Below are 72,089 nucleotides of genomic sequence, written 5' to 3'. Positions count from 1 at the left end.
GCGGAGAGTATGGGCAGTTTGGCTTTCATTTCAGCAGAGGAAAGGCCATTAGCCTCGGATATTCAGTCCTTGGCTAACAGACTTGTGAGGCTGGATATTTCAGAGCCCAGCCGAGTTCTTGTATGTGTTGTAGCTCAGTCTTCACTATTTGAACAGATCATAGCTCATCAGTATGATGATCCACACTTGATGGTTCTTCGAGAAACGGTACTACGAGGAGGTGCCAAGAAAGTTACTATTGGAGCGAATGGTGTTCTGAGGCTCCAGGATCGTCTATGTGTTCCTAATGTCGATGGACTGAGGAAAAAGATCTTGGAGGAGGCACACAGTTCTCGGTATTCTATTCATCCAGGTGCTACTAAGATGTATCGTGACTTGAGGCAGCATTATTGGTGGCGACGAATAAAAAAGGACATAGTTGAGTATGTAGCTAGGTATCTAAATTGCCAGCAAGTTAAATATGAGCACCAGAGGCCAGGTGGCCTACTTCAGCAGATGACTATACCAGAGTGGAAATGGGAATGAATTACTATGGACTTTGTAGTTGGGTTGCCGCGGACCTTGAGGAAGTTTGATGCAGTTTGGGTGATTGTTGACAGGTTGACCAAGTCGGCACATTTTATTCCTGTTGTGAATACGTATACTTTAGAGAGGTTGGCCCAGATTTATATTCAGGAGATAGTTCGGTTGCACGGCGTTCTAATTTCCATCATATCAGATAGAGGCCCTCAGTTTGCTTCACATTTCTGGAGAGTAGTACAGAGTGAGTTGGGGACCCGTGTAGAGCTCAGCATAGCCTTCCATCCACAGACCGACGAGCAGTCAGAGCGAATAATTCAGATTATGAAGGATATGCTCAGGGCATGTGTGATTAACTTTGGAGGTCAGTGGGATCGTTTCCTGCCTTTGGCCGAGTTTGCTTATAATAACAGTTACCAATCCAGCATCGAGATGGCTCCATTTGAGGCTTTATATGGTCGTCGATGCCATTCACCTATCGGATGGTTTGAGCCCGGTGAGGCTAAGTTATATGGTACTGATTTGGTAAAGGATGCTTTGGAAAAGGTAAAGTTGATTCAGGAGCGACTTCGTACAGCACAGTCCAGACAGAAGAGTTACGCGGATCAGAAAGCGCGTGATTTATCATTTATGGTAGGTGAAAAAGTTCTCTTGAAGGTTTCGCCGATGAAGGGAATCATGAGATTTGGGAAGAAGGGGAAATTGAGCCCAAGGTTTATAGGCCCATTTGAGGTGTTGAGAAGAGTTGGGGAGGTTTCTTATGAGCTTGCATTGCCTCCCAGTCTATCGGGAGTTCATCCGGTTTTTCATGTATCTATGCTCCGGAAGTATCATGCTGACCTATCACATGTGTTGGACTTCAGCACAGTTCAGCTAGATAAGAGTTTGGATTATGAAGAAGAGCCATTTGCCATTGTTGATAAACAAGTTTGCCAGTTGAGGTCCAAGAAGATTTCTGCAGTAAAGGTACAGTGGAGGGGCCAACCAGTCAATGAAGCGACTTGGGAGGCCGAGGAGGACATGCGGAACAAATATCCACACTTATTTAGCACTCCAGGTATTATTCTAAACCCGTTCGAGGACGAACGTTTGTTTAAGAGGTGGAGAATGTAATGACCCAATAGGTCATTTTAACTTTTAGAACCTCGTTCTCTAAAATAAAACTCCCCGAACATGCTTTTATTAATTTATAACTTGCGGGGATAGTTGGTTCGGGATTTGGAAGCGTTTGGGTTGAAATCAGAACACTTGGTTCCTTAAGTTAGCTTTAAATGGATAAGTTTGACTTCGGTCAACATTTTGAGAAAATGACCTCGAAATCGGGATTTGACAGTTCCAATAGGTTCGTATGATGATTTTGGACTTGGGCGTATGTCCGAATCGGGTTTTGGATAACCTAGGAGCATTTTGGCACTTAATAGTGAAAATCAACTATTTGAAGGTTTAAAGTTCTTTAAATTTGGTTTGGAGTAGGTTTTTGAGAAATTGAAGTCCGTTTGGAATTCCGAGTTTGGGAATAGTTCCGTATAGTGATTTAAGACTTGCACGCAAAATTTCGTGTCATTCCGAGTAGTTTAAGTATATTTCGGTGCATTGGGAAGTAAATTGAAGAACTTGAAGTTCTTAAGTTTGATTCAATTTGGTTTGGGGTGTGATTCTTATATTTGATGTTGTTTTACACGTTCCGTGAGTTCGAGCAAGTCCGTTTTATGATTTCAAACCTGTTGGTATGTTCGGGCGGGGTCCCGGGGACCCCGAGTGTCAATCGGACGAGACTCAGACCAAGTTGGAAGTTGGGAGCTAAAACTGAAGCTCCTAGCTATGTCATAATCGCACCTTCGCTTGGCCCGTTGCAGGTGCAACTTTCACAGATGCGACAGAAGCTCGCAGGCGCGACACTTGCATATGCGAGATTTTGAGCGCAGAAGCGGAAATGGGAAGGGACAATCCACCGCAGATGCGGACGATTTGCGCACCTGCGAACGCGCACCTGCGAAGCTTTGTGCGCAAATGCGAGAATTGGCCGGGCAAGTGAAACTCGCACCTGCGAAGATTTTTCCGCAGGTGCGGAGCCGCAGGTGCGTTCCAATTTCCGCATGTGCGAAAGACTTGTTTGGCAGAAAGCTTAAAAGAACGGGATTTCACCATTTTTGCCAATTCTTCTTCCATGTTTGGACAATTTCAGAGCTTTTTGAGAGGGGATTTCAACTAGCAATTTGGAGGTAAGTTAATTCTTCACCCCTTGAGTTAAATACATAGATTATAAGTATATTATAACTAGTAAATCTTAGAAATCAAAGGTTTAGGTGAAAAATCTAGATTTTTATAAAAATGAGATTTTAACCACGAAAATAGTTATGGAATTGGATAGAAATTATATATTTGAGTTCTTGAGATTATGGGTAACATTTTCATCCGAATATTTCTGAAATCCGGGTACGTGGGTCCTGGATGAATTTTAGGAATTTTACCATTTTGGATAGGGTAATTTATTTAATAGATGAATTTTGAATTATTGAACATATATTAATTATTTTATATAACTTTTGGATAGTTTCGGATTTTTCGGCATTGAATCAAGAATTTTACGCGACACGATAATCGAAAAGTGGACTTTGAGACGAGGTAAGTCTCTTGTCTAATCTTGTGAGGGGAAAATTACCCTATAAGGATTAAATTGAATAATTATTGATAATTGCGGGGGCTACGTACGCACAAGGTGACGAGAGTCCGTGCGTAGCTACTATTAATGCTAAAGTCCGGGTAGTTTAGGACTCAAAACTTGAATTACTTGTGTAAATTGTATTCCTTATTTAATTAATATTATTTGATATATTTATATATATATTGTGAATTGTTAGATCAAAATATTACAGGATGGAAAATTTATATGTTTGATTTTCTATTTAAATTAGTTAACTGTTAAAAGAAATTATTCTTCCTTCTGAATTGATCTCATAATAAATAAACTCTCCTTCAGGAGGTACATAAGAAAATGTCCTTCTTTCTTGAGGAGCGGGCCGAACGCCTCGGCAGGATAGATGCATCTATGGATTGCGTCGTACGTCCCTCGGCAGTGTACACGACACTCTGGATCGGGTCGTACGTCCTCAGCAGAAATCGTGATTAATAATAATAATAATTACATGATACTTTAATAGCTTATTTCAGCTTGCGAAGCTAATTGATAAATTGGAAAATCCTTGGAATTCATTGAATTATTATTCTTGCTTGTTAAAGAATTAATTGTTATCCCTATAAATGATATTTAATTGATAAATTGGAAATTCTTTGAATTGAAGGAATTTAATTAATATATTGAGAATTGTTGCATTTGAAGAAATTTGATTATTTTCATTGATTAAATAAATTATTTTAAACTCTGTAAATCATACTAATTTAAATATCCTAGTTGTATTTCAATTATTATTATTGACCCATAGTGAGTGTCAAAGTCGGTCATCTCGTCTCTACCACTTCGAGATTAGGCTTGATACTTACTGGGTACACATTGTTTACGTACTCATACTATACTTGCTGCACTTTTTGTGCAGGATCTGAGACAGGTACTAGTGGAGGACCTATCATCACATATCCACGTCATCTCAAGGCATAGTGGTGAGCTGCCTTTCTGAGCCGTTCTGCAACTACCAGTGTCTCTTCTTATATTTACATTCTGTCTATTTCATTTCAGACAGTATTTGGGGTTTTGTATAATCTACTAGATGCTCATACACTTGTGACACCAGGTCTTGGCACACACATTGGTAGAGTTTGGGTTTTATTATATTTTCTTGGGTTTAAATTTTATCAATGTATGCTTAATTTATTAGTTGGCTTGCCTAGCTGTAGTGTTGGGCGTCATCACGACTTATAGGTGAAATTGGGTCGTGACAACAATAATACTATCACATAGCCTAAGAATGATTTCTAACATGATTTACAGTCAAATTTCATTCAACACATAGAGAGAATATAGCTAACAACAAGCTATTCAACTTTACAGTTTCACGGGACGGATCAAGTCACAATCTCCTCGGTGCATGCCCACACGCCCGTCACCTAGCATGTGCATCACCTCCAAAGTAATCACATGATAAAAATCCGGGGTTTCATACCCTCAGGACCAGATTTAAAACTGTTACTTACCTCAAACCGTGAAATTATTTACACTACAATGTCTTTTCCTCGAGAATCGACCTCCAAATGCCTCAAATCTTGCCACAAATAATTCGATTCAGTCAATAAAATTTATTGGAATCAATTCCATAAAAAATGCTAATTTTCCATAAAAATCCGAAAATTAACTCAAACAATGCCACGTCTCGGAACTCAGCAAAAGTTACAAAATATGAACGCATATTCAACCATGAGTCCAACCATACAAATTTTACTCAAATCCGACATCAACTCGACTCTCAAATCTCCAAATTAAACCAAGAGGGTTTTCACAATTTTCCAACTTAATTCATCGATTAAATGTTAAAAGCAACCATGGATTCGGGTAATTTAACCAATATTGAGTTAAGAACACTTACCCCGTTGTTTCCTTTAAAAATCTCCCAAAAATCGCCTCTTCCCGAGCTCGAATCCGTCCATTTTCAGAACTTAAACTCTCTGCCCAGTTATTTTCTCTACCCGATCGCGAAGAACAGTTTTCCACTGCCCAGATTTCACCCTACGTGATCGCGTACTTTCCCACGCGATCGCGATACATAACTTCATAGACCTACGCGATCGCGGACTGGTCCACGCAATTGCGAAGCACAAAACGCGTGACTTCTATTTCCACTCCACTTACTCAACGCGAACGCGGCCTTTTCACGCGTTTGCAAGTCACAAAATCCCAGAGCTACGCGATCGCATCCCCCTTCACGCGATCACGAAGCACAAAACTGAGCATCCCCCTAGTTAACCATACGCGATCGCGGATATCCCCACGCGATCGCATAGAACAAAACTCCACTGTCCAACTAAGCTTACGCAATCGCAGACACATTCATGTGATCGCATAGAAGGAAAACAGAATCAGATATCTATAACGACCCGGCCGGTCATTTCGAGAGTTATAGCCCCGTTTTCCCTATTTCTACATTTTTTAATGTTATTCAGCTATATTATATTATATCGGGTTAGTTGGTTCAGAACCGGAATGGTTTCAGAGTGAATTGAGACACTTAGTCTCTTAAGTAGAAACTCAAGTTGGAAAGGTCAACCGGATGTTGACCTATGTGTAAACGATCTCGGATTTAAATTCTGATGGTTCTGTTAGCTCCGTTAGGTAAATTTGGACTTAGGAGTGCATCCGGAATGTGATTTGGAGGTCCGTGATAGAATTAGGCTTGAATTGGCGAAATTGGAAATTTGGCGATTTCGGTCAGCAGTGGAAAATTTGATATTGGGGTCGTAATGGAATTCCGGAAGTTGGAATAGGTTCATAGTGTCATTTTTGATATGTGTGCAAAATTTGAGGTCATTCGGATGTGGTTTGGTTGGTTTCGGTATCGGTTGCCGAATTTGGAAATTTAGAAGTTCTTAGGCTTGAATCCGAGGGTAATTTGGTGTTTGGATGTTGTTTCGAGTGATTCAAAGGTTCGACTAAGTTTGTATGTTGATATATGACTTGTTGGTATTTTTGGTTGAGGTTCCGAGGGCCTCGAGGTGATTCCGGGTGGTTAACGGATTTGTCGAAGTTGGACTTTGTAGCTGGAGCTGCTGCTTCTGCTATTTCCGAACCTGCGGAAGAAAGGGTCGCAGGTGTGAGGCCGCTGGTGCGCGTGGAGAGTGCGCAGGTGCGGGCGACGCTGAGCCAAGGCTGGGAATGCAGGTGCGAAGAATTGGCCGCATCTGCGAGCCCGCAGGTGCGAGGCCTTGAGCGCAGATGCGGAGATGAGGAGTTTGGGCTGGTTTCGCAGATGCGCACCTGGGACCGCAGATGCGAGACCGCAAGTGCGAGAAAGGTGTTTGTAGGTGCGGAATCTGGGGGATTAAGTGAGTCGCGCAGGTGCGGATCCTTGGATCGCAGGTGCGGTCGCGCGGGTGCGAGTAAATGGCCGCAGGTGCGAAAAACCTAGGTAGAAACCATAAATAGAACCCTTCGCGAATTTGGTTCATTTCCACCATTTCTATTCGGTTTTTTCAGCTTTTGGGAGAGATTTAAAGAGGGAATCAAGGGGGTTTCGTTGAGGTAAGTCACTTGAGCCCTAATACTTATATATATGGTGATTTTCCGTTGTTTAATCATGGTAATTAGTGAAAATGAAGGGTTAGGACTTGGAATTTTTGGAGAGTAATTTAAGGATTTGAAGGACCAAACGATGTCGGATTTTGATGAATTTGGTATGGTTATACTCGTGAGTGAATGAGCTTTCTAGTTTTGCAAATTTTGTCAGATTTCAAGACATGGGCCCAGGGGCCGGGTTTGAGTCAATTTCGGATTTTGGTCTAATTTTGAAGCTTTTCTTTTGGAATTTATTCCATTAGCGTATATTGATGGTATTGTACTGATTGTGAATAGATTTGGAGAATTTGGAGGCCGAGTCTAGAGGCAAGAGCATTGCGGGGTAGAGATTTGACCGGTTTGAGGTAAGTAACAATTGTAAATCTAGTCCTGAGGGTATGAAACCCCGGATTTTGTATCATTCTACTATTTTTAGTGACGCACATGCTAGGTGATGGGTGTGTGGGCGTGCACTGTTGGGAATTTGTGGCTTGGTCCGTCTCGTAGCAACTGTAAAGTTGCATACTTTGTGGAAACCATATAATACTTATATGTTTTAGAAAGAATTTCTGTAAATTGGGTTGAATGTCATGTTTTGGCCTTGTGCCAATGCTGTTTGGACCCTTAGGGGATGTTTCTTACCATCCTCTCATTTTTTTCGATTCAAAATCTATACTCATTCATGTTTATACTTGTTTACCGCATAACTCGATTTTATAACTGAGTGAGGCCGAGGGCCTGATTTGTGTGGATGAGTGTGGATCAGGGCTGCCCGCCTGCAGCAAACTTTATTATTATGGCACGTGAGTTGTCCGTGCAGCACGCGAGTTATCCGTACAGATTATAGCGCTTGGGCTGAAGGAGCCTCTCCGGAGTCTGTACACACCCCCAGTGAGCGCAGGTACCTACTGAGTGCGAGTGCTGAGTGACTGGGAGGCATGAGTGATTGTGAGGTATGCCAGAGTGGCAAGAGTGATTGTGAGGTATGCCCGAGTGGCATGAGTGACTGTGAGATTTGCCCGAGGGGATGTTTATGAGTGATGTTTTGCCCGAGGGGCTGTTTATGATTTCATCATTTTTGCTCACCTTTGCATTGATCCTTTGTTTGAAAAATTGTTGGAAAAATATCTTTAAATTATTTTTATTGGAACCAAGTTTAAATGAGATGATTTGATTCAAACACTAATTTTTAAAGCATGTTGTACTTTACTGAGATTTCATGATATGAACGTTATATGCTTTATTGCTCGTCACTACTGCTCAGTCTTTATTTATTATTGTTACTTACTGAGTTGGCGTACTCACGTTACTCCCTGCACCTTGTGTGCAGATTCAGGTGTAGCCGGACACGGTAGCGGTTATTGAGTGTTCTGATTGCAGATTATTTTTTTCTTGGAGATAGCAAGGTAGCTGTTTGGCGATCACAGCCCCTGCTCTTCTCCCTCTTATCTTCCTCTAGTTGTATTTAGTTATTTTTCAGGCTGAGTTAGCCTTGATATTGTTAGACAGATTGTAGTAGATGCTCATGACTAGTGACACCCCGATGTCGGGCTTTTCTTTTCCGCACTTCTGTTTTCTTTGATTTGAACTCCTTAAATGAAGGTTTTATGTTAAATAGTATTGAAATTATCTTTGAAATAAAAATATCGGTTTATTTGAAAATGAGTCGGCTTGCCTAGTTCCACGATAGGCGCCATCAAGACAAATTAGGTTTTTGGGTCGTGACAATATCAGAAAATTCAAGGAGATATTCAAGTCCAAATTTTTGATTCGTTAACCATCTGAAACTCACCTGAGCCCCTCGGGACTTCAACCAAATATACCAACAAGTCCTAAAACATCATACAAACTTAGTCGAACCCTCAAATCACCTCAAACAACACTAAAACCACAAATCATACCCCAATTCAAGCCAAATGAACTTTGAAACTTTCAATTTCTACAAACAACGCCGAAACCTATCAAATCACGTCCCATTGATCTCAAATTTTGCACACAAGTCATAAATGACATAACGGACCTATTAAAATTTTCAGAATCGTATTTCTACCCCGATATCATAAAGTCAACCCCCTTGTCAAACTTCCCGAAAATTCAACTTTCGCCATTTCAAGTCTAATTCCACTACGGACCTCCAAATAATTTTTCGGACACGCTCCTAAGTCCAAAATTACCATACGGAGCTATTGGAATCATCATAATTCAAATCCGAGGTCGTTTACACATAAGTCCACATCTGGTCAACTTTTCTAACTTAAATTTTCAATTACCATACTAAGTGTCTCGTTTCATTCCGAATTTCTTTCGGACCCGAACCAACTAACCTGGTAAGTCATAAAATAACTGTAAGGCATAATTGAGCAGTAAATGGGAAAACGGAGTTATAATACTCAAAACGACTGGCCAGGTCGTTACATCTATCTTATGAGATTAACTAAGGAAATAAATGCATTGTGTTTGGAAATTATAAATTATACCTGCATATAAATCTGGTCTATAACTTTTCAAATTGTTAACCTGTTGAGAGTAACTAAGAAAATTAATACATTAATTTTTTAAATTACTGCGTAACATGTGTGTGTGTGTGTTGAAAGTAGTAATCCAAAGAGAAAGAGAGACAAAAAGGTAAAATTACCGAGTAGAAATCGATTTGAATAGAACCCAACGTTCATAGTCGAAGCCAAATTGTAGATGATATGTTGGAAAAACTCATAAATAAGTAAATGGAGGAATGGAAAAGCTGATATTCATAAATTTGTAATTACTGTTAGAAGGTGAAAGAGTTAACTATTCAATGCATATTTTAAAGACTCATATTAATTGTATAGATAGTGGAAGATGAAAGTTATTCTAAATTTAATAGAATACAATAAATGACATTAACTTTAGAAACATATTGTCACGACCTGAAATTCCTACTTTCGGATCGTGATAGCGCCTAACATTTTACTTGCTAGGCAAGCCAACGTTAGAATAATATTAATCAATTTTTAAATTATTAATAATCAAAGAAACAAATGCGGAAGCAAAGTTTGAAATATAGTGAATAATCCATAAAAATAACGGTGTCTAAATACCATCTTAGAATTGGTGTCACAAGTGCACGAGCTTCTAGAATAATACAAATAAAGGTCTGAATAAAATGAAGTTGTCTGGAAATAAACACACAACTATAGTAAAATAGACAGGGACTTCAGAACTGCGGACGCCATGCAGTTATACTTCAAGTCTCCTCCGAGTAGCTGAAATCCGAGCAAGTCTATGGCACGCCGCTGAGACTAACTCTGAAATCTGCACAAGAAGTGCAGAGTGTAGTATCAGTACAACCGACCCCATGTACTGGTAAGTGCTGAGCCTAACCTCGACGAAGTAGTGACGAGGCTAAGGCGGTTCACTTACATTAACATGTACGCAATATTAGTAACAACAACAATAATAGAAATAAATCAGGTAATCGTTTATAATAATTGAAGCCAACTCAGCAGTCATAACCAATTATCATTTTCATCAATTCTATTGCAGCGTGCAACCCACTCTCACAATATATTCACATTCAATTCTGTTGCAGTATGCAACCCGCTCTCACAATATATTCACATTCAATCAAGTCTGTTGCGGCGTGCAACCCGAATCCCCCATATATATATATATATATATATATATATATATATATATATATATATATATATATATATATGTATGTCGACTTTTAAATAAGTCTGTTGCGGCGTGCAACCCAATCCTCCAACATGGACTTTTAATAAGTCTGTTGTATATTTATTTCAATCAAGTATATATATTGACTTTTAAATAAGTCTGTTGCGGCGTGCAATCCGATCCTTCAATATTGACTTGTAAATAAGTCTATTGCGGCGTGCAATCCGATCCCCTAATATTGACTTTTAAATAAGTCTATTGCGGCGTATAATCCAATCCCCCAATATTGACTTTTAAATAAGTCTATTGCGGCGTACAATCCAATCCCCCAATATATATATATATATATATATATATATATATATACTTTTATTTCTGTTGCGACGTGCAACCCGTTCCCCCAATATAATTTTAAACACTCATAAATGTAATAAAACTTACTCCAATGAATACCACGTCCAATGAGTATTAAGCATCAAGGCACACAATAATTATAATTTATTTATGAACCAAACAATGACAAATAACAATTTATTATGAAAAACATAACGGAAATAGGTAGTTTAATATTTAATATGCTAAATGTCAAATAACAATTAAAACACATAATTCAAATAACATGTAACAATTAATGGAGGAATTCAAGAATTAATATTTGACAAAGAATAGGAGAGAAATAATTATTATAATAATTAATTTATGATTTAAAACAATTTATGATTTTTCAAGTAAGCAGGCAAACAATTGATTTGACGACGTATAGACACTCGTCACATCGCCTATACGTCGTTCTCATGCAATTCACATAACAAATAAATTAAGGATTCTATTCCCTCAAGTCAAGGTTAACCACGACACTTACCTCGCTTTGCAAATTTCAATCAATTACTCAACCACAGCTTTTCCTTTTAAATTTGTCTCCGTAAGCTTCAAATCTATTCACAAACAATTCAGTATACTCAATACGAATCATAGGAATTAATTCCATATGAATTTACTAATTTTTCGGATAAAATTTGAAATTCATTAAAATATTCAGCAGTGGGACCCACGTCTCAAATCTTGAAAAAACTTAAGAAATCCGAACACCCATTTCGAGACGAGTCCGGATATAAAATTGGTTTTGGAATCCGACCTCAATTCGTGGTCTAAATTCCCAAATTTCAAAATTCCTAAGTTCTACTTAAAAATCCTAATTTCACCATAAAAATTCTAGATTCTAGGTTGAAATCTTGTTATAAGATGTAAAAGATTGAAAGAGACTAGTTTAGAATCACTTACCTATGATTTGGGGAAGGAATGGTCTTTGGAAAATCGCCTCTTGTGTTTTAGGTTTTGAAAATTTGGGAAATGAATCAAAAATTCCGTCCAAAAGTTATTTCGATCAGCTGCAGATGTCGCATTTGCAACCTGGGCTTCGCAAATGCGAAGCCCGCAAATGCGAGAAAAGTATCGCAAATGCGAACTCCTCGCATCTCTACTGCCTTCGCAAATGCGAACCATTTGTTCGCAAATGCGAACCATTTGTTCGCAATTGCGAACATTGGACCATCGCAATTGCGATGAAAATCTCGCAAATGCGAGAATCCCAGTCCCAACCCATCTTCGCAAATGCGACTAAATGATCGCATTTGCGATCACTGCCCTTCACCGACTCCCTTCGCAAATGCGAAAACTACTGGCCTGGGGTTTATTCGCAATTGCGATAAAAACCTCGCAATTGCCATGCCTGTTTGGTTCGCATTTGCGAAGCCTGACCTCGCAATTGCGAGATCAGAGGCCTGCTACAGACACCAGTTACACCAGCAAATTTCTAAGTTCCAAAATCATTCTGTAGCCTACCCGAAACTCACCCGAGCCCACGTGGCTCCATATCAAACATGCACACAAGTCTAAAAATATCATACGAACTTGCTCGCGCGATCAAATCGCCAAAATAATACCTAGAACTACGAATTTAGCACCAAATCAAATGAAATTCTCAAGAACACTTTAAAATTCATATCTTCTCAATTAGACGTCCGAATCACGTCAAATAAACTATGTTTCTCACCAAATTTCACAAACAAGTCTTGAATATCATAATGAACTTGTACCGGGCTCCGAAACCAGAATACAGACCCGATACTAACAATGCCAATATTAATCAATTCTTAAAAAGAAATAATTTTCAGATTTTTAATTTTCATCAAAAAATCATAATTCAAGCTAGGGACCTCCGAATTTAATTTTGGGCATACGCCCAGGTCCCATAATTCGATACGGATCTACCGGAACCGTCAAAAATATGGATCCGAGCTCGTTTACCAAAAATGTTGACCGAAGTCAACTAAAATCAACTTTTAAGGCATAAATTCTTATTTTCATCAATTTTCAACATAAAAGCTTTCCGGAAACCTGCCCGGACTGTGCACGCAAATCGAGAAAGGTAAAAATGAGATTTTTAATGCTTAAGAGCGCAGATTCGAGTTCTAAAACATAAGATAACCATTTGGGTCATCACACATATTTGTCAATTTTTCAAATCAAAACAATATGTTCATATTTTACATTTAATACATGTACTATACAATTTATTACATATTGAAATGTAAACTTACATTTTAGTAAATTCGATGGACATTTTCATATTTCAACTTTAGATTCAGTAGTCCTATTTAGTTAATTAGATTTTAATTTAATGTATGGGGTAAAATGGTAATCCAACTTTGGAGGTAGGAGCTTCCCACTTTTAGTATAACTAGTTCTTGGGCACGTGCGTTACACGTGTATTCCATGCTAATTAGTTCAAATATTTTAAAGCGATATGGATATTCTTATTGAACGTACATGAACCTTTTGTCTGATTCAAATTTATGAGCCCTTTCATCTATGAATTTGATAGAAGAATATTAGTTGAATTGCATAAATATAATAGTATCAATAATTTTAACACACCAAGGAAGGATTTTTGATATTTTGATTAGTCGCACTTCATGGAAAATTTAACATTTCTATAGATCAGAGAATGATTCACAAAAATTACTTTTTTGATGAGAATTTAAATATTATCTCATAAGTTTTCAAGTAAACAATTTCGAAATGAAGGAAAAATAAAAAATGATAAAATTTATGAATAAAATATATAACAACAACACAAAAGTAGGAACCACAAATATTTTGTACGTGCTCAAATTTGCCATCATAGATACTTTATTGTGCACCTTTATAGAGTATAATGAAGAATGTCAAAAAACGCTATAAAGCAAAAATATTATAGTTGTTGAAGGTGAAAGAAATAAACAATCAAAGTTGAATAACTAAGAAAATTAAACTTACAAATTTGACATGCTACAAAGTCACCAAAATCAAAATCATAATCAAACAAGCAAATAATAATAGCATTACAATAAAAAATAAAAATAAAAAAGGATTGTATTATCTATTATGACATATTGTCTCATAAGAAGGATGTAGCTATAAAGAATACTGTCACGACCCGAAATTTCCCACCGACGGGACCGTGATAGCGCCTAACATTTCACTTGCTAGGCAAGCCAACGTTAGAAAATCGTTAAACCAATTCCTTATTCTCGTTCAGTAAATAACAATAATTAACTAAGATGAAATATAATAAGTGCGAAATATCATAAAACTGTATTAATTACTACCACCCGGATCTGGAGTCACCATTCACGAGCATTCTAGAATTTACTACAAGTAATAGTCTGAAAGAAATATAACTGTCTGAATTAAAGAAAACAGTAGGACATAAAACATAGACGGGGACTTCAAGGTCTATGAACACCAACAGATCTACCTTGAGTCTCCGGACAGCGGACCAGTAGCAAATCTCGATCAACCTGAGCCGGTATCAAAATATGCACAAAATAATGGGAGGGGAACATACAGTGGGGGAATACAACATAAAGAGTGAGAATAATGAAAAGACAGAATTAAACCGGAAATCCTTAAACAAATTGAGCAATTAAGACAGCAAGGAAAACAACACGGCATCACCCTTTGTGCTTTTACTCTCAACCTCACCAAGTAACAAATAAGACTGCACGACATCACCCTTCGTGCTTTTACTCTCTTCCTCACAATATAAATAATTCATGCACGACATCACCCTTCGTGCTTTACACTCTTCCTCACAATATAATTAAATTATGCAAGTCATCACCCTTCGTACTTTACACTCTTCCTCACAATTCATAGCATCAGTAACAACGGATAGAGAGAAGTTTCACAAGAAATCAATATTTCATCAATGATTAACTTCACAATTTAACATCTCGACCTCGAATCAATATTCACAATCTTATCAATCTTGGTGGAATCGGATACAAGTCTCCCAACATTTCAACAACAACAATAAACATGGATAACAAGATTTAAGACTACAATTTGCAAGAAATAGAATTTCACTCGCATGCTATGACTCGACCACAACGTATAGATGCTCGTCACCTCAACTATACGTCGTATTCAACAACAAAAAACGTAGCAAATACTCAAACAATACCTATTCCCTCAAGCCAAAGTTAGACACAACACTTACCTCGCTCTGAAGGCCACTTAATTCTCAATCACAGCTTTTTCCTCGAAATTCACGTCCAAACCACTCGTATCTATTCAATAATATCAAATATTGCTAAAGGAATTAATTACTTTTCATAAATTAAATTTCACAAATTTTCCTCTAAAAAGTCAAAAAATCGACCCCGGACCCGCTTGGTCAAACCCCGAGGTTCGGACCAAAATCCTTTAACCCATTCACCCCCGATCCCGAATATGTAATTAGTTTTGGAATTCGACCTCAAATCGAGGTCTAAATCTCCAAATTTTCGAAATCCCTAGTTTCTACCCTAACCCCTAATTCTACCATAAAAACTCTAGATTTTAGATTGAATTCTAGTAAAATGAAGTAAAAGATTGAAAGAAACGAATTAAGGAACACTTACCTATGATTTGGGGAAGAAAATGTCTTTGAAAAATTGTCCTAGGCCTCCTATCCTTTTGAAAACGAGAAGAAAAATGGCTGGAGTCCGAATTAAATAAACTCTCTGCCCAGCGACCTTCGCATCTGCGGCGCTTTGGTCATACCTGCGCATCCACATGTGCGGACAGGATGTGCGCTTCTGCGGAAAAGGACTGGGCCAACTGGGGTCGCACCTGCGGACACGGTTCCGCTCCTGCGGAGAAAAGTCCGCATCTGCAGAAAAATGAAGTCCAGGCCTGGGTCGCATCTGCGGGGATATCACTCGCACCTACGACCAAAGGCTTGCAGATGCGGGCACACCAGATTTGGTGCACCAGCAGCCTTGTTGAGGTTTGAACTCAACTCGCGCATCGCCCGAATGGCACCCGAGCTCTCGGGACTCGAAACCAAACATGCACGCAAGTCTAAAAATATCATACGAACCTGCTCGCGCGATCAAATCGCCAAAATAATACCTAGAACTCTAAATTTAGCATCAAATCAAATGAAATTCTCAAGAACACTTTAAAATTTTTATTTTCTCAACTGGACGTCTGAATCACGTCAAATCAACTCCGTTTCTCACCAAATTTCACAGACATGTCTTAAATATCATAATGAACCTATACCGGGCTCCAGAATCAAAAATACGAACCCGATACTAACAATGTCAAATATCAATCAATTCTTAAAAATAAATAATTTTCAAACTTTTAATTTTCATCAAAAATTCATAACTCAAGTTAGGGACCTCCGAATTCGATTTCGGGCATACGCCCAGGTCCCATAATTCGATACGGACCTACCGGGACCGTCAAAGCATGGATCCAGGCCCGTTTACCAAAATTGTTGGTCGAAGTTAACTAAAATTAACTTTTAAGGCAAAAATTCTTATTTTCATTAGTTTTCAACATAAAAGCTTTCCGAAAAACCTGCCCGGACTGCGCACGCAAATCGAGGAGGATAAAAATAAGATTTTTAAGGCTTAAGAGCGCAGATTCGAGTTCTAAAACATAAGATAACCTTTTGGGTCATCACAAATACTTAAATAGTACATACACAATCATCGTTAACATCAAAATTAAGTTTTAATGCAGATAATGAATTTTAACACTCATACTAAATAATAAGGCATTGGAATTAGGATAAACAAATCATTTGATGTGTTTTCTATTTGGAGTAACTGATCTACGGCTATATGGAACGTAATAAGAATTGTGCGTACCGTGACAATACCAATTAATCTGCAACAAACATATTCTGCACTAAGTACTATAGTGGTTAATTAACTATGATCCAAAAGTACTTAAGCGAAGTCTATAGTTGCAGCAGAATTTTGCCTTGACAATATTAATACTAAATAATTCGCAACAAACATTGACAGCAATTAATTAGCTATGATCCAAAAAGGACCTAAGCGAAGTTTACAATTGCATCATAAGCTATTTGAATATAACATGATCACAATATAAAGGTCTTGTACAGTCCTAGAAATTCTCCATATTAACTTATCATGCTCCATACTTTCTAGAGGATTTTTCACATTAGTGTCATGTTTAACTTTAGAACTTTTCAAGAATCGCATAATCAAGAATAATAGGTTGCTAACTATGATCCAAAAAGGACTGAAAAGAAGTCAATATTTGTACCATAAAATAATTGAAACATATATACCTTGCAGATTCTGGTGCGAGAAGATACTCTTTTGAAAGAAAAGAAATTTCTTGCAGAAAGAATACAAAAAGGATAATGGAACAAAGATACCTTATCCACGTATAAAAAGTTTGATTTTGTGCCGCTTATCTTTCCGTTTATAATGCAGTAGCTTTTATTTTGGTCGAAAATTTTTTTCCATACTTGAACGTCGTTGTTGAAAAGAGTAGTTTGTATTTTTGTTTCATCTGTCAAGACGGACAAGCAATAGAATTACCAAAGGAGGCAGTGTATTGAGCGTGAATATAAGAAACTATTAAAAAAAGTTACTTTTTCGTCAACGAATATTAGCTGCCAACGTACACCTTCGCCGTTCTTATTTTTGTATTCCTTTATTAAGCCTCGTCGAATGACAAAAACTTTAATTACCCATTATGTAGCATATTTCTTCAACTTGCTAATAGGTATGCACAGCTTTCCTAGATCTTCTTCGTTTGCCATTGTAGATTATCCTGTAGTAGCTAGGAGAATAGATGCAAACACAATATATAGTTGTAATGTAGAGACGTGTTTTTCCTATCTAATATGTATACTTTAGAAGTTGAAGCACCAAATGCAATATATAGTTGCAAGAAAAGAGTAATCTTTTAAAATCTAATATATTTGAAGGAAACTATTGATTCTAGTGGTTTAATTAGAAAATCGAGCAACATCGGCCGGCAATATATATATAATATATCTTAATGAAGTTTAAAGGTAATGACCAGAGTGTACAATTATTACCAATTTTGTGATGCGGCTACCAAAAAACTGTAAAGAAAATTTTGCCAGAATTATAATAATATGAATTAAGTGATATTCAAAATAATTAATTGACACAATATGTTCCTTCCAAATTCAAGAGTCTAGCTGTCAAATCCAAAAAAAAAGGTTTCAGTTTACGTTAAACCTAGGAGATAAAATAGGCTAAATTAAATATTTAATTAGGAATTAGTTGCACATGTTTAGGGAGAAGTGAATGTGGAGCATTAAAATAGGAATTATGAGCTTCTTATTCACTCGTCATTTTTAATTAGGATTACATACAATTGCAGTAAACTTACATTCAGTTACGGTAATTACATGAATGTGAGGGAGAAGTGAATGTGGAGCATTAAAATAGGACTTGTGAGCTTCTTATTCACTCGTCATTTTTAATTAGGATAGGATTGCAGTAAACTTACATTCAATTGCCGTAATTACATGAACCTGATTAGCCTTCATGTAATAATAATATTACTATTACATATTTAGTATATTAGATGTTTAATATTTTATTACATTTTACTTAAAACTAATTTACAACAGGGGCAAAATCGTAATCCAACTTTGAAGATAGGAGCTTCCATTTTTAGTATAATATGATATGATGATTAAACTGTAATATGAAAACAGAAAAAAAGACTTATTATGATGAAACTTATTGTTAGGTGTTTGTCCCGATTTTTTTACCATATTTAGAAATCTCCCATATTTGGCTAGTCCCTTTTCTTGTAGGGAAATATTTAGACTTCTATAAATTGAGGATCCTTTCTTCTCATTCATTAGCATCCACAATGTAGCCATACGGGGTTTGAGAGTCTTGTTTGTGGGAGAACTTTCGGCACAAGTGTTAGTGTGTCACTTGTTGTAACGACTCGGCCGATCGTTTCGGGAGTAATAGCCCCGTTTCCCTCATTTCTGTTTCATTTATGCTCTTAAGCTATATTATGATATATCGGGTTAGTTGGTTCGGGTTCGGAGTGGTTTCGGAATGGAATGAGACACTTAGTCTCGAAACTAGAAGCTTAAGTTGAAAAAGTCAACCGGATGTTGACCTATGTGTAAACGATCTCGGATTTAAATTCGGATGGCTTCATTAGCTCCGTTAGGTGATTTTGGACTTAGGAGCGCGTTCGGAATGTGATTTGGAGGTCCGTGGTAGAATTAGGCTTCAATTGGCGAAATTGGAAATTTGGCGATTTTTAGTCAGCAGTGAAAAATTTGATATCGGGGTCGGAATGGAATTCCGAAAGTTGGAGTAGGTTCGTAGTGACATTTGTGACGTGTGTGCAAAATTTGAGGTCATTCGGACGTGGTTTGGTTGGTTTCGGCATCAGTTGTCGAATTTGGAAGTTTTAAAAGTTCTTAGGCTTGAATCCGAGGGTAAATTGGTGTTTCGATATTGTTTTGAGTGATTCGAAGGTTCGACTATATTTGTATGTTGATATATGACTTGTTGGTATTTTTGGTTGAGGTCCCGAGGACCTCGGGGTGATTCTGGGTGGTTAATGGATTTGTCAAAGTTGGAAAATGCAGCTGAAGCTGTTGCTACTGTCATTTCCGCACTTGCGGAAGGGGGAGTCGCAGGTGCAGGGCCGCTGGTGCGCATGGGGTTTCGCAGGTGCGGGCAGTTCTGGGCTAGGCAGGATGCGCATGTGCGAGAAGGCTATCGCATCTGCGAGCCCGCAGGTGCGAGACCTGGGGCGCAGATGCGGAAGGAAGGAAGAAGGCTGGCTTCGCAGATGCGGCGTGCCACGCGCAGGTGCGACAGGTTGGCCGCAGATGCGGAACCTGGGCTCATAAGTGAGCTCCGCACCTGCGATAGATTTTCTGCATGTGAGGTTGCGCAGAAGCGAGAAATGGTCCGCAGGTGCGAAAAGCCTGGGCAGAAACCATAAATAGAACCCTTCGCGGATTTGGTTCATTTCCACCATTTTCAAGTCGGGTTTTGGAGCTTTTGGAGTGAGTTTTGAAAGGTGATTCAAGGGCAATCAGTGAGGTAAGTTGCTTGAGCCCTAATACTCGTATATATGGTGATTTCACGTTGTTTAATCATGTAATTAGTAAAAATGAGGGGTTAGGGCTTGGAATTTTTAAGAGTTTAATTTAAGGATTTGAGGGACCAAATGATGTCGGATTTGGATAAATTTCATATGTATGGACTCGTGAGTGAATAGGCTTTCTAGTTTTGTAAATTTTGTCGAATTTTGAGACGTAAGCCCGGGGGCAGGGTTTGAGCCAATTTCAGGTTTTGGGCTAATTTGATAGTTTTTCTTGTGGAATTCATTCCATTAGCGTATATTGATGGTATTGTACTAATTGTGAATAGATTCAGAGCATTTGGAGGTCGCGTCGAGAGGCAAGAGCATTGCGGGGTAGAGATTTGACCGGTTTGAGGTAAGTAACGATTGTAAATCTAGTCCTGAGGGCATGAAACCCCGAATTTTGTATCATTTTACTATTTTTAAGTGACGCACATGCTAGGTGACGGGCGTGTGGACGTGCATTGTTGGGGATTGTGACTTGGTGAGTCCCGTAGCAACTGTAAAATTGTATATTTTGCTGAAACTAGATGATACTTATGCGTTTTAGAAAGAGTTTCTGTAAATTGGGCTGAATGCCATGTTTGGGCCTTGTGCCAGTGCTGTTTGGACCCTTAGGGGCCTTTTCTTACTATCCTATCACTATTTTCGATTGAAAATCTATACTCAGTCATGGTTATACCTGTTTACTGCATAACTAAGTTTTTATTACTTGATTTTGATGCATATAAATGTTGTTTGGGCTGAGCACCTTGTGTTTACTAAAATGTCTGAGTGGCTTGAGAGGTTTATGACTGAGTGAAGCCGAGGGCCTTATTTGTGAGGATATTTATGGGATCGGGCTGCACGCCGCAGCATGTTTGATATAGGCCGAAGGCCTGAGTGATTTATGCCATGATTTGGCTTGATATAGCGCTTGGGCTGAAGGATCCCCTCCGGAGTCTGTACACACCCCCAGTGAGCGTAGGTACCTACTGAGTGCGAGTGCCGAGTGCTGAGTGACTGGGAGGCATGAGTGTTTGTGAGGTATGCCCGAGTGGCAAGAGTGATTGTGAGGTATGCCCGAGTGGCACGAGTGGCTGTGAGGTTTGCCCGAGAGGCTGTATATTAGTGATGTTTTGCCCGAGGGGCTGTTTATGATTTCATCATTTTTCTCACCTTTGCATTTAGTCTCTGTTTGAAAACTGTTGAAAAATATCTTTAAATGATTTTAATGGAACTGGGTTTAAACGAGATGTTTTGATTCAAATCCTGATTTTAAAAGCATGTGGTATTTTACTGAGATTTTCTGATATGAACGTTATATGCTTTATTGCTCATCACAACTGCTCAGTATTTATTTATTGTTGTTACTTACTGAGTTGGCGTACTCACATTACTCCCTGCACCTTGTGTGCAGATCTAGGTGTAGCTGGTGTAATGACTCGACCAGTCGTATTGAATATTATAACCCATTCCCTCATTTACTGCTCAATATATATCTTGCAATTGATTTATGACTTATCGGGTTAGTTGGTTCGGGTCCGGAAGGAACTCGGAGTGAAATGAAACACTTAGTCTCATAATTAAAAATTTTAAGTTAGAAAAGTCACTACTAGAAATCCGGTAAAAATCGACCAAAAAATCCGACCAACGTTGGTCGGTAATGGCAAAAAACCGACCAAAACGCGACCATATACGTGTGGACGGTATTTTTGTGGTCGGAAAGGCATACTAAAAAAAAATATTGCAAAAAAAAACCGACCAAAGTTGGTCGGTATTTTAATTGTGTAATAAAAAGATTCACTATCTGGGAATCGAACCGGGGTCTGTACTGTGGCAGGATACTATTCTACCACTAGACCATTTGTTTTAAGACTGTCTTTTATTTGATTTATACTTTTTAATTGTATTTTCGCACGAAAATAACCGACCAAAGTTGGTCGGTTTTTTAAATGACCGGCCGAATTAACCGACCAATTTTGGTCGGTTTTTTTAATATTAATTTTTATTTATTTTAATTAAAAAACCGATCAAAGTTGGTCGGTTTCTTGAAATATAAATTTTGCGGGACTCAAAAATAGTTTCCCGCATTTTTGCGCCAAAGAAAACCGACCAAAGTTGGTCGGTTACGTAAAAAAAAAAAATTTAAAAACAAATTTTGAAAAACCGACCAACTTTGGTCGGTTTTTTGACCGACCAAAGTTGGTCGGTCGACCTTGGTCGGTTTTTGCCGAATTTCTAGTAGTGAGTGGACCGGATATGTATCTATGAGTAAACGACCTCGGATTTGAATTTTGATGGTTTCGTTAGCTCCGTTAGCTAATTTTGGACTTAGGAGTATGTTCGGAATATGATTTGGAGGTCCGTGGTAGAATAAGGCTTGAATTGGTGAAATTGGAAATTTGGCGATTTCGGTCAGCAGTGAAAAATTTGATATCGGGGTCGGAATGGAATTCCGGAAGTTGGAGTAGGTTTGTAGTGTCATTTGTTATGTGTGTTCAAAATTTGAGGTCATTCGGACGTGGTTTGGTTGGTTTCGGCATTGGTTGCCGAATTTAAAATTTTAGAAGTTCTTAGGCTTGAATCCGGGGGTAATTTGATGATTTGATGTTGTTTTGAGTGATTCGAAGGTTCGACTAAGTTGGTATGTTGATATATGACTTGTTGGTATTTTTGGTTGAGGTTCCGAGGGACTCGGGATGATTTCGGATGGGTATCAGGGAGTTTGGAAGTTGAAAAATGCAGCTGGAAGCTGCTGGTGTAAGGCTACTGGTGTGGCCGCACCTGCGGATTTTGAGCCACAGGTGCGGATGACATATCGCAGATGCGAAAAATGGAGGCCTGGCATTGAGCGCAGGTGCGGAAGAGAGGATCGCACCTGCGAGCCCGCAGGTGCGAAGCTTGGCGTCTAAGTAACTTTCGCATATACGCACCTGGGACCGCAAATGCGAGTCCGCAGGTGCGAGAAAGGGTCCGCAGGTGCGGAATCCCTGGGGCAAATCCTATATATCACACTTCGCGAATTTTGGTGCGTTCTTCACCATTTCTATTCATTTTTGGAGCTTTTGGGAGAGTTTTGAAGAGGGAATCAAGGGGGTTTCATTGAGGTAAGTTACTTGAGCCCTAATACTTGTATATATGGTGATATTCCGTTGTTTAATCGTTATAATTAGTAAAAATGAGGGGTTAGGGCTTGGAATTTTGGAGAAGTAATTTAAGGTTTTGAAGGACCAAACGATGTCGGATTTTGATAAATTTTATATGGTTAGACTCGGGAGAGGACATGGTTTATTATTCTGTCATTTTTGACTAATTTTGAGATGTGGGCCCGGGGGGTTGGGTTTTGGTCGGTTTCGGATTTTTGGCATATTTTGTAGTTTTTCTTGTGGAATTCATTCCATTAGCGTATATTGATGGTATTGTATTGATTGTGATTAGATTCAGAGCATTTGGAGACCGGGTCCAGAGACGAGGGCATCCCAGGGTAGGATTTTTATGCTGTTAAGGTAAGTAACAGTTTTAACTCTGGCTTTGAGGGTATAAACCCGGAGATTTGACATCACGTGATTGTTTGGAAGTGATACCCACGCTAGGTGACGAGCGTGTGGGTGTGCACCGTGAGGGATTGAGACTTGGTCTGCCCTGTGAGGCTGTGAGGCCTAATGGCTATTATCTGTGATTATGTGTTTATTTGTTGTTGAACTTGTTTGCCTTCATGTTAGAGAGCATGCTTAGGCTTTATTCATGCTCACATTATGTGTACTCAGTCATAGAAATTATTGTACATCTTTACCTCTGTCTCTATTATTTGCTAATATGCGGCGATACTTGATGTGGGTTGTGTTCTTTTCTTTGTTGGTGATGATGAGGCTAGTGAGGTACATGATTGAGTGAGGCCGAGGGACTAGTTGTGAGGATATTAATACCATAGCGCATGAGTTGTCCGCGTAGCACGTGAGTTGACCGTGCGGGTCCAGGTATTGATACCATAGCGCGTGAGTTGTCCGCGTAGCACGTGAGTTGACCGTGCGTATCCAGGTATTGATATGATGGCATGTGAGTTGTTTGTGCTTAGCGCTTGGGCTTTGGGAGCCCCTCCGGAGTCTGTACACACCCCCAGTGAGCGCAGAGTGTTGAGTGTTCTGAGTGTTGAGTGCTGAGTGCGAGTGATGAGTGATGGAGTGACACTGTTGTGAGGTTGTATTCATTTGTGTTGTTGCTGCATTTATCTGTTAAACCTCTTTGTGGCATTTACTGAGTTATGGAATTTACCTGTTTATTTCTGTTTATTTTTAAATTATGAAAATAAATAATAGGACTGTTTTACTTAGCTCGTCATTATTGCTCAGTTCCTTAATTATTTCTGTTACTTGCTGAGGTGGTTGTACTCATGCTACACCCTGCACTTTATGTGCAGATTCAGGTGAGTTAGAGCGCGGCGATCGTTGAGTTCAGGCCGGCTATCTGTGGAGATTGCAAGGTAGCTGCTAGCGTCCGCAGGACCTTGTTACTGCTTTTATCATTTCTTCTTTTGGATTGTATTGACAGTTAGACAGTTTCATTTCTTAGTTCATAGAGTTAGACGCTCATGACTTAGTGACACCCCGATGTTTGGGGCTCGTTTCCGTATTTCAAAATTTATATTTAGAGTTGATTTAGTTTATGAGAAATTCAAATGTTAAAATATTTTATTAAAATTCTTATAATCGGTTTAGTAGCAATATTTTGGGAAGTAGGCTTGCCTTGTAACACGATAGGCGCCATCACGACCATGGTTAGATTTTGGGTCGTGACAGCTGGACACGGTAGCGGTTGTTGATTATTCTGGTTGCAGATTTTCTCGGAGATAGCAAGGTAGCTGCTTGGCGATCGCAGCCCCTGCTCTTCTCCCTCTTATCTTCCTTTAGTTGTATTTATCTATTTTTCAAGCTGAGTTAGCCTTGATATTGTTAGACAGACTGTAGTAGATGCTCATGACTTAGTGACACCCCGATGTCGGGCTTTTGTTTTCTTTTCTGCACTTTTGTTTTGGTTTGAACTCTTTTGCGAAGATTTTTATGCTAAATAGCCTTGAGATTATCTTTGAAATGAAAATATCGGTTTGTTTTGAATGAGTTGGCCTGCCTAGTTCCACGATAGGCGCCATCACGACAGGTTAGGATTTTGGGTCGTGACACTTGTATTGTTCTCTCAATATTTTATACTCTCTTTTATATAGTGGATTGCTAATCTCCGCCATGAACGTAGGTCAATTGACCGAACCATGTTAAATATTTTTGTCTCTTTTGATATATTTCTCTTATGTTGTCTGATTTATCGTCATTCAAGTGTTACTTTGCTAGCTTTCGCAGGACATGTGATTTTTTCTGTCCCAACAGTTATAACCTATTCTTGTAGCTTATCACAATAGGTTCAAGTGAAAAGGATATAAGTATTGAACTAACAAAGGTATTATATATCCCTTCAAGGGAAAAGAAACACGTTAATGAACTTAAGCAGAGTTTTCTTAATTTTGCATTTTAATTGCATTTCTTTGCATCGCAATGACTGAAGTAGCAAATGGTGAATTGCTACTAAAACCAGCTTCACTAGAATTAGCTAAAGGCACTGCCTTCAGGTTGATGCAATTGATGAAAATGTTGTTGGGCAATTGAAAGAATACTTTGGAAAGAAGGGCAATGAAACACTTAACTTGCGAAATAATTAAGAAAATAGATTATCTTTATTATAGTCTGCCAAATTGATATTACAGATAATGATAGAAGGACAATGAAACAGTGACTTAGAAATGAAAGAGGAATGAGAGTGAAATGCAGAGTAAAGGGGAGAAAACTAGAGAAGAAAGGAGATGAGGGAGTACACAGAACTCTTAACACAATAGCCTAACTAATTTGGCTTATCGAACCACTATTTATTTAATTCCCCCCCCCCCCCCACACACACACACAATACATATCTTACACATAGTTTGCTAATTTTCCATCCATTTCCTACCAAGGATTATTTTTCGTTCATAAAACGCCTTTTCCCTTTTGCAGCAGCTGGTTCAGCTTCAACATGTACTTTTATAAACGCATAGGAATCGTACCTTGTCCTGTCCTTGTCATTATTCATTAGTGAAAAGATCTCAGTTGGTAGGTAACAGTCTCCCCTGGAACCGTTTAAACCAGTACGAAAAAAAGCAGCTTTACAGGAACAGTTCCTCAAACATGCATCTTTACAGGTATCCTTATCTGTGTTTGTAATATCTGCAGTAAATGCGAAATAGTCCACATCTTCAAGTTCCAATAATCTGTGGTCATTTAAATCAATACAAGTCAGCCTTGTGATCGCAAAGCAACCAAGATTAGGCAACCTATCATTGATCTTCCTGAAATAGCTTGTTGAATTAGAGCTTGATTTGGGACAACTACACTGTCCCATTGTGCAAATGCCATATCTTCCACAGACCGTGGGGTAAGAGCACTCGCCGTTAAAACCTGTCAGGACATCATCCACCTTGTTCCAACGACTTTGCCACTCATACACTTTCAAGTGTCCATTAGACTCAAGTTTCATATATTGAGCTGAGGATGCAGGAGGAATGGAAATCAGCATCTGCGGATCTTTGGAATTTGAGAGTAAAGATAAGCTTCCATTCAAATACATAACATAATTGGAGCCTCCACTAGTATTCAATCCACCAATAGATCTTTCAAAGTATGTTTGAGGAGGCTTTGACTCGACAAAAGCAACCAAACCATCATCGGTAGCAGAGAAAGAGAACAAACCTCCCTCAGTCCATTTTGTTGTTGAAACACTTGCTGTTAGCTTCATCCCTGATACTAACTTCTGTCCTGGAACTAAAGAATCGGTTGGGTGATCAAAAGATTGCCAAACAGTTGCATTCTTGGAATCAAACAGAACAAGATTTCCCTCATCAGTCAAGCTTAAACCAGCAACAGATTTTCCAGCACTGTTTGTCGACCAAGCTAAAGTACCATCAGCATCTCTAAGCACTAAATCCCCTTGTGCTGTAAGCTGCAAAGTAGAATTGATCTTAACAGGTTTGTTCCTGTTAGCAGACCAAACCACTTGTGGGAATCCAATACTGGGAGAAGTAATAAAGGAAACGCTATTGGTTTGCACAATGAAGATGGCAAAGAGGTAACTCTCACAATTGCCATTACAATAGAAACCACAAGCATATCTTGGACCAAAAGTTCCTCTGAGTAGTATAGCCCTTACTGTTGAGCCATCAGTGAAAGCCACTGAATGGGGTGCAGAAATACTGTTGACCCAAGTGGTTGAAAGATTTGCAGTTGGGTAATCCCAAGGTTGGCTAGCAATCAAATGAAAAGAACAGCAAAGAATGAAGGCAAGAGGAAAAATCTTGTATAGAGCCATGAAAAAAAGTGGATGATAACTTAAACTTTAACAGAAGGCAAAGTGCCTTTGGTTGCTTGAAAGATTCTAAGCTTTGCATTATATATAAGTTATCCTAATGACCCACCTATGCATTTTCTAATGCAAAATGCAAAACATAATAATGGGTCAAAAAGCAACAAGCACCTAATTTTCAAAACTTGAAGTTGACTAGTACAAATCACGCCCACTGGAAGTTTGCTGGACGAAATCATAGAATGTGAAGTTGTTGAGAAAGAAGCAGTCTTTGTCAATGATATGATGCCAGGTGCAAAGAAATATATATAGCTGCGCGAGGATCGTTGACGTATAATTTCCAGAATGAGCCTAGTTGAAATTTTGCGTTTGGTATAATATCTTTATGAGATTAACTTGTTACTTGTACCAAGATTATCATGTTTTTCCTACCAAATAACGCCCATCTTTCAACGTTCCCACAGATTACCTATGAAAGGAGTTTTTAATTTTTATATATAACGTTGTGTTTATTTCTCAGGAGAAACTTTTTTCCTCGGATAACTAATAACAAGTTAAAGAATCTTATGACATATATGGTTAATCGACCATTTTATTGCTTAATCCGTGGGCATGAATTCTACGTTCTACTTGGGATGCTGAGACTCTCTCATCTGTTTTTCATCTTCCTCTCTATTGTATCTTTATAGTTGATGGCTCAACCCAAATTCATTCAAGAGTGTAGCACAAATTTTACAAATTTGGTTCCTTGGTTCAAACTATACCTGTTTAACAGGCCGGGTTGACCTGGTTCCGAACCGGCCCAGACCGGTATTAAACCGGACCGGACTGGACTGGTGGTAGGGGGCCGGGTAGGGCTGGGTTTGGGGGGTAAGGGGTTGGTCCGTATTGATTTTCCTTACCGGTTAACCGGATAGGTCAAAACCGGTAAAGGAAAATCACTGGTGAACCGGTTAACCGGCCCGGACCGGTCCAACGGCTATTTTCAGATTTATTTATTATTTTTTTTTTTTAAAAAAAAAAAGTTGACCGTTGGCAACGGTCAGCTTCCAATTTGAAAAAATGCAAGCCAAATTCAAAAAATATTTCGTTCAAATTTCTCTGATTTACTTAGAGAGATTGACAAAGTTAGCCGCTCGGCAAAAACTATAAACAATCGCTAGCCCACAATAGCACATTACAACTTGTAGCCAAAAACAAATAAATTATGTTAACCAGCATTCCTTTTTCCCGTTTTTACTATTTACAAGAGGTTAAATTTTCATAATACTTTTTTTTTGTCTATAAATCCTCATAATACTCGGTTATGTTTCCAGAATGGTAACTACTAACTATGTCTAGATGAAAATGGAGATACTATAATTTAACTACTTCAAATTAAATTTATCAAGTCAACTATCATAGAAACAATCTTACCATCTTTTCTCTTTCTTTTTTTTTTTTTACCTTTTGAAAAGGATTTTGATCCAGAATCTATTCCAGTATTTATTAATCTATTATATTATGTCAATCTTCTCTTGTTGAAAATAATTAATAAACAGCACATTAACAATGACATCTATTATATTATGTCAATCTTGTCTTCTTTCTTGGAAACAAATCATTCACCCAAAAAGAAATTGTAATAAAAATCAATAATACAAACTCTCGGCACTTCTTTTCAGGCCAAAACTCCAAAACTTTCTTTATTCCACCACTTTCATTCTTATTTTATACAAAATTTCATCTTGCCTTACAAAATTCTCCTGGTTCAGTTTATATATTTTTTCACAAATTCTATAATCTTCACAATTCAATTCTTCTGTTTAATTTACATTGTTTCTCCTTCTACACAACAACCATCAGAATGGATAGTGACACTGTATAATTCAGTGTATACTGACTAAGTATACTGTATGGTAAGTGTATACTAAATGTAAACTCACTGAATATATACTTCTTATACATTATATATTAATTATACATAAATGATACACTTTTTATACAATAATTTTACATGATACACTTTTTGAATTGTAGAAGTTTAATGATTGTTCTTTCTCAAATAACTATGCATAACGTTGAAATATATACTAAATAGATTATCACTATATAATTTATATACAATAGACTGTCACTATACAAAATATATACAAAATAGACTGTCATTATACAAAAAATATATTAAATAGACTGTCATTACACAAAATAGACATTTCGGGTTATTAGATGTAATATGTTTGGGCCTGAGAGACATTTTATGTCAATGGGAAAAACATAGGCTATTAAAATTTTGAGGGGCTATAGAGGGTCATTTACCCATTTACTTAATTGGTGTAGTTTTAAATCCTTCTATAAAGATGTCTAATTATCACCAATTAATCAATGCTTTATATACTTATATGGAGATTGGACCAACTGAAATCCCAAATATATATTGTTGTATGAACAAGCTAAATGATTATTTACAATAATTATATAATTATTATGCAAATATAATTGATGATGTTGCTATTAATGTAGGCAATGTTAATTTCACTATGCATTGTACTACTTCTACTGCATCTGCTACTATGGATAAAGATGAAGGCCTTGATGGTTATAATATTTGGACTACATTTCCTTCTACTCAAACCAGTAGCAGGAACATTGATGAACTTCAATTCTACTTGCAAAAGCAATCAGAGCCTCGCACAAAGGAACTTTCACCGTTGGGATGGTGGCATGAGAATGAAAAGCAATTTCTTGTTCTTTCCGCTATGGCTCGGGACGTGCTGAATGTGCCAATTTCAACTGTTGCACCAGAGAGTGCATTTAATCAAGCAAGACAACAACTAGGAGACACCCGTCACTCATTGGGAAGCAATGCTTTGGAAGTTTTAGTGTGTTTCAGAGATTGGATTAGATCGGAGCGAAAAAATCAAGGACGTGAAGATGTTGATAAACCAGAAGACGAGGAACTTGGAGATATATTAACACATGGTCACCCATCTGAATTTAACAGTCCAGAAGATGGCCAAGAAGTTCATATTGATTATGAAGAACTTACTAAGGCAATGCAAAACCTTTAAAGTTCTGGATTTATATTTAATAATTAAACTTTGAATTTACTCTTTTCGTTAATTTAGTTGTTGTTAAATGTAAATTTTAATTTGCAAGTTTGAAAAAAAAAAAAAGAACTTGCAAATTAAAAGTTCTATTATTTTAAATTCTTAATGATATATTCAAATATAAAGGATTTTAAAAGTTCTATTATCTATTATCTGTAACTCTTTTTATAAGATTATTTTTTTGGTTTATATTTTTACTTTATATTAATATAAATTACGGTAGTTATACAAAATACAAAAAAAAAAAAAGGCCCACCCCGCCCCCTTAGGCCCGGAACCGTTCCAGTTCATTAAATCACTGGATGGGCCCGTACCCGTTAAACCTGGTTGGGAAACACCGGTAACCAGCCCGGATTGGTGACCGGCCGGTCACATTTTCCAGCAACCCGGACCGGACCGGACCGGCCCAGCCCCCTGTCACCTTTAGTTCAAACATGACTAGATTGAACACATTCTGCCAATAATGTTTGAATAACACAGGTAGGATCAAAATTATTTTTTATGTATATATATAAGATATTGAATTTTCTTAACTTCTTCGTGAGTTTACTTTCTTATATCTTGAATTTCCTCAGTAATAATTCTAAAGGTATCTGCTGCGTATATTTCATACGGGTGTCAGAATAGAGAATCGCATTATCAATAAAAAGTGGTGAATGAACTACATTTTCTTCTATTCCTAATAATATTATTTATTTCATGATTAAAAACATTGACGGGAGAAAGAGATTAGTTGACAAACATTCTTGATGAGGCTCAACGCAACAACCCGTCTAAAATACAACTACAAACCTGTTTTACAAGTAAACTAAAGATCTATAACATTGGCCGATGCCTACTGGCTACTAAGGTAATCACAACGAGAAGGAGATAAAACTGGAAAAATATTTGAATAAATGAGGATGAAATTTTGATGCCAAATACAGAGATACAATAAGAACAAAATAGAAAATTTGTTTAACAAAAATGGAGCCCTTAGAATTATGTATGGAAACTGATCAATCTTTTCACCAACAATAATGATGAACAAAACCTTCTTCCTTTCACCAGCAAACTGATAAAAGGCTGTCTAGGGCAGGGTTAAGCTGAACAAAGACCAGTTGATGCTGCCACTTTGGTCCCATTTGAGCTTCTTGGTATAATCCAAATATGACAACTCACCCATTCTTGAAAATATCAGCATTGGCAGCAGTCATCTAGTAATCGTATCACAATCGAACAGTTGTCGGTCAACTCTACACGTAATGCAGACTACAATAATCTTTGCTAGACTTGTAAAAACTTCAAATATGACACTCATCCTCTATTGAAAATATCAGCATTGGCAGCAGTCATCTAATAATCGTATCACAATTAAACAGTTGTCAGTCACCTCTACACGTATATGCAGGCTAAAAGATCTTTGCTAGACTCATAAAAACTTCTATCCATAGTTTATCAGTGTAACAAGCATTCATGAAAATTGAGCAAGTACATAAACAGAAACAAGCAACTGGATTCAAATCCAACTACCTCCAGCTAATATGGTATGCCTTGTGAGACGAACAAAGACAGATAAAGTTCACGGGAAATAAAAAATGTTAAACAAAATATATAGCTACACCAAAGTAATTTTCACCAACTACATCAAATATATACAGCACTGAAAAATTAAGTAAAATCTAGAATCAGCAATCAGGCTGATCAAAGCGGAGTAAGGCTTTCTCATCTTCATCTCATCCACAAGAGCTTGGTTTCACATATCTTTCTCAAAGAAGAAAAGAGCTTGGTTTCATATCAAGTGCATGGATCAAGAACAATTTCTATTCTCCATACTGTCCACGGCCCAAAAGAAAAGAAAAAAGTACATAATAGGTTTAACTACCAACCCTTTCCGCCACTTCCCAACCAAAATACTAGCCTAATGCAGGCTCCTAGAGCATTAAATACAGACAACCACAGTAATATTCAATTTGTTCCTGGGCATGGACACGGAGCAGCTTAAGTAGGATGTTGAATAACCTCCTCGTCCATTTTTTGTGATTTGAAAAATTCTTTCATCTGATATACCTTCAGTATTTTTTAATAAGTTTGTTCACCAGACTAGACAAAAGGTAATTTAATTGAAATTCATAAAAACTATGATGATACAAAACATTCCCCCCTTCATATGCAAACATACAGAGAGCATGACAGCATTGTAGTTAAGAAGCTTACAAAGTTTGCAAATGCAGATAATACGGTATAGGAACTTCAAGTACAATCATCTTGATCTTCCAATTCTTCAAGAATAACATACTTTGCAGCTGCATTTTGCATTGAGGATCGTGACATCTCATCTTCACTTAGATTTCCTTTTTGTAATTTGTCATACCTGAAAAGCAGAAGCGGATAACAATTTAATATCTAGCAAAACCATCCAACAATTCTAAAATTCTATGGTAACATGGGGATAAACATCTTCCTATGGATCGCAAAAACCTGTCTGTATTATGATGTAACACGATTCAGTTTTCTGTAGAAACTTGAAGTACAATAACAGATTCAGTAAATTATAACAGGGCAATGAAACAGATCTAGCGGCTGCGGGTCACAGAGAAATAATACTCCAAGTCACTAATAAAATCACCATTTTTCAAGTAATTATTTCCCTTTGCAACCCTATCCTATTAGCGATTTGCTAGACGAATTATAAACAAGTTTGGTTTGATTAGGTGCTGTCACTTAAGTAAAATACATCGTTACACGATTTCTGGTAAACACCCTGGCCATGCGATGTAAGAATTACCGAACTAGCACAGATACTAGTTAAGTTGAAATTAATGCAAAGCGGTGTCCAAAAATAGAAAATTGCTCCAAGAAAATATGCACTAGTGTGTTAAGAACTTAGTTATTTTTTATCAAGGATTAAAGAGTTAGATCAAGCAAAGATATAGTCTTAAAGTGAAAGATGGAAAAAAAGCAAAACAAAGGAGATACACGAGAATAGAGATTTATACTATATCATTGCCATGTCTATTATGAAGGGGAGCCTTAGCATAACTGGTAAAAGTTGTTGTCACGTGACCAGGAGGTAATGGGTTCGAGCCGTGGAAACAGCCTCTTGCAGAAATGCAGGATAAGACTGCGTACGATAGACTCTTGTGGTCCGACCTTCCCAGGACCCCGCACATAGCGGGAGCTTAGTGCATCGGGCTACCCATTGCCATGTCTATTATATTGACTAAGCTCTCTCCCAATTTATATGGCAATATTTGACTGAGCACAGAATCTTTTATATTAATTTGATTTTTGAATTATATAAATAGCAAGCAAAGAAAATCATAAAATGGTTGTTGAAAAATAAATAGTATAGGAAAAACATCATATCAAAGTTTAATTTTGTATATTTAAGTATGCATTCGGAAAATATTTGGTCGACGTTAAAAACTAAGAGTATTTGAAGTTGAAATTGAAAGAGTATATGGAAGCTGAAGTTGTGTTTAGACATGTATTTCACTTGAAAAAATAAATAGAATTTTTGTGATTGAAAACCATTATTTCACTTGAAGTACTCCACAAAAAAGTTTTTCAATATTTCACTAGTATTTCAAAATACTAAAGTTCAATATTTGTAAATAATTGGGGATTTACTGGGTTTGTTGTTGTTGTTGTTGATGGCCAAACTTCAACTTAGAAATAATGACTTCAGTATTTGTAAGTGAAGTCATGGCCAACCACCCCCGATACCTGATTTTTTATATTTATTGAAAATTATTTGGGAGTGACCCACGTGGATGATAAGATACGGGAACCTAGGTTGAGATGGTACAGGCATGTGAAGAGTAGTACAGATGCCCCGGTGAGGAGGTGCGAGAGGTTGTCCATGGTTGGGCTGAGGAGAGATAGAGGTAGGCCCTAAGAAGTATTGGAGAGAGGTGATTAGGCATGACATGACGCAACTTCAGCTTACTGAGACCCTTGATAGGAGGGTGTAGAGGTAGGGAATTAGGGTAGAAGGTCAGTAGTTAGGCGGGAGTGTCTCCTTTTCATGCCGGTAGCATTAGTATCAGTCTCCTAGTTTCATACCTTCTTAACCGTAGATTTCTTTTACTATATGTCGGTTCTTTCGCTTCGATTATTCTATCACCTTGTCACCTTATCACCTTATCTTGTTGTTGTTACTACTTGTTGTGTCTGCTTCTTTTACTTTTACCTTGAGCCGGGGGTCTATCGGAAAGAGCCCCTCTACCTTCACAAGGTAGGGGTAAGGCCAACGTACACTCTACCCCTCCCAGACCCCACTTTGTGGGATTATACTGGTTTTGTTGTTGTTGTTGTTTGGCAGAATGCTTTTAATAAAATAGTGTCAAACATTTATGAATGGTCATAAATGGAAAGAATGTCATGTAAACTGCGAGGGATGAAGTGCATTAATTACATCTAATCAGTAATATCCACATTATTATGAAAAGGAGGAATGAATGTTGGGTTTAAGTCTTGGACAGAGCTGGTCACAGTCGAGACCTTTTTCTCTAAATGGCCAAGACTATGAATTTAAGCAAGAGAAACAAGACTTAAATGAAACCATTTAAATGGCAAAAAAAAAAAAGACTTACAATCAGGAAAAATTCTAAAAACTTCTACATGTAAGGGTGTGTCAGGTTAATAAAAATATAAACGAGATTTGCAATCTAAATGAAGAATCTTCATATTAGTTTTTCTAATATGGCACACATGCAAAATGTGAACGTCATGCTTGGTGTAAAATGAAGCGTAGGATCTGTAACTCATCTAAGAAGAGTAGCAACAATGCCAGCATCAAATTAATCAATAAGGCAAAACATCCAACTAGTAGCAATGGAAAAGCTTATCTTCACCAACATACAAGTGGACTTTATGCCAAATGAGATTGAAGAAATCACTACATAAAATGAGGAAACATATTGCAGTTGTAGTTTAGACGAGTGAACTTTATACGAACTGAGGATGAGGAACTGACAAGATAAATAGGAGTAGACATCTGCAGCAGGTCTTTAAAGAAAAAACTTATCTATTTTTAACAGCAGCAGGAAGTAAGTAATCACAAGATAACTTTTGCAAAAATATGAGAGCTCAAATACTCACTTGTACCAATTAAACAAACTGACACCAAGCATTATTGTCAAGAGACCAACACCTTTCATCCAGGTAAACTTATCATGGAAGTAAAAGACAGCAACCTGAAAATGCCACCGACATAATTACCAATTAGTTTCAGCAACTGTAGCAAGCCAAAACCGGAAAAACTTTTCAACTAGCGAAAACTGATTCTATCAGTCTAATGCGATTGAAGATACATGATTGGCTTGAAGTAAAAATATCTAGGAAAATGAGGTATATGCGCAATAAAAGAGATCAATAGTGTGCAATATTGAAGTTACGTCACGCTCATTGGCAAGCATATATTCACTGCCTGATGGCTCATGGCATGGACAAGTGCTCTCCTAGATGTCATATATACACCACCAAATATACTTGGAAATGCATGATTAATCTGATATTGTTATTATTTTGTATCGTAAGTCACATTTGCTAAACTTTCTTTCTAGTTTTCAGAGATGGCAATATCTTACAGCTCAAGCTCCCTGCAATAGCTAATCTTATTTGAATATAGGAAGGGGTATTCAACTGTTATTGCTTCAACGGTTCTGCTACTTCCGAAGCCCATATAGGACAAACCATCTATGTGTTCCACCTCCCCCCAAATGCTATTCACGGAAGAAGGAATTGTATGGCTTTCTAATTAACAATCCTAATGTTCATCAAGAAGAAACAACCTATAAATTCCATACAGTAAACTGCTATCAGAGAACTGCTGAAATGTGACTAACTATTAACCAGTTACATTACTTGTAAGCTCTTTTATTTTGATCAGTCAGTTACATTACATTACTTAAGATTGCTGCTCGCGCTAAAGCAATTGTAGAAAGTAGGAGAAAAAGATAGAGAGAACTTGGTTTTTAGATCATACCAAGATAGTGACAGCCTCCTTTACGACTCCTGCTATTGTCACAGTTACTGCACTAGTAACAGACACAAGAATATACTCTGTCAAAACCTGCAAGTAAACAAAAGAGCAGAGAAAGAAAATTATCTCTACGTGCATGGAAGGCGTATCAAATTTGTTTATAGCTTCTAAACATTCTGGTGTTTTTGTAGACAAACACTTTCCAGAAGAGAAAGAAAAGGCAGTAAAAGAAATCTACCACTAGAATATTGGATAATTAAACACTCGAATTGATTGATCTTGATATACATGCATACCATAAAGAAAGCCAATGTTCCACCAAAAAGCATCAGCAAACAACTTCTAGTAATGTGCCATGAGCTATCAAAGTAACTGTTGTCTCCGAACTCATGCCATGGATCAAAAATAAGAGACAGCACAGCAGTTGAAATAGCCATCACTGGAGTAACATAGCTCATTAGCGTGAGTGGATTTTTTAAACCTGAAATAACCGAAGCGTGTCATAAATGTATGTACAAACTACTAGTTAACATTCAAAGGATAAATTTCAATATATAATATTCCAAGTAGCTATTTTTCTTAAAAGCAAACATGATTTTGTCAGAAAAACACAAAGCACATCGTGCTGAGTTAGTGCAATCCGGAGGATGTCTAATTGATTAGATGAGCTCAAAATTGCCCTTTGTACCCTGAGGAAGTACTAACTTTTATTTGGGCTTAACTTTCTAATAACCTAAGTGTACTACTTCTCTTGGTTTACAGCTCCCATGAGTGTCGAGGAAAAAAGTAAGCACTTCTTGCATTCCTTGGAAGGTGTCAATGGGCGTCAATAGACCACTACTTTTTTTTAATAAAGATGTTGGTATCTAGGCCAGCTTGCGCACACCTCAACTATTTCACTAGGTACCTACTACCTCCCACCAACACAAGTACTAAGTAACTTCGCCCACCAATGTTTAGGCAAATGGGACGAAATCACCTGATATTTCTTTGTCTCTACTGGGATTTTGCACCCAGTTCATTGACTACTAGGCCACACGCTCGGATGCCATCAGTAGACCACTACGTTAGTTGGAAGCTGGAACTTCCTCACACGCCTTTGGAATGCTCTTACAGGATTGGGCAAAATGCAGTTTAAAACATTTTTCTGACGGGGCAATGGTTGCTTTGCTCCAGAACTAAAGGCCTTAGACATACATAAGGTTGTAAATAGCAGAGGAACCTTTTAAGAAATGGTAGGGATGCAAGTTCTGAGAACCAAGATAACTTGTGTAAGTCCTGTGGTAATACTTGTGTTCACCATGATTCAGTCTTAACGTGTTTCTTACACAATCTGTATGGACATTATTTACTTCTTAAGAGCATTGGCACAACTTTTCATTCACTAAATATTGAAGATTTAGTTTAGAACTCGCAAGGCTGATCTAGCTACTGTTAAAGGGGATTTAGCTACAACAGCATGCTGGAATTTCAAGGTAAAAGCTTGCCTCGTCTTTGTTCCACAAGAGTTGTAAACTTGAAGCTTTAATCTGCAGTTGCTATGAAGTCCCTCAAAATATTGGGTTGGAAATAAAGCTTACTTGATCAAAAACAATGTTGCGTTGGCAACTAGGCCCCTAAAATGCTTTCTTGGGCCCAACCCTCTTAACTCCTTAAAAGGTAGCAATTATTCCATTCATTTAGTTTCTCTTCACAAAGGCGTTAAATCTGAGGGCATAATAGACATTCCCATTTTTGCTTTAACTACCACTTCTCCATAGTACTCGACCTTCACAATGCAACAAGTGTTTTATGGTTTTCTTCGCTTTTTCCTTTTTCTCAATTTCTTTCTTCCTTCCCGTCAAGATACTCTGATCTATTTGACTTTCCATTTTCTCCTCCTCCTCCTCCTCCTTCTCTTTCTCTCTCAAGTTAAAATCTACTTACTCCAGATATCATACCATAGATATGTAATGACGTAGATTTCAATTTATATGAACTTATTTGACTGGGCACGGAGTTTAAGAAAAAAGAGAAGACTTTTGAACTTGTGGTGTAAAATGAGGCACATATATTTTGTGTGGCTATAAATCATTGCAGAAAGGTAAATTATTTCCAAATATGGAAAGGGGTCATTCTTTTTGGCATGGACTAAAAAGGAAATAGGTTCACATAAATTGAAACGGGGGAGTACAATATATATTCTTACAGAATTAAACCGAAATACCTGATTAACTATCAAATTTGGCCAGACTAGGGTCAAAACAAACTGTATTAAAGTAGAAATAGAAAATTTTGCAATCTATACTAGAAACAACAGCAGATATTATCTTCTCTTCAAGGTTCCCAACCAGTTCTTTAAGCCAACACATTCAGTTTGATGCATGACCTGGCTACATGAATCTTTCATTTCTGAATAATTCAAATAAGCATGGGCTAGAGGACAATTCAGCATGATTCTCTTCAGTAAAGAGGTGGGTAACTATGCCCAAAACCTATCATCTTCATTCGTGAAATAATAAATACCAGCTGGTCTTACTATGACAAAACTAAAACAACAAATAAAATACCTTAACTTCTTAAGGGAAACCCAAAATAGGTAAAATGAAGAACACATTAACTCATTCACCAACAATATTAATAACATAACTATAACATGAATAAATGCACTTTCAGAGCTTTGAAGTTTGCTATAATTTGCTGATAGTCCTTACCATAGACTTCTTTCTTTATGAGAGTTTTTGGTCAGCGCGCACCCGTTGGATGGAATATTGGAGAATGAACACAAAATAGACGAAGTGAGCACAAGTATGAAGAAGAAAATACTGAGAAAAGAATTCACTGCTAACAATTAAAGTAAGGAACGCGCTCCTACCTGCAGAAGTATCTGAGTCATAGTCCAGCGGAACCCAGACATAACAGCAGCTAGCATAACAAAGATAAATCCCCAAAACTGAAACTCTGTTTCCTTTGCAACTGTATCATCAACCAATAAAGGTCAGATGTGCTTACTGAACAGATATGATTTACAGACAACAGAATTAGTGAAAAGTCACAACGTAATAGAGTTAATTAAGCACTCAAATTTGAAGATAACGAGGTAGTCAAATGGATAGAGATAGTTGTGAAGAGAATAACACAAATGAACTCAGCCATAACCAATCAATTCAGCTACGCTGTGTGAATTCCATGTTTCTCAGTTTTCTTTGTCTACATTCAATGGCTATACTATTCATTAACCCATATGTCATGACATTTCCTTAAAATTACTCTTTTCATCTCATTCGTTATGATTCTTTCTACTCTTTGCACCAGTGGTTTTTGTAGTGCTCCGTTCAAATGATTGCACCCTAGCAGAATTGCATGACAAATTCCGTACGGTTTTAACTTATGTCTTCACACTACCTTGTGGAGTCACTACTCTATCACTTTCCTCATCATTCTCAGTACTCGTATATTGTAACTTTCCCTTTCTTGTTCCACTAGTATCCATCTCAACTTTCTCATTCCAGCTAGTATTGTTGTATGAAAAAAAAATTCAGCCTCCTCCTAGTTGAAAGGAGAATGTACCATGGCAAACGATAAAAGTAAGAGTACAGCATACCTGTTAATAGTATCCCAATAGAAATAATCAACATGATCCCTAGCAGCTTTAAACTCGGTGACTCAATCCTATTAAAAAGAGTTTGAGGTTAAAAACAAGCAGTAGACCAAATAAATGCAAAATTATAAGAAGTCATTTCCGAGAGATACCAAATGAATTCATTCATGAGATAGATGGAAAATTTAACCATTAAAGGATCAGGCACACAACGGATGGAAAAAAAAGGCCTGCCTTTCTCAGCATGTCTACCCACTAAAGAGATCCCGCTTCCTCTAAGGTCATGCGATTTGCCTGAGCTTTATTCATGGGAAAGAGACTAGCTGAACAATTAAAAAGGGCATCCTTTTTTAGCACCTAAGTAGTGAAAGACATCAGGGTAAAGAAGGGTTAATCCACACAATTCTAGCACAGGATATCTCCTGCTTCTGCTAAGGTCAAGTCTTGCTGGACCTTCTATTCATAACAAGGCAAGATATTACGTGAACAAAACAGAAAGCAACCATTCCATGAGATACAATGATTCTCTTCTTAAGAACCATCAACAGTCAAATTATTTCAATATATTTATTCAAGATTTGGAACTAGTAAACTTTGTTCTTTAAGGAAATAGGTCATATTGACAAAATAAAGAGTAAGCCAACTACAATGGGATGGAGGGATTGTTAAATTAGATTAACACACAGTAATCTTGAGGGGCAACATGGATTAAATTGTGACCAACTTGCAATTTCAAAACAGAAGTACTAACAGCACAGAAAGAGCTTCACCAAAAAGGCTAGTAGATACCAAGACCAAGGGCCTATCCATACCATAGGACTCTCTAGGAGATTTAGTAGCAAAGAGAGCAATTTCGTTTACCCTCATTTCCACATTTTCAAATAACCACAGAATGCAATTTTGATCTGTTTTCTCCATGGATAGAACAATGATGTATTCTATCTAAAGAAAAAAAGATCCGGCAAAAGATTGAAGAGTCTTCATATGCAAAAGTTACCCGTTCCATTCATTTTATATGGCATGTTTGATTGGACATGGATTTTAAGAAAGAAGGAAAGACTTTTCGTACATACCAAAAGTACCCTTAAAACTTGTGTTTTTAAACATGTCATGAGATTTCGAGAACTATGTAAGCATGTCATTAAGGGTAAAATGGGAAACTTAAAATCAAAAAGTTTCCAAATATAGAATGATGTCATTCTTTTTTATACTGACTAAAAAGAAAAGAGTGTCATATAAAATGGAACAGAGGGAGTAATTGTGCACATAGATGAGTAGTTCAACTAGACATGCATCTATGACACACAGTAAAGATTCAATGAGACCAGTGATTAAACGAAGTACCTGAAAGCAAAAGCGAACAGTAGGAGAAATATCGGTGCTGCAGATTTACACTGCAATGATAAACTTGCCATTAGGAGCCAAGAATTAATGGGGTAAGGGAAGGAAACTAGAGGATTATTCTTTGTTTATAATTAAAAGTAGAGAACTATTTCGCTCTCTCTCTCTCTCCCTTTAAGTCTTTCAAAATAACATTTTAGTGACAGGGTTGTATTGTCAGTGTTGTTAAAATTTTAGCGGATGAAAGTGAAATTTCTAGAGACTTGAAGGAATTTGGGATTGTGTCCTTTTCTATGTTCCCTGGTGATTCAAACTTTCCAAAACAAAAAATTCATCATATTGATTGGTAATGTATGATTTACAAGGAGAAAGAATACACACCATAGTAGCAAATGTGACTGATATGAAAACAAGGGATGCATTACTGAGGTTGACATCCATTGCCGTACTGAGAGCTGTGGGTACAACTGTGAAAGGCAAAGGCCATCTGTAGCATTAGTTGTCAGAAAAGTTAATAAAAATTAGCAGGAAACTATTGGAGACCAATATATATATAAGTTATGCACTAGACTTCTCAATACAGGTGCAAATAAATAGCATAAGTGATCATATGCCTCGAATAAATGAAGAACTGAAATTCTTTCCCCGAAAAAACAAATAAATGAACAGAAACTATAACTTCAAGTAGATAAGATAAATTGAACTATCATTATAGTTCAGACAACACCACCATACCAAAATATAAGCATTGCAATAAAATATCTGATGCTTTGACAAAAACAAGGTACTGAAAAGCAGAAAGATCACACGCCTATTAGCGGGAAACTGGTCTGAGGTTCCAAATATGCCTTTTTATAGGGAACATAATCATAGATGACTCAGTAATTGCAAATGAGTATGTTAACTTGAGATTGAACCAGAAAAGAGCAGGTGTAATGTGGTAGACTTGGAGAAAGCATGCAACCACAAAATTTGGTCTGTAATGAAGGACATGGGCTTTGATGATAGATTGAATTAAGTGGAAAAACATCTGCATTTCTTCAATCAGATTAGCTATCATAATCAATGACTTCCATAAAGGTTTCTTCCCTACCACCGGAGAATTGAGCTAAGAGTGAACCCCTGTCGCCTTTCTTATTTATACTAGTAATGAAAAGATTACGTCGGATCCTAAAAATAGCAACAGATAAAAGGTGGATTTCTGGATTTTGAAGTAGAATGCTGGAAATTCAGTAACGGTATCTCACATCTATTGACTGATGACACATTAATATCCTATCGGGGACGAGGAACAATGTGCTTTTAGAAGCTGTACTAGTTGCCTTTAAAGCCGTATCTTAGTCTACCCATAAATATGGCTAAAAGCTCCATGATCCCAGTGAATGAAGAGAGTGATATCCAACAGTTAGCAAGTACACTTGAAGGTAGGGTGGTAAATTTCCTAAGGCATACTTGGACTTCCTTTAGGAGGAAACACAGGAAGAGATAATATGGAAAGGAGTGATCGGTTGAGAAAAGATTAGCCACAAAGAAGAAAATACTTATCTCTGGGAGGACTATTAACACTGGTCAATATTGAGTTGGACAGTATCCTCAGTCCTCACATATGTAACGTCTCCATTTCCTATACTTGTAAGTATCGAGAAGCAGTTGCACAGTATAAGAAGTAATTTCCTTCGGGAAGAGAACTGTGGAAAATGTAGGTGGTGCAATGGTCCAAGGTGACAACAGCTAAGAAAGCTTCTAAGACTTGTAATGTGGTAACTTGACACAGCTAAGACTTGTTTTCTGTGATGCCGATATGGATCAGTTGACCTGCCTAAAGCAGGTACTGCAGTGGTTTCAGATAGTATCAGGACTCAAAATCAACCTCGGCAAGTGTGAGATTTTCCCGGTGGGTGAGGTTGCTAACATTGATGCTTTGTCTCATGTTCTCGGATGCAAGATGGGCTCTCTTCCCACTACTTACCTGGGTCTACCATTGGGCGGTTTGCAAAAGGATACAACTGTTTGGAATCCAATTATTGAAAGGGTTGAAAAACGATTAGCAGGCTGGCAGAAACGGTATTTGTCAAAAGGCGGTAAGGAAGTGCTTATTAAAAGCACTTTGTCGAGTATCCCTACCTATTACTTATCCCTGTTGCAAGCACCTGTGAGCATCACAGAAAAACTGGAGCTACTTCAAAGGAATTTTCTTTGGGATGCGGCAGATGGAACTAGAAAGTTTCATCTAGTGAATTGGCAGACAGTCACTTCCCCAAAGAAGTGGGTGGACTTGGAGTAAAAGATCTCAGGGTATTCAACAGAGCTCTGCTGGGGAAGTGGCTGTGGAGATTCGGGGTAGAAGAGCATGCTCTATGGAGGGAGGTCATAGCAGAAAAGTACGATTCCACGGGAGGGGGTTGGAGTACCAAGGCAATCACAGCACCGTTCGGGTGTGGCATGTGGAGGAACATCATGAAGAACTGGGAAGCTTTCTATGGCAACATCACTTACAAGGTGGGAGATGGAAGGAGAATCAGCTTTTGGAATCACAGATGGTGTGGAGAGACTACTCTGAGGGTCTCTTTCCCCCACGTCTTCAGAGTTTCTAACCAGAAGGAATTTATGGTCCAACAAATTCGCAAGGAGCATGAAGGGAGGATAGTATGGGACCTCTCTTTTAGAAGGAACATGCAAGATTGGGAGATTGCGGAGCTCCAAAATTTGTTGGCACTGCTATACGGGCAAGATATGCCCAATCCATCTTATGATTCTTGGAGATGGGGGTTGCGTGGCGATGGCTTGTTCACCGTAAAGTCCTTCTACCAGAGTATGTTAGTGAGACAGGAGACTATTTTCCCTTACTCATCGATCCGGATTCCTAAGGCGCCTACGAAGGTGTGCTTCTTTGCATGGCTAGCAGCGAGGGGAGTGATCTTGACATCTGAAAATCTGCGAAAGAGAGGAATTACACATGTTAGTTGGTGCTACATGTGTAAAAGCTCAGGGGAAGAAGTTGATCATCTTATGCTGTATTGCCCTGTGTCCTGGGGTTTATGGAGGGAAATCCTGAATCTTTTTTGTGTTCAATGGGTGATGCTAAACACTGTAAAGGAAATGCTATATAGCTAGGCCGGTTTCCGTAGAAGAAGAAAGCAAAAGGCGTGGAAGTTCGCCCCGTTAGCTCTCATGTGGTTAGTCTGGGGAGAGAGAAATAGGAGAGTTTTTGAGGGGATCGAGTCTCCGTTTTCACACCTTAGGAATAGTCTTTTATCTTTGCTCGCTTTTTGGTGCACACATGTAGCCCCTACTTGTGTAGAAGATTGGGCGTCATTTGTAGAGAATCATGTTCAGATGTAAATTCTCTACTTTTTGTATACTTCTTGTATGCGAGAGTTTTTTCTCCCTTTTGATTAATACAATTTACCTTATCAAAAAAAAAGAACTTGAGGTTGCATAATAAATTTCAATTGATCAATTGGTTTTGAAATTGGAGCAGATTCAAGAATATTTTTGAAACTGGAGGACGTCCAAGCATTATCTCCATAACCAGATCACTGGTCCAGAGAGCAAAAAAGAATTTTTATCATACTACGATCTAAGGGAAGATCAGTGGCCTCGGAGAAATTGTGGCGGAACAAGGCACCTCTAAAACATGTGTTTTACATGGATTAAAATGCACAAGGAATTCCTTACTCAAATAGAAACTTCAAAGAACGGGAAATGCTACCTGCAACTATATGTTTGACAGAACTTGGACGACTTGTTCCTACACAGCGCCTTTTTTTTTGACAAATTTGAAGTCCACTTTAAATCTTATGTAGAATGAAGCGGGCGATGTTAAAGGAGGCCATCAGCAGGAGAGGCCAGAAAAAAGCAAAGCAACCCAAAGTCCTATGGAATACTATACCATTCTTCATTGTATGCACAGTGTGGAAGGAGAAAACAGATTCACTGTATAAAACTTTGACGTTGAGCATCTTTATCTTATTGGGGTGCATGAAAGATGTAAATTATTGACACTTTGTTGGACTTTATAGACTCCTCGGATCATAGATAGGTCTAACTAGTTTTCATCATTATACAAATCTCAGCACTCATTTTCTGTTCTTTTTATAATTCAATTTACTTATCAGATAGAAGTGCATGCGGTTGTGCCAAGTGGGTTGCTAGTCAAATCCATCAATGAAAATGATGTACCAACTGGGCATAGAACTATGCAAGGATCATGCAGTTTGTCTTCCAATTAGTGAACCCTACAGGCAAATTATACAAGGAAAGAAGTGAGCCTAACACAGTACTCTTGGGTTACAGTCTCCTGCTTCTCAATTCTCCTACACCTCCCAAATGTCAGAACAGTTCTTAGCATCTATAATTATTTATAATCTTACAGTAGAACACATTGAACAATTAGTTGAAAAGCAATAATAATGCATGCTTAAGAAAAAACCTGTACCCTAGTATTATAGCTTAAAGAAAACGGATGTGACGATCATACTTACCTCTCAAAAAATAATCTTTCCAACTCATCATTACAGTGAGTTGAAATTTTCGGGACCAGAACCAGGTAATGAATTTGGACAAAATGGCTTGCATTGCAAAGTGGAAGGTATTCATCAGTAAAGGAGCAGGGAATTTCCCTAGATGATCCCCTAGAAGAGTTTTATTGTACCTGGACCAGGTGAATATGTGATAAGAACCAACGTGTTTAAAGTTTCAATACAGATGAGAGGAAACAAATCACTTAGTCAAATCATAAGTTCATAACCAAGTAGACTTACAATGTCAAGAACGTACTGAATGTGTACCATACAAGTATTAATACCAACGTCTTCAGCACATCAGCAACAGAAACAACATTCTTTGAAATTGCTCGCGATGGATCATGGTGGTCCGTATAAGTGGAGCCTTCCCCGCCAGCACTTGAATATGTTGGATTACTTCTAGAACCGTTCTCTACGTCAAACGGAACATATCTATCTTTTCCATTCCCAGTAGATGCAACAGCCAAATCATCACCACCCTTCATCCTCTGCTTATAATTTTGTGTATCCTCGCCTACAGATCCATTTCCTATACCGTTCTGATTAACCAGTGGCAGTTCAAAGTCAAAGTCATCAGTGAGGGTACGAACATTCCCTAATTGAGCTGAATGGAGGGTGCCATTATCATCACACCAGCCCGAGAAGGAAGGCGCCCTCCGAAAGTTGTCAATTGCACTCTCCTCAACCTTGTCTATAATCAAATCACTCTCTACCATCTCATTTCTCCTCTACAATCAAAGCCATCTATCTCCCATCGACAACCAAGCAAATCAGCTCAGTTGTCCAACGTAGAACTATATCTGCCAGTTATCTTCACCAGACTAATTCTAATGAAACTTTTACAACTCTAAACTTACACTATTAAAATCTGATAAACACACCTTAGAAGTGATTGAAATCTGCAGTGAGCTCCCCAATCCAATTCACTGGTGGCCAAAATAAGTTCAACAATCTGCATTAAACCAACTTGAGATTTAACTCAAACCCCAATTCAAATATAAAGTAAATCTCCCAAAATCTTGCAAAAAGAAACAGTAAAAATCAAAACTTTGAATCCTATCGAATTAAATATTCAAAAAATTGGAAAACGAAACGAACCCCATTTCTATAGCAGGTCTATAGAATCAAGAAGAACAAATGATATTGGAGAATCAAGAAAGCAACTAGTAAAAGCATTGAGAAAGAAAGACAAAAACTGACCTGAGCTTCTGTGGGTTAATGGATTTGAATAGAAGATTTTAAATCGAGAAATTGGAGCTTAATAGGGGAAGGGGGTGTGATCTGATCTTGGATTTCCGTTAGGTGGAAGACAATAATACAAAAGAAAAGGTTTGGTTTAGGGGGTTATTCTTGTCGTCGGTTAAGGTGGGTAAAATTGAAGGAAAAAATCAACTACAGCTGACAGCTTATGTTGGTTGAATTACTTTAAAACGCTGAAGTGTTTTTAGATTAAAGTTTAAGATATGGATTGTGATTTTGGTGTTAGCTATAAAAACAAAATAAAAAAGAAGATTAAAGTTTAAGATATGATGGGCATTGGATTTATTAATACCAGATTTTTAAGTTGCTAGATCTCTACTTCTTCGACAAGATCTGCAGTTATGTGACTAAGACGTGCCAACATCTTTTCTTTTTTCCTTTTCTATTTTTTTCTGATTTATAATCTTATTGCTTTCTTTGTATTAATTAATGGTGTTCTTGCAATAACTGCTTTGACTAAGAATGAGTTATTAGCAGTCGCTCACGAATATTGACATAAACAGCCAGTTATCATTGATTTAAAACTTTCTGTTTTTTTTCCTTTAATTGTTTTTTTGTTTTTTGCTTTTCTTGGAGACTGTTTGTTTTGTTAGGTTGAAAAAAAAAACACTAAGTTACTATTAAAATATTTCATAAGCAACCCGAGGGATAAGAAACTCCAATTGCTTATGTGATTCTATCAAATTAACCAATCTTAAATCTACTTTGTTTGGCTTCCTCTAAATAAATGTACTTAAAGGTGACCTTGTTCACTTGTAGCCCGTATTTGAAATTGGGGATGATCTTGTACAATTTTCTTATGATAAATTTAATAGTAAGTAGACAATTAATTGCTTTCTCTACGACATGAGACCTTTCGTGAAAAATGAAAACATCAATGTTTATTCATCTCAACTCTTGATAGAATTGAAGGGTATCCATGTGCAAGGCAATGTATATTAATTGCATGTTCTTTGTTAGGTGACCAAATAAATTGCAATTGGCAATTTGTCATAGACAGTTATCAGTCCATGAATAGAAGAACACCATGATCAGGGGCATATCCAATGAACAAGCTTTCGGCTTAGACTATGTATATGTAATAGAGTCAACCCTCTTTAATAGTCTTGTTTGTACTGATATGTTTGACTTTTATAGTGAATAATTGTTATACACTTATAGCAGCATAAAAACTATCCAAAAATGAATTATTTTTTCTTTTTAATGTTACATATAAGAAAATAAGAAAAAAAATCAAATTTAAAATCTCAAAAGATATGCATATTTAAAATTGTCTACTAGTTAAATATTGAAAAAAGCTAATATACACTATTAATAAATTCGTAAATAAACGTATAAAGATTTAAACTCTAAGACACACATTTTAAAGCTACCTACAAAAACAAATTCTTTTAAGATTGATGGAAGAATTTTGTAATTGTAGCTTGTTTTGTAGATTTCATTCTCTTACTAGCGATATAACGCCTGAATTGGCGAAGATTCGTGCCCAAATTTTTAGCAAAAAAGTATCTAATAGCTTTTCCTTGAAGACAATCTTAGAACTTAACAGTTAAATTTTCTATCTAAATATTTTTTGAAATTTGTCCAATGAAATAAATATCATGTGCAAATCTTCAAATCTTATATCTTATGCAAGATAGAAACTTTGTTTAATAGAAAAGATTGTGTGCATATATTTAGAATTAATATTAGTAATCTTAAAGATTCTATATGACTGTTATAGATGTGTAATTTTACAAAGAGCGTTCAACTACAAATATGATTGTTGTTGTTATAGGTAAAAAGTTATTATAGAGGTAAAATAAAACTTTAAAAAATCGGTTCTGAGGAAAACTTAGTTTTTATAGTGAATGACTGTTATATAAGGATGTTGTTATAGAGATGTCTGACTGTACAAGACTCATTAAATATGTACAAATAATAGATTTTGAATCCAATAAATTAAAGAAAAACTCTAAAATATGTCAGCCCATAAGCAAATTAGTACAAACATTAGCCAATTAATAAAATATTATCAATATTAGCCAAATGCTACCAATATTAGCCAATTAGCTATCTGTAACAAAAAAATATACCAAATTTTGCTTTCTTTTGAGTGGGTGTTGTTGGATAGATTGGTACATCTTAAGGAGCTTGAGTGTCAGTTTTGGATGATTTGGTGAAGTTTTGAGGTGGTCTGAATTAAAAATTCAAAGTAGAAGATGAACATGAAAAAAGATATATGTGTATCACATATGTATCATATGTGTATCACATGCATATCCATGTATACCTGTGTGTGAGATACTTGGGTGATACATGTATTAACAACGAATTTTGATATTAAATTAGTCCAAATCACATCCAATCTTTTTCAAATTTTGTATGTTAGACGCGTTTATATGTTTTCAATGAATTTCAACCATACTCATCGAAAAAGATTCCTTTTAGCTTAGGTTTTTGGAATATTTTATATATAGTTTTTCTTTGTGTTTTATCACCTTATTTGTTACCTCATCCATGAAATTTTCTTTCTGTCTTGCATCTAATATTGTTAATTATGCTTAAAAATACGAAAAGAGATCTTTGATAAGTCTATATTTAATGGCTAGATGTTGTAAATTTGAGCTTATTTTAGACATTTTCGTAAGGTTCTCTAAATTAAATGAAGGTGGTAGAATTATAAATCAAATCATCATTTCCTCATGTTACATTGCTATAAACACTCATCAAATCAAAGGAGGATGTGGACCTGCAATGTCGTTTGAAGTCAAACTTGCTACACTGGTACTCAAGCTTAATTGTACTTTTTGTACTTGTTGCCATATATTTCTATGACTACTCTGTTTGAAGGGTTCTCCAATCCAATCGTTCTTTATCAAAGAATAATCTGTCTCGTGTTTAACTTATATACACTAATAATACAAAAGAATTCATCTAAACATGTAACAGTTGATAATAAATGAGATTAGCAACTTGATGCAACAAAGTTAAAATACACCAATAGCGTATATTGTAAATAAAGTTAAATTCCCCCAACAGAGAACTGGCCTGGTTCGGAAGTGAAAATAAGTAGGTGTAAAAGAAAGATGAATGGGGAAGTTGCAAATGAAGAGTTTACTCATTGAATGTACAAAAGCTCTAATCCTCTATAACACAAATATTTTACTCACTAGGACTAGGATAATTACAAGCATAGTCTCTAAAAATTCCACAAAAAATTGCTAACATATACCTTCAGTTTACTGAGTGATCTAAGGACTAGGAACTCTATCTATTATTTATTACACAAAAAAAACCCAGCAAGAGTTCCTTCGGCGACATCAGTTGGTAGTCCGGTGCATAAGGTATCTCACGTTCACGCAAGGAACGTTCGGGGAGGATCGCACCTAAGGGGTGTGATGTAGACAGTCTAATCTAATGCAAGCATTAGTGATGACTGCTTTCACTGCTCGAACCTCTGACCTATAGGTCATATGGAGATAATTTTACCGTTGCTCTAAGACTCTCCTTCAAACCGGAAAAAAGTTCAGCGATAGACATATACAATGTCAAAAGAAAGAGTGAACCAACTCAGCTTCCCGTTGCTGGACTGAGAAGACCCATACGTTCAGCAAGGTTTTCTACATTAAATCCGCGACTCCACCAATATCTCTGGTTTTCTGCTAACATGCTATCACACGTTAAGCCATCGATGTCTTTACTTACTATCTCAACTTCCTGCGGCTCAGATAAACCAGGAGTCTCAGTTAAGAATTGTTGCCAAAATACATCATTACCCGAGTTTGACACTGATTTAGACGTGTCAGTGTTACTTTCAACCTGATTTTTCATCGCATCAATACTCAAAGTACTGGTGATCTTGGTATTTGTATTGCTCTGATCTGATGGCTTAAGTTGACATTCTAAATTGATATAAATCGATGATATGACAGGACTCAAAGGTCCTCCTAACTCGGGCGAGGATTGTATATCCCCTGAAGGCGATGATGGGTGATCGATAGGAGAGTTTCTTTTGCCAGAATCATCCGATAAAGTATCCATTTCATGTATAACAATTGGAGAAGGTAAAGGTTGTGTATGCTCAAAATCACACATTTGATCTTCGGTTGGAGTCTTCTGAATTCCATATAGAAAACGTTCCCAAAAATTGATTGAAGAATCCAGCTTTTTAACTACTTCCATGTCTAACTTTGGAACAACTATAGAGTTAGTTGTATTCTCTTCCTCAATTAAGTAATTGGAAACTAACAACCGTCTTTTCTTGCTGTTATTGTTTGTGCATTCGATAAAATCGGACGAAAATTCAGGCCTTTGCAATAATTGAGCCAAAAGAGAGATCAATTTCCCCTGCCTATGAACAATATTATGCAAACGTTGTTCCATTGAGTTAACACCAAACTCATATTCTTGATTAAATTTCTCATGCTTTTCAGCTGATGACTGAAGTAAGCTATTTTCCCTTTTCAGCCTCTCAATTTCTTCTTCATATTCTTGTCTTTCTGAATCAGTCAATGGCGCCACAGATTGTGATCCTGTTGCCGAGTGGCTGTGGATCGGCTTTCGTCTATAAATATTCTTCAATAAGTGTCTCTGTCCTCTTAAAAACTCCTCATTTGCAAACTCCCATTGTTCAGGATCCACCTTTCTGAACCCCTATAGAATGATAAATAAATAAAACTTTGTTAAACAAAAAGTACTTAAAACGAAAAAGAATGAGAGTTTTGGCGTAACTGATAAAGTTGTTGCCATGTGACCATAATATCACGGTACTTTTGTGGTCCGACAATTCCCCGGACCCGCGCATACGGACTGGCCATTTATTTAAAACTGAAAAGAGCTTAAAAATGAACTCAAAAGGATGGTACACTTACATAAGTATTAAGTTGTCTGATAAAGCTGGAGAAATTATTGTGCTTAAAGTATTTTGGAAGCAAATCTCTAGCAAACTCAGGTGGATTCCAAACAACGAAGCTACGGCCATTATGATTCCAAGAAACGACTGGATTTGTGTAAGGATCATCTACTAATTCATATGTCTTTGACAAGAAAGGAGCTGGAGAAGAACTTGAACCGCCGTTACAATTTTCCATAATTATACCAAACATATGAACATATACCAACCAAAATTAAGAAGATCCTCAATTTAACAAACTTTTTTGGGTTTCTTACTTTCACGTCTAAAAGAAAGAGATGGACCGTGGACACAACCAAGATTAAATTAGTATATGTAAACTGCGAAGATTAAAAGAAAGATATCCAGGTTTGAATGGGAAAGGGCAAGAAAATTATAAGAAATGAGATCATAAAGATAGGTGGTTTAGAAGAAACTAAAAAGAGGAGTGTATATAAAAGGGGGAAGGACTAAGGTGAAAAGAAAATAGTGTTTATTCATAATTCAGATTGACTGAGAAAGGGAAGACTTGACTTTGAAATTGGATTGGAACAAGTGGTGGAGAGAACTTGGGCCATGTTGGGGTTAGGGGAAGAATGGAGTTATGTGTATATTTTTTGCATGGAATATTCAACGGTCCTTTTTGTTCATTTGTCTTTTGACTATTTTGCTTCGCTTTCAGCGTTCCAACTTTGAAGATATACAAATAGGGAGCACGAGAGTAAGAATTTTGTAGTCAGAGATATCATGATTTATGACTTTTTCTTTCTTTAATTAGGAGAGGCTGCTACCAATTTGACTGAGTGCTCTGTATTTCCTTTTTAGAATAATATATTAAAGAGTGTACTACTAATACCGCACTTCTGACACTGCAGATATTTTAAGTCTAATTTATTCCGATTTTTAAGTGTATTTGTTTTTTTTATAATAACCATTTATTTACTTTCAATTGGTTGGTTTATTCAAATAATATAAAGAATGTTAAAATTATTAATATGTCATTTATTTAATATTGATATATAATGTGATCTTTTACCATTACTGTGTACAATTACCATCATCAGTACCACCAACTACCTTCTCCGTTAGTTACCACCACACATTCTTCACCACTAGCCATCTTCAGTACTAACCTCCACTACACAACCGCTATGCCGCCAACCACTTCCATAGTTCGTCACTGCCACCCACCACCATCCATCTTTACTACAAGTTGTCTCGACATTTAGCTTCTATAGCAGAACCATCACTACGAACCATCGTCACCAACCACTTTCAATATCAGTTACTAGTGTTGGTCTGTCTTGATCATCAGAGGCGGATTCAAGATTTAAATTTTATGGGTTCAACTTTTAAAATTTTTAACATTGAACTCATTATATTTTTAAAGTTATAGGTTCGTATCTACTATTTTTACTAATAAATATTTTTACTCCGCGTCGAAAGTTATGAGTTCAATTGAACTCGCTGAGTATATGCTACATCCGCCCCTTTTGGTCACTGTCGTACGACCATTACCTTTTGCCACCATCTCATAACCACCGCCAATTATCATTGCATGAACATCACCACCAACCTCCTCCACTAACCATAATCCTTGTGCAACCACCACGTCACAATAACAATTGTCGACCAATCCAATTACTAGTTGCCACCAAGACCATATTTTTAAAGTGCACTTCATCAAACAAATAGTTGTGATAAAACCATGTAAATTACGATTTTTTCTAATATATATTATGTGGATAAGTTTTTAAAATAGTTCAACAAAGTTCAACATGCTGACTTTCATATTCCGAATTTTGCCTTTTTTGGGGGGAATACATGGAGTATATTGCAAGACTTCTATGATTTGATTCAACATTCATTTTTATTGATCAGACCAAGCTCAATTATTAAAAACTTAATGATATTCAAAGGTTAGAATTCTTTACTATTTTTGATTCAAATGTTAGAATTTATTTGATTAAGGGGTGAAATCATTTACATTTCCCAACTTTACTTAAAAATTAAATTCTTTCTCCAACTATTAGCAATCATTCTCCTTCTCCAACTTTAAGCAATTGACATTCTCTTCTCCTATCTTATGCAATATCTATTTTGCCCTTAACAATTTTAATCCCCTCTATATATATAAAAAAAATTCTATTATGCTTGACTATATATTTTACATGGGTGATATACCTATAATTTAAATTATGTTAGAAGGAGGAGAATGTCAATTGTTCGAAGCTGGAAAAAGAGTTTGACAAGCAAAGTGAAGGGATGTCAATGATTTTCATCCTTTTATTACGTTTTGATTCCTGGCACATGAGTGACTCAAATCTGCTCCCTGACTCTCATCACCACAGATCAATTAAATTGAGTTCGTTTTAATTATTTATATGGAAACTTTACATAATTGTCAGAGTTTAAAAGAAATATAACAAATTCTTAGCATGAAATCCAATATTACAGTTGTGGCAAAAAAATATTTATATTTGTAGCACACAGTTCCATTAAAATAGAAATATTAATTATTTATCCCTAAACATAAGCAATTTGAATGGAAAGTCAATAATTCTTTGTACAAAAATCATGTCTTTTTTTTTTCTCTTTATCTATTAGCTTTCCTTCTTTTTCTTCATCTTCTTAATTTCGTCATCTCCCGAAGCCAATATATTTTCTAAATTTGTTCCATTCGTTTTCTTTTTAATTATCTTTCTTAAGTTTTTCTCTTCCTTCTTTCTTCCTTTCTTAACATAAAGATCTTTCTTCGATAATAATATATGTTAATATATACAAAACGTATATATAAAAAATATACATTGAATTAATACATATAAAATATATAAAAAATATACATAAAAATACATCTTCAATTAAGATGACACTTAGACATGTGAAATATACATAAAAAATATATCTTAAATTTAATTAAGATGGCTGCATACGGTCGAAATCGGGCATACCCGATTTCGGTGGCAGGGGAGTTGCCTCAAGGGTAACCTCATAATAGATCGGGCTCGAGCTCGAAAATAGAACATCAAACCTGGAGATCGAAGTGTTCATTGAGATCGAGGCCAGCAATAATCGAGATCAAGCATAACTGACTTCGAGTAAGGCGTAATAACAGAATGGCGAGATGTCAGTAATCGGTTGAAGATCACGGCAAAAATTCTGGAATAGATCAAATCAAAGCGGTTATTAGTGCCAATCATGGGATCTATTTCCGTTATTAGAGTTGTACCTTATTTATGATTCTTCTATCATATAAAGAAGAATCCCATTCACTTGTAAGAAGGAGATTCATTGATAGGAATATACACACACGCTACCTTCTTTGTTCTTACTATTCATCGTTGTTTGTTCCATCCTCTACTGTTCTTATTAACCAACCTCGATACTATCTCGAATCGAGGTCGAGGCGTTGTTTGCAGACCAGTTTGATTTATTTTATTGTCTAATTTATCTATTTAATTCGTTGTTTATCAATTGGTACTGGTTTAAATCACATATCTTTTAAACCACAATATAAGTTTAATTATTACTCAATTTTTAGGGTAAACAGTTTGGCGCCCACCGTGGGACTAAGGATAATAGTGATTGTTCAGTACTGATTATGATAAAATACACTATTTTACACTTGTTCTTGTCAAGTATCTTTGCTTTCAGGTTAAAACATGTCAAACTCACAAAACGCATCCACACACGGTGACAATGGCCTCAGATTCCACGGTGAAAACGAAAATGTGATTGCTCCAGGAGTCGAGGTGCCACATGCTAATCTCGGTGGAGCACTGGTTGCCAACCCAGTCGATGTCAGTTCGCACGTTTCTCTAAACATGGACCTAGGCTCAAATCTCGATGGGAGTGTACGCAGGGAAGGCCGATCTAGTGGCCAAGGAACACAGGGCAGACGAAGGAGCCAGTCTCCAAGTGATATTCGAGATGCTTCAGGCTCAGCAAGCCGCTATTGCTCAGTTACAAAATCAACATATAGCTCTGAATAGGGTCGATCCGGAAATTAATCGTCGTACCGAGCCAGTACCGAAAAGGCCGAATGGTAACGAATCGGGGACTGATCCTGCGGTAATGAAAATGCTCAAGGAGCTCACCAAAATAATTGAATCAGGGGAGAAGGAAATTGAAGCCAACGATAAAAAAGGGGAGACATACAACTCTCGAGTTGATAAGAGACCGGGGGCACCGCAAATCTTGAAAGGGATGGATTCAAAGAAATTTTTACAAAAGTTGTTTCCTCCAAGTGCGGCTCCGAAGCCTATTCCAAAGAAGTTTCGTATGCCAGATATACCAAAATATAATGGGACCACTGATCCCAACGAGCATGTTACTTCATATACATGCGCCATCAAGGGTAACGATTTAGAAGATGATGAAATCGAATCTGTGATGTTGAAAAAATTCGGAGAGACCCTTTCGAAGAGAGAAATGATTTGGTATCACAACCTGCCACTAAATTCCATCGACTTATTTGCCATGTTAGTAGATTCTTTCGTAAAGGCACACGCCGGGGCCATAAAGGTCGCAACGAGGAAATCAGACCTTTTCAAGGTAAGACAAAGGGATAATGAAATGTTGAGGGAGTTTGTGTCCCAATTTCAAATGGAGCGCATGGAGTTGCCACCGGTCACAGATGATTGGGCCGTTCAAGCTTTCACCCAAGGGTTGAACGAGCGGATTTCGATAGCATCACGTCAGTTGAAATAAAATTTGATCGAGTATCAAGTTGTAACTTGGGCAGATGTGCACAATCGATATCAATCAAAGATCAGGGTCGAGGACGACCAATTAGGAGCCCCTTCCGGTTCAGTACATCCAAACAGGTCAGCAGTTAAAAACCAGAGGTACATCGACAGGGAGACAAGGTCGAATAGAGACCGATATCAACCATATACCACAGATCGAAGGAACAATGGTTCAAGATGCAATTCCGCCCAGAACGATCGAAGAAGTGATCGAGGACATAATTCTAGGGGACTTATGAGCAAAAATGGTTTTGACAAGTATGCTGATCCCACAGAGGTACCTTGGTTATCGGAATATAACCTTAGCATCGATGCATCGGGCATTGTATCGGCAATCGGAAGGATCAGAGATACTAGTTGGCCCAGACCCATACAAACCGATCCTTCCCAAAGAAACCCAAATTTGATGTGCAACTATCCTGGCACGCGTGGTCACAAGACCGAGAATTGCAGGCAATTAAGGGAGGAGGTAGCCCGGCTATTCAATGAGGGCCACCTTCGAGAGTTCTTCAGCGATCGAGCCAAGAATCATTTCAGAGAAAGGGACGCCAACAGGAAAAATGAATAGGAGGAACCCCAACATATCATTCATATGATCGTCGGTGGGGTCGACATTCCACAGGGACCCATCTTCAAACACACTAAGGTATCAATCACTAGGGAAAAATGAACCAGAGATTATGTGCCCGAAGGCACTTTATCGTTCAACAATGAAGAATCAAAAGGTATTTCTCAGCCCCACAACGACGCTCTGTTAATTTCTATCTTATTAAATAAAGTTCAAGTTAAGCGTGTTTTAGTGGATCCAGGTAGCTCGGCCGATATCATCCGATCGAGGGTCGTGGAGCAGCTCGGCCTACAAAATCAAATCATGCCCGCAGTCCGGGTCTTAAACGGCTTCAATATGGCCAGTAAAACAACTAAAAGGGAGAATATTCTACCGGTGAACGTGGCCGGAACCATTCAAGATACCAAGTTCCACATAATTGAGGGCGACATGAGGTACAATGCCCTGCTCGAAAGGCCTTGGATCCACAATATGAGGGCAGTCCCTTCGACTCTCCACCAAATGATGAAATTCCCGACGTCGGACGGTGTAAAAACAGTATACGGGGAGCAGCATGCTGCAAAGGAAATGTTTGCAGTCGATGAGGTAACACCGATATCGACACTATCAACCTCGGAAAGGTCAAGCATCAAAGATAAACAGGAAGTCAAATAGCAATCACAACCACCAGCCTCGACCGAATCGGGGAAGCCGGAGATAGAAAAAGAAGAGGAGGATTTTCTGACCCCTCGAACTTTTATTGTTCCCGAAGATTCTGACGCCACCAAATCAACGGTCGAAGAGCTGGAACAGGTTATATTGATCGAGTACCTGCCCGAGCGAAAGGTATACCTGGGAACGGGATTAACCCCCGAACTCAAGAAAAAGCTTATTCAATTTCTAATTGATAACATAGATTGTTTTGCTTGGTCCCATTTAAATATGACAGGGATCCCACCGGAGATAACGACGCATCGACTAAGCCTGGACCCTAGGTTCAAACCAGTGAAGCAGAAGAGAAGACCCCAGTCCGAGGTCAAGCACGCATTCATAAAGGACGAGGTAACTATACTTCTCAAAATAGGGTCCATTCGGGAGGTAAAATTTCCCGAATGGTTAGCCAATGTAGTTGTAGTACCTAAAAAAGGGAACAAACTTAGAATGTGTGTAGATTATAAGGATTTAAACAAGGCGTGCCCCAAAGATTCTTTTCCACTGCCTAACATCGATCGCATGATCGATGCCACGGCTGGCCACGAGATCCTTACTTTTCTCGATGCCTATTCCTGGTACAATCAAATCCAAATAAACCCGGAGGACCGAGAAAAGACTTCATTTATCACCCAAGTATGGAACATGTTGTTATAATGTAATGCCCTTAAGGCTAAAAAATACAGGAGCTACTTACCAACGCCTAGTAAATAAAATATTCAAAGAACAAATAGGTAAATCAATAAAAGTTTATATTGATGATATGCTAGTTAAGTCCATGCGCGCAGAGGACCATTTGGCTCATTTGCAGAAAACGTTCGAGATTTTAAGGAAATACAACATGAATCTCAACCCTGAGAAATGTGCTTTCGGGGTCGGTTCGAGCAAGTTTCTTGGCTTCATGGTATCGAATCAGGGGATCGAGATCAACCCCGATAAAATCAAGGCCATCGAAGACATCACCGTCATGGACAGTGTAAAAGCCATGCAGAGGGTAAATGGACAGATAGCTGCCTTAGGCCGATTCATTTCGAGGTCGTCGGATCGAAGCCACAGATTTTTCTCTCTACTCAAAAAGAAGAACGATTTTGCCTGGACCCCGGAATGCCAACAAGCATTAGAGGAATTGAAGCGATACCTATCAAACCCACCACTGCTTCACACTCCAAAGGCAGATGATAAACTTTACTTGTACTTGGTAGTATCGAAAATCGCGGTAAGTGGTGTCCTAGTTCGAGAAGAGCAAGGTACGCAATTTCCCGTTTATTATGTAAGTCGAACCTTAGGAGAAGCAGAAACTAGATATCCACACTTGGAAAAATTGTCACTTTCACTAATAAGCGCCTCTAGAAAGTTAAGACCATACTTTCAATGTCACCCCATATGCGTATTAACCACTTACCCACTTCATAATATTTTGCACAAGCCCGAACTATCGGGCCGATTAGCCAAATGGGCCGTCAAACTCAGTGGGTACGATATCGAATATCAACCCCGGATGGCCATCAAGTCTCAAATTTTAGCGGACTTCGTAGCTGATTTCACGCCAACCCTCGTACCCGAAGTTGAAAAGGAACTTTTGTTAAAATCGGATACATCATCGGGGGTATGGACCCTCTTCACAGATGGTGCTTCGAATGTGAAGGGGTCTGGGCTAAGCATCGTTTTGAAGCCGTCCACGGGTAGCACTATTAGGCAATCTATCAAAACTTCTAGGTTGACTAACAATGAGGCCGAGTACGAGGCCATGATTGCAGGTCTCGTGCTAGCTAAAAGCTTGGGAGCAGAAGTCATTGAAGCCAAGTGTGACTCTTTACTGGTGGTGAACTAAGTAAACAATACCTTCGAAGTTCGAGAGGATAGAATGTAAAGGTATTTGGATAAACTGCAGGTAACTTTGCACCGTTTCAAGGAATAGACTTTGCAGCATGTACCTCGAGAATAAAACAATGAGGCCGATGCACTTGCAAATTTGGGGTCATCGGTTGAGGAAGATGAGTTCAGCTCGGGGATTGTCGTTCAACTCTCGAGATCCGTGATCGAGGAAGGTCATGCTGAGATAAATTCTACAAGCTTAACCTGGGATTGGAGGAATAAATATATTGAATACTTGAAGAACGGAAATCTCCCATCGGACCCTAGAGAGTCGAGGGCCCTACGAACCAAAGCTGATCGATTCACATTGGCTGAAGATGGAACATTATACAGAAGGACATTCGATGGACCATTGGCGGTAAGCTTAGGACCGAAAAACACTGATTATGTTCTATGAGAGGTCCATGAAGGCACTTGTGGGAACCAATCCGGCACTGAATCACTAATTCACAAAATCATTAGAGCAGGATACTACTGGGATAACATAGAAAAAGACACTAGGGAGTTTGTTCGAAAATGTGATAAATGTCAAATGTTTGCACCGATGATCCATCAGCCCGGAGAACAACTTCATTCAGTCTTATCCCCATGGCCATTCATGAAATGGGGAATGGATATCACCGGCCCTCTGCCATCGGCCCCAGGTAAAGCTAAGTTTATTTTATTTATGATTGACTATTTCTCTAAATGGGTTGAAGCACAGGCATTCGAGAAAGTGAGAGAGAAAGAGGTTATAGACTTCATCTAGGATCACATCGTATGTCGATTTGGGATACCCGCCGAAATAGTGTGCGATAATGGAAAATAATTTATCGGCAGCAAAGTGACGAAATTCCTCGAAGACCACAAAATAAAAAGGATATTATAAAACTGTATCACCCTAGTGGGAACGGACAGGCCGAATCGACGAATAAGACTATCATTCAAAACCTAAAGAAAAGGTTGAATGACGCTAAGGAAAAATGGAGAGAAATCCTACCCGAAATCCTTTGGGCATATCGAACAACATCAAAGTCCAGTACGGGGGCAACCCCATTCTCCTTAGTATATGGCTCTGAAGCCTTGATTCCAGTCAAAGTCGGGGAACCCAGTGCCAGGTTTCGACATACAGCAGAAGAGTCAAATCACGAGGCTATGAATACTAGCCTCAAATTATTGGATAAAAAACAAGAAGCCGCACTCGTTCGAATGGCCGCACAAAAGCAACGAATCGAAAGATACTACAATAGGAGAAACAACCTTCGCCACTTCAGAGTCGAGGACTTAGTCCTGATGAAAGTCACCGTCAACACTCGAGATCCCAATGAAGGGAAACTCAGCCCAAATTGGGAGGGACCCTACCAATTCCTCGACATCGTCGGAAAGGGATCTTATAGGCTCGGCACGATGGAAGGCGAACAACTGCCAAATAATTGGAACATATCGCTTCTCAAACGGTATTATTGCTAAGGTATGACTTTATCCCCTTTTTTCATTTATATATTCGACACTAACTCACTGCAGGTGTTCGATCGAAGACATCGAGACCTCAGGTTTTAAAGCATGCGTTGTACTCTTTTTTTCTTAGATCGGTTTTTGTCCCAAGAGGGTTTTTTCGGCGAGGTTTTTAACTAGGCAACAATTATGTGCTACCTGAGGACAATTAAACAATATCCAAGGCTTCTTTACAATAAACCTCGAATACTGGGGGGCATCACCCCTCGGATGTTATACTTTCGAGGAAAATACTTCGTGTCAAAGGGTCTCGATAGAGAAGCTTTGTAATGGGCCAAACAGTCGAATGAACCATGTCCGTATAGATTAGTCGAGCCCCCATGGAAAAACATGTACGCATGTATAAATAATACAAAAGAGCATTCTTTCTATATCAAACATCTTGTGTCTCAAAGAAAATTTTCTACTATACAAGCTCCATACTTATGATTTTTTGAGAAATGGCTCAAGGTCCAAGTGCAAATATACCTCGTACACTCGGGGACTGCCATCGACGATCGACATATTCGAGTAATCTAAACTCAAATTCATAAGACCTCAAATAGGCACCCCTCGATCTATAGGTTAAGGCCATCATTCTCGGGGACTAACACTTCGAACTAGTTCGAAATGTTATTGGGAAATAAGCCCAAGACGCATACCCAAAGGCTACGGCCAGATTAAGGCGGCTCGGAGATGTCCGAATCCCTCAATAAAAATAGACCTTCGAATTCTTTGAAAAACTGGTTAAAAAAGGCTACCCTCGGCAAGTAATCAAAAGGGCTTCGATAAAATCAGCCCTCGAAAAACCTTAAGAGGTATCAAATTATCTTAACACAAATCGAACCCTCAAAAAATTCAATGGGTAAAGAATACGTGTTAAGGCATAAAGAAAATATTTACTAAATCTTCTAAGCCAAAAAAGGGGGAAAATAGCCATCTTTTAGAGGCCATATCGGCCCAATCTAAAGAGCCTAAGGGCCAATACACTTAGAGTTCGAGATTTTATTCTCACTCAATTCGGACCTAAGGGTTCCACTATTTCGAGCTCAAATAAAACTGACTTGAATATAGCTCGAGGATTCATCATTATTTGATATAAAACCTTAAGGGGTCTGTTACTGTGAGTTCGAAACTTACTCGAATTCGGCTATAAAAACAGTACAATTACGACTTCGATCAAGCCATCCGAAATTAAAATCCCAAACATATTGTTGAGCTCGGGGACTCGCCCCCATTTAACTAAAAAACCTAAGGGTTTATTCTACTCTGAGTTCGAGCTATTGTTAACTCTATTATAGAGGCTACAACAACCCAATTGCAATAAAGTTTTCACAAGGCAAAGGCAAAACAAAATTTATCATAAATCAGAAATCAGAGACGAAACGGAAAGAAAAGGAATCTTTCATATATGCAAAATATTACAAAGACCACACATGGTCTTACACAAAAAACAAAAGAAAAAAAAATCCTAAGTGCCAGTCTGCCTCGGGAACCGCATCTTCGGGAGCTTCATCTTCATCTCCTCCGCTCTCGTATCCACTAGCAGAGTCTTTATCATCGGAAAGCAAAGCTCTGGCCTCGTCCTCCAAAACCTTTGCACTCTCGATATTAGCCGTGAGGTCGAAGCCACGAGCATGTACCTCCTCAAGAGTCTCTCTTCGAGACTGGCGCCTAGCATGCTCGGCAACACGAGACAATCTAACCTCAGCAGCATCAGAAATTTCCTTTGCCTGAGTGTTAACGACTTTAGCGTCGACTCGGTAGGAGGCCACGAGCACCTCTACCTCGGATGTGGCCTTTGCAAGCTCAGCGACCAGCCGAGTCTCGAGCTCTTCAACCTTATGGGCTCGGGCCATGTTCTCCCCCTTCATACTTTAGAGTTGATGCTGAACCGAAGATAGTTGGGCCTGAACCGCATCTTTCTCCGAGGCGAGACGGTCCATGTTATGCTTCCCCACCCCAAAGTCTCTGCCTCTTTCATCTTGGCCTCCTCACGAAGCTGCTCAACCAATTAGGCCTTCTGATGAACCTGCAGGATCAAAGTGTTAGTCGCTAATATCAAGTTAATACATAACAGACTCCCAAAAATTTACATTACCTGCTCAATGAGCTCGGTCTGATCTTGATAAGCTCTTGTCAGCTCGGCTCGAATACTCATGATCTCCTCTTCTTTTTGCACATAGATGAGTTTTAAGGCGTCTCTTTCCTCCATAAGCTTTTTGAGATCAGCCTCATATCGGGCCAGCTCAGCCCGGTATTTGGAGGACACTTCTCGATGGAGCGTCGTAGCCTGTGCAGAAAGAAAGGAAATCAGACTTAGAGAAATAAGAACAAACGCAAGCATGATAACATAATCGACCACAAGTAAAACTCACTTGGTTCAGAAGCCACCGAGCCTTATCAAAAATGAGTGATGCGTCCAGGTTGGAAATATCATCGACCCCCGCGAAGCAGCCACAAAATAAATCATCCTCTTCGGGGGCCGTCCCCACATCGGGTGTCCCCATGGACCGGGCATCCCGAAACTGTCCCTCAGAGAATGTGGGACCGGGCGGCGAATCATCAATGTTAATTGCCCCAAGCAAGTCACTTGGGGCATTCTCTTCTCTTTGAAGTGCCTCAAAACTAGACCCTTCGAGCACACCCACCGGTTGCTCATCACGGCAGGAGGCATCCTCAACACCCGATGACTAGGGGACTTTGCTCGGACCTTCCTTCGAGATCACCTCAATCTGCGGTTGAACCTCCTCGACCGTCACCGGCTCAGCAGTTCTCAAAACTTCGATGCCCTCCCTCTTCCGAGCCACCAGCAGGTAGTCGACATCTTCTCCATCCTCGTCTTTATCTCGTAGCGTTTGGACTACATCGGCAGGCAGAACGGCGAGATCAGTCTTCGACTTTCGAGCCCTGCTTTTCTTGGGCTTTGGGGTATCTGGTGGCGAGGCCCTTCTCCTTTTCTTGTCTTTGGTCGGCTTCGGGACCTCCTCTTTTCTGAGGGGAGGCGACCTCATAATGACACTATCTCCAAGACCTGTATGAGAAGGAATCAAGCTAAAAGGAAGTATTTCATAGGAAAGCATCAAACAAAGACAAGGGAACTAACCATAATTTTTGGCCTCCCATCAACCCTTGGCCAAATCACGCCACGAGCGCTCAGCATACGAAGAGGTTGAAACCAGTTGTCAAACCCAACCTGCAAGGTCCGAGACTGCACCAGGAAGCCAGGGGGAAGCTGCACCATAAAGAAGAATATACATGAGAAGAGGTAAATAAAACATAACAAGTAATCAAATGTTATGGGTGAAGTTCTACTTACGCTTCATGTTCCATTCTTCGGGAAATGGCATCTTCTCGGCGGGGATTAAATTGGAGGTCCTGACTCGAACAAACCGGCACATCCATCCTCGGTCCTTGTCCTCGTCTATGCTCGAGAATAGCACCTTCGTGGCCCGGTATTGAAGCCTTATCAGCCCACCCCGATAAAGACGGAGGCTGTATAGCCTAATGAGATGATCGAGGGTAAAAGACATCCCCTCGATATTGATCGAGAAGAATCTGAGCAAAATGATAATGCGCCAAAAAGAGGGGTAGATCTGGCCTAGAGTTACCCGGTATTGGCGGCAAAAGTCGATTATGACAGGATCGACGGAACCCAGTGTGAAAGGGTAAGTATACACACTTAAGAACCCTTTCACATGAGTGGTGATGTGCTTTTCGGGGGGTAGGAATCACCACCTCTTTATTCTCCCAGTGGCAGTCCTTTTTCACCTGATCGAGATCGCCTTCGGATATCGAACATATGTATCTAGACATGGGCTCGCATCGGCCAGGAACCGAAGAGGGTTTTTTGACTTTAAAGTCGAAAGTAAGTTCACATAGCCCGGGGATGCACTCTTCGATACATGGCTTCACCGGTGTTTTGTCACCGGCCGACCGCGATGAGGAGGCCTTTTTTCTTGAGGAACGGTCTTTGATTTTTTTGCCATTGCTATATGAGGTTTAAGGAAGAAGAAGGCGGAATTTGTGTTTTAATAAGAGATTGGCAAACGGAAATCGGCAAAATTGATGAACTTGAAGAAGATAGAAGAGCTTTTGAAGATTAGAAGAAGTTTGAAAGTAAAGTTTGAGAAGATTATGAAGGTGATCTATTTATAATAGCCACTTTGACAGTATTAAAGCACTGGTGGCCGACCATCAACTTGCATTAATTAATGACCTTGGGAACTGTATAGACGCGACTCTTCAATCGCTTCTGTTGCTTACGTCACGATGTTGACGTCATAATTGATTGAGGTATTAAACCAAAGTCTCGAATTCGTTTCTTCTCATTACACTCCAAAAAATGAGGTGACTACTTGTATACGGTCGAAATCGGGCATACCCGATTTCGGTGGCAGGGGAGTTGCCTCGAGGATAATCTCATAATAGATCGGGCTCGAGCTCGGAGATAGAACATCAAGCCTGGAGATCGAAGTGTTCTTTGAGATCGAGGCCAGCAATAATCGAGATCAAGCATGGCTGACTTCGAGTAAGGTGTAATAACAGAATGGCGAGATGTCAGTAATCGGTCGAAGATCACGGCGAAAATCTCGGAACAGATCAAATCAAAGCGGTTATTAGTGCCAATCATGGGATCTATTTCCGTTATTAGAGTTGTACCTTATTTAGGATTCTTCTATTATATAAAGAAGAATCTCATTCACTTGTAGGAAGGAGAATGATTATTCATTGATAAGAATATACACACACGCTGCCTTCTTTGGTTTACTTACTATTCATCGTTGTTTGTTCCATCCTCTACTGTTCTTATTAACCAACCTCGAGGCTATCTCGAATCGAGGTCGAGGCGTTGTTTGCAGACCGATTTAATTTATTTTATTGTTCAATTTATCTATTTAATTCGTTGTTTATCAATTGGTACTGGTTTAAATCACATATCCTTAAAACCACAATATAAGTTTAATTGATACTCAATTTTTAGGGTAAACAATGGCATATAAATATACAAAAAAAATATATAAAAAAATACATCCTGAATTAAAATGGCACTTGACATATAAAATATATTTGAATCCAGCAGCAATAACGGAAGCGACAGAAATCAGTGGATTCATGATAAGTTTCTCATACCCCAAAAAAAAAATGCTTAAAAAATATATATTAAAAATACATCTTAAAATAAGATGGCACTTCACAAATAAATATACAAAAATTATATACATAAAAATACATTTTGAATTAAAGTGATACTTGATATACAAAGTATAAAAGACGTATAAATCAATACATCTTGAATTTAGGTGACATTCACATATGCATCAAATTTTCAAAAATTGGAGTGAAGAAGATGAATGTTGGAAAGGGAGAATGGAGATGGACAAAAAAAGTACTTCCAGTGATTAGTGAGTTAGTTAACTTATTAAATGTTGAGCTTAATTTTTATAATATGCTAATAATAAAAAAATAAATGCTTTTTATGAAATAAATAATAAATGGTGCTGTTTTTTAAAATAATAGTTAAAAAAGATCAAACGTGTAAGGAACTCCTATTTTTATTTATTATATCAATTTGAAATCTATTTATTTATTCCAAAGAATAGTAGATGTGTGAAGCCAAAATATTTATTTTCGGTCAGAAAGAATTACAAAGAGAACTAATAGCACAATATTTAACCTCCATTTCAATCAATTACAAGGAGATTATAAACAAGGAATTAACAAAATAACAAGGAGTATAAAGAACCTCGACATTAGCCACCTCGACATTACCCACATAAAGCAAAAGAGTTCAAGTACATAATACTGAAGATTGACCTCAAGAAACTTGAAATATTGACAAATCAACCTTATATATTGCTTTGACAAACCTTGGTGTAATTTTTAAGGTTTGCAATCTTTCATTATACCATAAGGAAAAAAATAGGAAAATAGAAACAACAAGAAAAAGACAAAAGAATTAACATCGATCGATGACGAGTGCATACAAGTTAAGGATGTTAATTTTTTAATTATGAAATTATAGTGTGTGGAGAGCACGTTAGTAGATTCTCATCATTGTACTACCTAGGACCTATGTTTTTTCTTGGTGCATGAATTCAAAGTAAATTCAAAGTTTTATTGCATTAGTTGAGCCGACAGCGTCGTCTTCTGATCTTCCCATTTAGTCGACTAATAACTACAAATGAAATCATTTTTAATATATATTAATCCACATAAAATTCTTCTTAAAGTTCAAGTTAAAGATCATTATTGGTGAAAGTGGAAAATAACTGACCGATTTCATGTTGAATAACATCACCATAACGACGTGAAACGTAATAGAAAATTGAGTCAATGTAATTATTTGATTAACTTTTTGTCGTATTTATTAACTTCTATTTTTCTTTTGTTACAACTTAACTTTTCATGAAGCTCGATCACTGTATATTTCAGAATTTGCCACCTTGATAAAGTTTGATCTTCAAGTAGCTTTTTATTTGTTTTGAGAACTTCAAAGTAGTTGATTTGACTGAAACTATAATGGGATTCAAAATAAATAATTACTCCGTCCATATAAAGAGTAAATTTTACCTCATATACACCATATTTATTATAAACCAAAACAGTTTTTAAAATATTATTTTCTATAACTACCTTTTATTTTTAAAATATTATACACTACCGTTAAGATGTTAAACACGCTATTTATATATTTTTCTCTCTTTCTTTTAGCTATTCTCTCTCAAAATTTCCACAATCAATGTTTCTCTCTCACATTCTTTCTCAAAATTTCTCTCTCCACGATCTCTCTCTCACACACAACACGATTGTGCTAATTGTTGAAGCACGATTCTCTCTCACATTCAACGTTTTTGCTCCAAATATTCGTGGTAAGTATTATAGTTTTTGGCCGGTTCACGCTTCTTCCTTTTCTCTTCACTCTTTTTTTAAATTTTCACCATTGTTAGGTTTTCAGCAGAAAACTTCAAATATCGTCTTCAATGGCTGATTCAACAACTCCGAAGAGGATTACACGAGGTATACCCACTAAAGAATTCAATTTTGATGAGGCCATCTTTCGATTTGCGAATCACTCAAGAGGAACCTGTATTTGCAGGTTCATCAGCAATCATGGAAGCCGAAAGGCGAACAAAAATACGCAATGACCCTATGAAACAAGGTCAAGATGAGAAATTTTTGAAAAAATCAACAGTTCCTGATATTCCTGAAGTTTCTATATAAAACTTAAATGTGGGAAAGAGATAAAAACTTATCGATGTTGCTTCTGGGAGCAAGGAAAAGAGGTTGCTAGAAGTAGCTCAGAAACACGGAAGGACAAGGTGTCGCGCCCCTTTTTCTCGCGAAATCGGGTTTCGACATGTGACAACTCTTTTAAGGAGGTATTAGAAGAGGAGAGTCGCCACCTAACGATTTTTAAGGTGCGTTAGGGCACCTATTTGCAAATGACTCCGGTTTAACTGGTCAACGCCACCAAAGATTGGGTAAGGGCTCAAGTTACCTCAAAGAGAAGGTGTTAGGCATTCCTCGAGGTCCACAACTGTGGGTCCCGACCGAACTTAAATTATATGACTTAGTCTATGTGATCAAGTAAGCAAAGTGAGTACACAATCTAAGAATTTTATTAAAAAGAGATCTTGAATACGGAGGTATAGCTATTTTTTCATTCTAATAGAAAAAAAGGAAAGGGGGGTTCCTAAGATTTTTAGCCTAAAAGATCACCCCATGCAACATAAATAATATTTCGTAACTCCCTTGAGATAGGGTGTTACTCATACTATCTAGCGGGCACAACTATCATCTCATGCTACCCGATTACTATGTTAAAGTTGTTTACCTAGGAGCGCTCTAATTCAATTCTAAGTCGTGCCCTACGCGTGCACTGCCTGTCCTATACCTATGGTCCAGGAGGTTTTGGACCTCTATTTGGATGGTTCTAGACCTTATCTAGGCTGCTAAAAAAATACAAAACTAAGCGACAAACAAAACATATAAAGACTTCACATAAAAGAAATTGAGGGCTCACATTGACCTCCACACTTAAGCAGCGAATGCACGCAAATACAGATGTCAATTAGGAAGTTGCAAAATCCAGAATCTAAAACCTATAGACATGCTTTCTAGACGAGTTTTTGAGTCAAAGTATGGGAAAATTTCAGATGTAGAATAGAACTAATCAGGTATTACAAGCTGATTATTAAAGGTTTTAAGTTACCAATCCTATATGTGTTATGCCTAGGTGATCTAGGCAGTTGAGTATAACAAAATCTGCTGGAAAAAGTCTCAGAATTATCCAGGTTTTCCTAACAGTGACGCTCTGGAAATAATGTTTGAGTATTCTAGTATTAACCAATTAACGAGCAATTATTTCATATAGGCAGGATCTTTAATGCGCAATACTTTAAAGCTTATTTTATCGTCATATCTTAATCCTATAGGCATAATTTCTAGGTGAGTAACGCCAAGTAGAATAATTGCAATCCTATAGGTATGATTTTTAGTAGGCGATGAGGATTGACAGAAACATCGATGAGAAACTAATTCCTATAGGTAGGTTCTCTAATAACACATAACAATAAATATAATTACAACATTTGGGGTTTGCGAGCAGAGAGTGTGTGTGTGTGCTTCTTCTAATGTCGTAATTTATACAGTGTACATATAATCGAACTACACATATAGCAAATAAATTACCAAGTCCTATAGGCATGTTATCTACCCATTTTGCAGGTAAATATTAAATTCTACCCATTTTCCCTTTTTACTAACACCCAAATTGTTTATACAAAATTATTACAGACTAGATGAGAAATATAAGTGCAAATATTATACAAAAAATTATAGTAGGCCTAAAATAGGACCAAAGGAGATATCCAGTATTGCCCGGGACTTCAACAAATCCCTTCTTCGCAAATAGCATGCCCAGATCCAAACAGGGGACTATGCCCATCAGCACAACCCAAAAATCATAGAGGAACTCAAGCCAAACCAAACAGTCACAAAATGCCCATATGACCCAAATTTTGAATTACACAGAAATCACTTACACAACCCAGTTTGCATATTATACCAATAATGTGAGGAAGAAAAGCTAAATTCCAGAGACAGCTCAAGTTCCAGCGGCAAAGAGAGTGATCAAAGAACCCCAAATTCTAGTTTGTCAGAGTTTACAAGGGTCTCAAATGGACCCGGAGTAGTGCTCACACTAGGGAGGTCAATAGAGAGAGTTTTATGGCCTTGGATTTCAATCAGCCAAGAGTGATAGATTCAGAATGTGTAGGTAACAAATGAGAGTGAGATGCCAGTGATCAAGTGATAGAATTTGAAGAGGTGCACTTATGGTTTAGAAGTAGACATAGCAGGGGTGATTGAACAAAGAACATACAAGAAAAGAGAATCAACAAAAAAACTCAAAGGACAGGTTGATATCACAAGTTCAAACATTGAGCATATTGGGCAGAAAATATTTTGTAAGAAGCAGGGGAATCAGGTTTTCTAAGACTACAAATTAGAGCACTAACTTAAAGAATTTAAGGCCCGGAGATCCAAATTATGTTGAATATCCATCACAACACTAGCAAGTAGACATGCCAACTTGTATCACTAAGACAAAACGGTATAAAACATTATAAGGAAACACACGTTAAGATGACTACTCTAAAGGTCCCAACTAATCACCAGGGGATACGGGATTAGGAAAACCGAAGACATAATGAGTGACAAAATATCATGGGAGCAGGTCATAGCTAGAGTGAAGGTCTTAACAGAGATTAGGACATATTATAGATACGAGACAGTCATTACAGGAATCCAGAACAAAGCAGGAAAACAAACTCATGCCACACAGTAAATGTAAACATTCAGGTACCAACACATTAGGTTAAACGAATTTAAGAGAGTCCAAATTATTCAAGTTAAGCATAAACATATCTCTGAACTGTCAGATTTAGGTAAAATCAAGTGCTAAAGAAGTTCAGATCACAAAACGAGTTCAATGCCAACAAGGTTGCACATAGAGATGGTCTAGAAACACATTAGGTCACGAAATTTCAAAGGTATGAATATGAAAATCATGAAACATAGGAGAATAATATTGTGAAAGCTAAGGAACTTACCAGTTATCACTTGACAAATAGACAAACAAGAAAGAACAAACTTCGCACTACTCTGAACGTCAGCAAAGAGCAATAGCACCCAGAATCTTAGTGCGTCAGAGTTCCCAAAGGCTTCAAACAAACCCCGGGCAGTGCTCTCACCAAGAAAAGTTAAAAACCTGAATTCCGGTGGCCTTGGCTTTCAGCCGGCCAAGAGCCAAAGTATAGAACACGAGAATGAGAGAATAATAAAGTGACAACCTTTAGTTTTTTAGTGAATGTCGTGAAAAAAAATGTCCGTTTCAAAGGGGAATGGGGAGGGGTTTATATAGTAGTAGAAGTCAAGCAAACAAACAAGGAAAACAGTCAATCAAACACAAATAAGGAAGGAAAAATATCTCATGCAATCAATAATAGAACCGGTAAAGGAGGATTCAAAATTTCAAAACATAATTGAGTCCAATGGTCATGAATCTGGCTGGAAATATAAGAATCGTTCATTATAGAGTATATATAGATGAAACATCGGCCAAATCCTTACAAAATTATAGCCAAATCAGGCCCATCTTGCAAGGTAGCATTTACCAAAATTAGATAAATATCAAGTAACACCATGAACGCCTGAGTAGTAGCAAAATAAGGCAAGAGCATCATGAGAGGACCCCATATTGGGGCCGGATTCGGAGGGGATTCGAGGGTATTGCGGCTAGGATTTCTCAGAGAGGAGAGAGTGTGAGGGAAAGAGGGCAATTGTCTTTAGAAAATGGGGATTAGGGTTAGGGTGATG

The 72,089-nt window shown here is 37.9% G+C and overlaps 3 protein-coding genes across 6 annotated transcripts; all 3 read right to left on the bottom strand.

Moving 5' to 3' along the window:
• Positions 1-25,537: 25,537 nt before the first annotated feature.
• LOC107779438 (EP1-like glycoprotein 3) lies at positions 25,538-27,291 on the bottom strand. The gene has a single exon (XM_016599872.2). It carries the CDS (start codon positions 27,221-27,223, stop codon positions 25,838-25,840), a length of 1,386 nt encoding a protein of 461 aa, XP_016455358.1. The 5' UTR covers positions 27,224-27,291; the 3' UTR covers positions 25,538-25,837.
• A 3,882-nt stretch (positions 27,292-31,173) lies between these two features.
• On the bottom strand, positions 31,174-47,247 carry LOC107779437 (putative sugar phosphate/phosphate translocator At1g06470). 4 transcript variants are annotated; one of them, XM_016599870.2, is made up of 14 exons: positions 46,922-47,060; positions 46,603-46,673; positions 45,959-46,260; positions 45,680-45,849; positions 41,577-41,662; positions 41,199-41,248; positions 39,858-39,925; positions 39,129-39,229; positions 38,968-38,980; positions 36,571-36,755; positions 36,278-36,364; positions 35,392-35,486; positions 32,503-32,659; positions 31,174-31,641 (listed from the first exon to the last, which is right to left on the bottom strand). In XM_016599870.2, the coding sequence occupies exons 3-13, from the start codon at positions 46,204-46,206 to the stop codon at positions 32,539-32,541; spliced, it is 1,224 nt and encodes a 407-aa protein (XP_016455356.1). In that variant the 5' UTR covers positions 46,207-46,260; positions 46,603-46,673; positions 46,922-47,060; the 3' UTR covers positions 31,174-31,641; positions 32,503-32,538. The 4 variants fall into 4 exon arrangements, with proteins under 4 accessions (XP_016455356.1, XP_075092620.1, XP_016455354.1 ...); XM_075236519.1 differs by having other exon boundaries at positions 31,174-31,502; XM_016599868.2 differs by having other exon boundaries at positions 45,959-46,673; positions 46,922-47,247.
• Positions 47,248-50,091: 2,844 nt separating this feature from the next.
• Positions 50,092-52,277, bottom strand: LOC107779435 (heat stress transcription factor A-4c). Its single transcript, XM_016599867.2, has 2 exons — positions 51,835-52,277; positions 50,092-51,616 (listed from the first exon to the last, which is right to left on the bottom strand). The coding sequence occupies exons 1-2, from the start codon at positions 52,066-52,068 to the stop codon at positions 50,534-50,536; spliced, it is 1,317 nt and encodes a 438-aa protein (XP_016455353.1). The 5' UTR covers positions 52,069-52,277; the 3' UTR covers positions 50,092-50,533.
• Between the last annotated feature and the right edge of the window lie 19,812 nt (positions 52,278-72,089).

Source organism: Nicotiana tabacum, chromosome 2, assembly GCF_000715075.1.
Source record: "Nicotiana tabacum cultivar K326 chromosome 2, ASM71507v2, whole genome shotgun sequence".
Lineage (NCBI taxonomy): Eukaryota > Viridiplantae > Streptophyta > Magnoliopsida > Solanales > Solanaceae > Nicotiana > Nicotiana tabacum.
The sequence above is the reverse complement of the archived record's forward strand: the minus strand, read 5'-3'. Positions and strand labels throughout refer to the sequence as shown.

Coding starts and splice junctions, on each gene's coding strand:
- LOC107779435 (XM_016599867.2), bottom strand. CDS start 52,068: ATGTTTGGTATAATTATGGAAAATTGTAACGGCGGTTCAAGTTCTTCT. Junction 51,617..51,834: donor TCAGACAACTTAATACTTAT/GTAAGTGTACCA, acceptor ATCATTCTATAG/GGGTTCAGAAAGGTGGATCC.
- LOC107779438 (XM_016599872.2), bottom strand. CDS start 27,223: ATGGCTCTATACAAGATTTTTCCTCTTGCCTTCATTCTTTGCTGTTCT.
- LOC107779437 (XM_016599868.2), bottom strand. CDS start 46,437: ATGGTAGAGAGTGATTTGATTATAGACAAGGTTGAGGAGAGTGCAATT. Junction 41,249..41,576: donor CAGTCACATTTGCTACTATG/GTGTGTATTCTT, acceptor TTATCATTGCAG/TGTAAATCTGCAGCACCGAT. Junction 39,230..39,857: donor TATTGGGATACTATTAACAG/GTATGCTGTACT, acceptor TTGATGATACAG/TTGCAAAGGAAACAGAGTTT.